Here is a 72089-nt window from a genome sequence, read left to right on the forward strand (position 1 = left end):
TCATAGTATAGTATGTCATAAAAAAGTCATAGTGTTGAGTGTCATAAAAATTAGGGCAGGTCAGTCCTTACCTGTGAAGACTGAGTATGTTTTTGAAGTAGAAGATGGGGAGCAAATGTTTGGGTCGATCCAGAAAAGATGTCACATAAATCTTGGTTGCAAACCTCGGTGATTTTATTCAAATAGCAGGTGACTGTCATTACATGACAACTGTGTCCAATGAGCTGTGGTATTGTGCCATAGTGTATGGCAACAAATGTCCTGTGAAGATTATGAATATGTAGTTTGTAACTATATAAACTACTTGACCCAAAGCAGTTAACTACTGAAATATACCCAACCTTGGCAACACTTTATTTGTGGTGCCTGGGCTAATGAACTCCCTAGATTAGCACAATAAGCCAACAATAGACAGAGATAAGTCAATGAATGTTAGAAGCAAAGAAGATAATTAACTTAAATTCCCTTAATGAGAGCTGAGTTGCCTCAACATGAGCATCAAAACCAGTTTCCCTGAATCAGACTGGGACAGAGGCCAGAGACAGTGGGCATAATCATGTGTAAGTACCAGCAAGAGTGGATCATCGACTCCACAGCTTCACTATTTGTTTTAAGATCAGGTGGATGAGGAGTGATTCTTAGATTCTACATGAGCAGAGCAGAGAGGGAGCCAGTCATTATCAGAGCCCGACTCAGAGACACGGTACTACACTGTTGTTTGGACTGAATCTCAATCCCCTCACAGTGTGTATGCATGCATGTGCCTCTGCGTGTTGAGTGCATTCATCCATGTCATCCAATTTCAATATTTCAGCGCAAACCTCCACAGCTCTGCGAGCCTCAAGGTTTGATAAACCTCAACAAAAGCACCAAGGCTGCATTTATTTTCCATTCCAGCATAAAGAAACAGTTAGAGAGAGCGATTGAAAATAGATGGGTGGAGGGAAAAGACAACAGCGGGGAAAGTTTTGTCCTTCATCAGCCCTCCATCCCTCTATCCCTCCATCTCATTAAGGATGGATAGATGATCAATAGGAGAGAAGCAGTAGAAGGGGATTAGGATTAGAAATCGATGGCTTTGTTTTCTTCAGCCTGCCAAAGATAAACACTGCCTTAAGACACTGACAACGCAACACAGAGACTTTCATGGCTTTTCATCCGTGTGTGAGAGGGCATGGTGTTCTCTCTGTGCGGACAGACAGACATCTGTTTGCAGCTTCTCACACTGAGTTAAAAAGAGAGATACTTCGATCCCTTCATGGGATTCGGAGAAAGGGGGATGGGCTCTGATCCAGTTTAGTGGTACTATCTCCTGCTGTGAAATGCAACCAGGACTCTGTTGATAGACAGACTTCCTGCGCTGTTACTCTGGCTGAAACACACATGTTGACCCGTGTGTGGGAGATGGAGTTTATCCATCACAGATCAGAGGTCGACTGCTGGTTCACGCTGAGTCACAGCTTTCTCGGAGAAAAGCTGGAGATGATTGATGAAGAGCTACTATCATAATACGCTTGCTGCAAAGTGATGCTCCTAAAAACCTGAGTGGGCTGTAAGGAGTAAGGCAAGGCATTCTGGGTAGGTGAGGCTTCACCTCCCACACACATTCAAAAAACATACCCCCTGCTTTGATCTCTCCCTGCTCTCTCTTTCTCTCCCCCTCTCGCTTGCTCCTCATCCCTGTCTCTTCTTTTCACACACACACACACACTCTGCACACTCGCCCTGTTTGTTGTGGCTTTCGCCCCTCTCTCCTTTGAACGAACAAAGGCATTTGTTTATGTGTCCTGCAGATGAAAGCTCGGCTTTGCGACGGCCCATTTCACCGCAGGTACAGATGCCGCCGCGCCATGATTTGTCCTCAAGCTCATGAAATCTTTTTCAAACGAGAACTTCAGAAGTGTGTCTTTATGGTCATTTGTATTTTCTACTTTCTTACTTTATTTCTTTTTATGTGTGTGTGCTTTTTATGGCAATCATGAGGGTACTGTTCAGAGTCACAGGTGTCTGATGTCTATCCCAGCATGGTGGAAACATAAAAAGGACACTCATATCTCTTATTGTTCTCCATCTATCTTAAATGCATGAGTTTGGACTGTGAGAGGAAACCAGAGCAGCCTCAAGTGGACGCTGGGAGGACACACAAACTCCACCATTAAAAGGACGGAGCAGATCGGATGCCACTATGACACCCTGACTCCCCATCAGTGTTTAGAGAATGTGTCAGTCCATCTCTTTATACTTTCTTTTCTGTTTTCACTTCCCCAGCCTGGAGCCTGTGATGTAGAAAGACTAATCAGTTTGCTAAAACAGCTGGTCACTGTAATTTTTAGCAACTGTTATCAGTCAGGGGTTGCATTTGTTGGGGACCATTTTCACCTGCGGATTAAAACACATTTGGTGCTCTGGTGAGAATTTCTGGCAGCAAAATGTTGCATTTGTGAAAGAGAGTTCAAATAAACTACAGTGCCCATGTTCATTGTATTAAATTAACATGTCAGCGAGACATGTTACTTCCAGACTGCAGCGGACATTCAGAGTGGTTTGTCCACGCATCAGAACATCAGTGGTTTGTGTAAATTTGTCATATGGATTACAGTAAATTTATCATGTTGATCTGTTCTGAACACATGACATCTATTGCACATCTGTCCGTCCTGGAAGAGAGATCCCTCCTCAGTTGCTCTTCCTGAGGGTTTCTACCAGTTTTCCCCCGTTAAAGGGTTTATCTGGGGAGTTTTTCCTTATGCGCTGTGAGGGTCCATGGACAGGGATGTTGCACAATGTGATTTTGCCAAGTAGAACATGTTCCTGGTCAACATCCCACATCACATTCCAGGACCAATATTACCAATCACAGCCCTCTGACATCATCAGTGTGCTGCTCCTGTGCTTCTGTCAAAATTCCTGTGTTTCTTCAGAGCTAAGCTAGTTTCACAAATTGAAGTTAATAAAATTGAACAAAAACCTTGTGAATGTGTTAATTGTAGGAATTTGCAACTCTTTGTTAGTGAACAGCTTACTTGTTAGCATAGCCTACCTACTTAGCAAGCTAACTCGCTAACCCTGCAGTAGCTGAAAAGGTTTTTGTTCAGTGTTAGTGAGGATTCTTACTATATAATGACAAAAACTCTGTCTGTTCCACGTTTTTCTCCTCACTGACGCCAAAGGGGGGCGCTATAGCAACCGACTGAAATTGCAAACTTTGAATGGGCATATCTCATGCCCCATATGTCGTAGAGACATGAAACTTTGCAAAGAGATGCCTCTCCTCATGAGGAACAAATCTGCCTCAAGAACCCATAACTTCTGGTATACAGATTTTCTGCCATTTTGAATTTTTTGAAAAACACTTAAAATCGATCTCTTCCTAGGAAGTTTGACCGATCTGCATGAAACTCGGCGAACATAATCTAGGGACCAATATCTAAAGTTCCATCTTGGCAAAAGTTGGAAAACTTACCAAAACTGAGCTTCTATAAGGCAATGAATATTGCAGAGGGCGTGGCTCATCACATAAAGGTGTATAACATCTCAAGGGTTTCACCAATCACCACGCAACTTTGTAGGCATATGACCACACATAATCTGAGGGGACCCCTCCATTATTGACCCCATCAAACAAAATGGGGGCGCTAGAGAGCTAATTTCTTATCTAGGCCTAACCGCCATATCGATTTTTACTAAACTTGGTAAATATGTAGAACAGGATGCCTCACGGTGACTGGAGAAATTTAACTCTAATTGGCAACTGGGTGGCGCTATAACAACAGAAAAATGCTGAAAAATGGCTAAAATGCGACCGATCGCTGTGGCTCCCCCTGTGGACCAATGTTCTTTCCCTACTTTTTGGTATGACTAAGTCATGGTATGGTATGTTGTACGTAATCATGGAAACTGTCAGTGTGTCATTCTGTCAGTCAGTCATTCTGTCTGTCCCACGTTTTTCTATTCACTGACGTGGTCAGTCTATGTGAACCTGCAAATAGGCATTGAGGATTGGCATAGGTAGAAGGTGACAAAGCTACCAATGGGTATGGACAATTTTTTTTTAAAATTTGGAAAACTAAGATTTTTGATAGAAACACAGGAGCAGCACACTTATGATGTCAATGGGCTGTGATTGGTCGATCGCAATGTTGGTCCAGGAACACAACATGGGGTGTTGATCCAGGAGCATGTCCCTGAGTAGCAGGTCACACCTTGTATTGTAGCCTCAGCCACCAGTGTATGAATGTGACTCTGTTAAAGTGCTTTGACTGGTCAGAAGACTAGAAAGGTGCTATGCAAGTGCAAGTCCATTTACATGATGTGATTTTAATAGTGTTTAGGAGCCCAGTTGCCAGATTAAAATGTTGGCACTATACATTTCTGCAGACAATAATTATGTTACATTTATATGTTTCATACACATGATATCAATGTTTCTAATGTGACGTAGTTCAGTTTCTCATCAGGAGGTGGAGAGGATGGAGCATGATGGCTGCCGAGCAGACAGCAGCAGACCACTGTTCAAGATCAACAATTACACAACTGGATATTTTTTTAACAACATGTTGGGACATTTTCGGTCAGTTTGTTGTGACAAAACCAAGTACTTTTTAATGACAGGTCGGAACATTTCCAGTTGATGAAAACTGGATATTTTTTGACAGTGTTTTGGGACATTTCTAGATGGTTCGTTGCAACAAAATCAGCTATTTTTAACGAGAATTTTGGCCATATCTTGCTTTGTTTGTATCAACCAAACTGTCAACTATCGGCCAAAACATGATCTTTTCCTAACCTTACTCAAGAGGTTTTTGTGCCTAAACCTAACCACACATTAATCACAATGTTGTCACAACATAAAATGAAAATTGAAACCTTAAGTTTCAACACATCTGCTACATATGAAATGAACACATTTAACACGTGAAATATAACATAACATAACATAACATATCCAAGATTTGCAGAAATGTGCAATGCCAACATTTATTCAGGGTTGTTTTTAGACAACAGTGGGAGTCTCTGGCACAGAGGAGGAATAATCTACTGTACATTGAGCTTTGTGTACACACATCTTTTCATTTGATTTGTTGACAATAAGAAAAATAATTCAGTACCACTAGAAATATCCTTAGTCAGTTCTTTACCTCAGTCAATCAGCCGCACCGCTGGATTGCTGAAGGAATACCGTCCTCCTGGCTGAATGTCAGGGAAAAGGAACTGAGGCAGGAGTAAAAGGAAAAGGTACGTGTGTGTGTGTGTGTGTGTGTGTGTGTTTCTGAAAATGGAAGGACAAAAAGAGAGGGGGAACCAAGGAGAGGGGCAATTTCATTCCAGGACAATCGGTCAGGTAGCTGATCCTTGTCCATCACACATTCCATCATGGCCTGACATGGCTGACTTGTCACCCTGAGTTACATTCACAACTCTGGCTTTCACATAAAGCACACGCATGCACACAGCAAAGCATGTGTACCACAGACGGAGCCGGATGCTGGACACTGGGGATGCAGCTCAAACATAGGGGGTCCAGGGGCATGCTTCTTTTTTAAAAAAAAACATTAGAGGTAATAGAAAGCATAAAAATCTGTGCAACATTTGAGAAAACGATGGGATTTTTTTTTCCTGTGGAGCCTACATCATATTTTGTGATCTAACCGTCTTAATCATTCTGAAACGATAACAAAACAAATGATGATGATGACTCATTTTCACTCCTGCCACTAAAAAGAGACAACAACTGTGTGATATTACTATTTTAAAGTTGCGTAACATAGGCAATGTTGGAATTTGGTGTAAACAGCATTGCTAATCATGAAACCTTTTTTGTTATACTAGGCTGGAGTAGACTCACAGAATGAAGGTTTAGCTGACAAAGTTGCCACATTTGAATCCATGCCATAATAACCTAGGCTGCTCTAATCACAAATCAAGGATCCCAAGGCCAAATAAATGTAGTCTTCAGTTTTCTGAATTTAATATTAGGCCGACATATTATTAAATTATATTACATTTCTTTAGGAACTAGCACAGAAAGATAAATACTTTTAACATGGGCATATAGTATCATCTGATCGACATAAAGTTGAAGGTATTTAAAAACAAAACAAAACAAAAAAACAAAAAAACAAGAGTGTGGGTTTTTGAGCAAGGGTGCAGGTTTTGTGGGGTGACCACATACCAAGCTGGGAGTTTGGGGGTTGTCTCCCAGGAAATTTCAAGCGTCAAACAATTCAATTCCTGCACTCTGATGAATATTTATGCATCACTTTTTGCTTTTTCTGCATCAATTCACAGTAGCAAGGTCTTTAATTCTGTCAAAAATAAAAGTCCTCTGCTACTTCTTAGTTGGTAGAGGACTTGGGCAGTGACTTTGGCATTAGAAACCAACAAAAAAAGGTGTCCTTTAACGTCGGCATGATATAGACAGCCGGTTGCCATGACAGTTTAATGGCGCCAGGCAGCATCAGGGGGAAACACGGCGGGACAAAGACGAAAGTTAAGACGGCGAAAGTCCGACTAGGGTGGGCGGGGGGGTGTTGGATGGGTCAAACAAACACCGACTTTCACCCTAGAGAGCTGTGTTTGTGTCCCGTAAGATTCTAAAGCCAAACCCTGTTCTTATTTCCTAAACCTAACCATGTTTTTTGTTGTTTGTTGTCGAAGGAAAAATAACGTCAATTAACTGTGTGGTACCAACGTAGTGCATTTATTTTGAAAGAGACTGTGTGTCAATGGTAAAACAGAAGTGTATTTTGATGGATGACAATGCATGTAACAGGCAGAACTTGACACAGTGTCCAAGAACGTCATCAACCAACACACCCGGGGTACCTTTGGACGTCGTATGTGGACGTGGAAAGTCCATGACCAAATGTTAATATGTGGCGAGGTCAGAGTGAGAATGTGTTGATTGGTATTGGGGGTTGGGGGCAATGCACATTTTCTAAATATTGAGGGAGAAATGTCCCCTGTATTCCTCCAAAATCTACGCCTATACCTTTGAGAAAACACTCGGGGCAGGAGCCCCACAAGCCACTCCTCCGATCCATCTGATGTGTACCCACACATACATGCACATGTTGAGGAATACAGTACACACACACACACACACTGCACACACTGTCATGTCTTCATGGGGAAACTACAGCGCATGTTGTTTGCACTTGATTTACTTTTTAATTTGTCTTCTCATTTCTTTTCTCTCTGTGTGAGTGTATGCAGACAGAGTGTGTGTTAGTGCAGATAGCCTGCGAAGATCCCAACGGGCTCTTTCGGTTGAAGCCATATTGATCCTTGTCTGTTTTATTCCAGTGTATTTTTAGCAGCAAAGCCTGCGCAGATAAACAAAATGCCAGCCTCGCTACAGCAATCAAGATTTCATATCATTATGTTTGCGTGTGTTAAAATGTCAGTGTGATGTGGGGGGGCTGAGGTGTGAGGCTTTAAATATGAGCCTCACTTTTATGGTCTGTCATGTGCACAATAAAAATAATAATACCCTATGGGCCGCTCATATACTGACATATGTCTGTGTGTAATTTAATGTGACAGTGCAACGAAGAGTCTTCATGTTCAGGGAGCAGAAATACTGTATGAGATGTCACACAGGATGTGGCAGCGTTCAGGACTATACTTTCTTTCTGAGACACTATGGTGCCATCTAGTGGCCTAATAATGCAAATAACATTTTACAAATAGAGACTTCATTCTTGTCAGCTGGTTTGTGAAGCTGGTTATTTTGGAAAAATTATCATGAATCCACTTCTTCTTTTTTTTTTTTTTACACAATATAATCTTTATTTTCTTTTACACAGTGATCAGCTACAAACACTGTTGCCTACAAACAGGCAGGTTAACTTCAGCAGACTAATAACACAGTAACATGTTACAGCAGTGCTTATCGACACAGTCAGGAAGTCTAGTATCACCATGTGTGGAAGAGAAGGGATGTAGCAGATTTATTTTCCTGCTAAACTGTATACTAATCTGAGGTTATTTCAGTTTAGTTCAGTTTGTCTCATTTGGTCAATTCTGTTTAATCCACCATCAATAAAGACGTTTTTCTCACACAGCCAACATGCTTACGGCTGGTTCAGACTTTCAGGGCCGATACAACAAATGGAAGTTACACCTTTTGACAATCTGACAAATAGGCAGGACAGAAAAACCTTCCAGTCACACATTAATATGCATGCAAACACATGCACACACAGAGACATGAGGGCACGGACAGACTTACATGCATGTGCTTCAGCACACACACAGTTTATCTACAATTTACAAAACATGATTTTTTTTTTTCTTTGATCTCTTGGAGCTTGACTCTGGAAAAAAGTGTAAATGCATGGCTGCTATATTGGTTTAACTCTGCTTCAAATATTTGGTATTTACTCTTCAATAAAAGACTCATGTTTATATATTTTTGATTTTTTTTATATATTACATGTGACCAAAATATCAAAAACAGTTATGAAAATGAGTTTGTCAATAAGGCATTTTAAACACAACCATTCATCGTCAGATCAAAGTTTCTTAAATGGACCATCACACACCGCTGGTCAACTAGAACACTGCGTAAACACACAGCTGACACAACATTTACTGTGTTTGAGAAACAATAACTGATGACAAAATAACAAAACATGTACGATTTCAAAAGACCTCAGCCTCATGTACATCGATAAAGTGCTAGAAATAAAATTATGTACAGCTTTGACATGCCCCTAGTGAAAAATAAACTCTGAAGTAGTTAGTCAAAAAGAGAAATCAATAACACATATGTCCATATTGCATAGCCAGAGCTGGCACGGTGTAGCGCAGCGTGACTCATCAACACTAAAAACCTCCACAGCAGGCAGCGGGGCCGCAGCTACACCACCCAGATCTCTCACAGTGCCACTCAGCTGATTGTACCGTGTGACATAACTTTATTTCTCTGCGTGATGTCAGTCAGATTGTCCTGGAAAATGGTTATTTATTTTAATTTCTGTTGCATAATATTTTAAAAGTTTCATGTTTGAATATATGTGAGTGTATGCATGATTGTTTTGTTGTATACTTGAATGCTTCCAAGTTCATTCCTTCAGTCTCTGCTGGCAAAGCAAGCTCCCACATGCAGCTCGGGCGACCGGCATTAATTCTCATAGTGTCCTGGTGGCTTTGTTATTAAACCCTCACAGCTTCTGTATATGGAGACAGCCTCAGGCTCCACCCATCACTGCTGTCTCTGCTGTGAGTTACTGAGAGAGCAGAGACACAAATGAAGAGAGGATAAGTAGGAGAAACGCAAACAGGAGAACAGCAAAAAATGTGTATGTACTCATCTCTGTTGTGTGAATTAATGATAAGTACTGAATGAACTGCACACTCACTGTCTCACTCTCCCCATCTGAGCCCCTTCTGGACTCTGAGCTGTAGTGCAGAGGAGAGTACATCCAGCCCCGATCCTCCTGAGTCTGCTGTTATCAAACACAGCCAGCAGAGGGCAGCACAGGAAGACAGGAGAGGAGAGGAGACAAATGAGAGGGGAGGCAGTGTAAGACATATAGATAAAGACATCCTGTAGACACTGAATGGTTTAAAGCTGGCAGGTGCACTTCTGCATGTTGGGGACACCAAGATAAATTTTCTAACTGCACAGTTTGCTCACGGTCATTCTAAGATTGCTCATTACTGATAAGAGGATGGTATGCTGAGGAAAATCTCCTGGGTCTCAGTTAGACAAGATGATACAATCTATATACTGTAAGGCAAGTGCGACTTCACTTTAAAGACCCCAAAATCATATTTTCTCAATCAGCTTTCTTCTGCCAAAGTCAGAATTGTTTTGGTTATCTCACATCATAATTGTCATTATATTTTTGGTTTGCCTTCTCTCATAGATTTCAAGTGGGCTGGACAAAACCGAAAATAGGTGATACCACACACATTGTGCACTTATGCTGCAATCCATTGCAAATCAGAAGTCAGTGATTGTGACACGATTTCTGATTAATTACATCTAAGTGCATCTTCTCAGGAAAATGTGGATGCCCGCAGCAAACTGAAGTTCATATGTCAAGTGTCTGAGCTTCACAAGCATCTATAGGAGACCCTACATCAATTGCCACAACCCCATTCGCAGAGAGAAACTGCGTATAAAATAAATTGACTGTCTTGCTTGTCATTACTCAATAAAATAATGTACAACAGCTCAAAATTTTGTAAACGGGTGCCGAGTTTAGCAGTGAAAACCACTACAGCCACATTATTTTGTGACGACTCAGACGTAGATGTTCGTAAAGACGTCTACCAAGCACAAATAAACTAAATGGAAATGGCAGCTAGCAGCGTGTTACGGCACGTTTCACAAAACAAACGCTGCATAAAGTAAATTAAATGATGAAAATGTAATTCTGCTTGACTCCCTCTATGCTCCAACACACTGCTATAACGTCAGGTGAGTTTATGTCGGCAGACTCAGGCTTGATCGATCTTGCTCGAGTTTCCGACTCGACTCAAAATTCCAACTTTTGCTGCGCCGTAAAAATATTCAACAAAATATCATACATAAGCTGTCTCCAGCAGAACAAGCTTAAATTTCATTTTCTGTCCCTCGGTTAAATATTTTGTTTATTATTTTGCGTTGGTTCACTGTTTATACAGTGTGTGTGATCATCTGTGGGCAACAAATGTCATGAGGGGGCACCTTTTGTTTTGTTGTTGTCTCTTTTTTTTAATGTCTCTCAGGAGACATGTTGTGTTGTCATGTGAGACGTGCTTACTCCAAGCAAACTGTTAAAAAAAATATACGCAGTACCAGGGAGAATTAAGTTGCCAAACAGAAGACCGAGTCCTGTTGTCATAAGAGCGCAACACTTAAATGACTGTTTCGCGCACTTTTCTGCGTCAACAGTTTTCTGAGTTCTGAGAGCCATGAATTGCAGCAAAATCACTTTACAATCATTCAAATCAAAATCTGATGTCAGTTTGTGGTTGATTTTTTCTGGTCACCATATGGTCAAGCCACATCCACACAGTCCCAGTGAAGCAGGTATGTTTTTGACAGTAAGACTCTTCAGAAATTATTTGTAAGACTGTTTTTTTACCCCCCAAATTTAACAACATTGCTGCTCATTTAGTAATGAATAATTAATGCTGTACAGAAATATCTGAAACCATCTCTTCAGGGGCTTTAAAATGTAAAAAGTGCAGCTTTAATAAACAGGTGATTTTCAACGTCACAAGGACAGATTCCCTTCTAGCCAATCACTGACAACACTAATCAGCCTGTCAGCTCCTCTGTGCAACCCGAGCGCTTTAGGGCAGAAGCTTGAGAGGTCACCAAAAGCACAAAGCCAACACAAGCTAAAGCTGACACAAGCTAACCACAGTTAGGTAACCGAAGAGCCAGGATCTTCAAACATTTAAACTACTGTTACATAAAGATGCATGCTCCATTTAAATGCACATGATGGCCCTTCAGAAGCAGTAGTTATTAATATGCAATGTCTTCTTTTTGCAGACTTAAACACTGAATAAGTCATGTGAAATGCACTGCGGCTTTAGTTTTAAGTACTTCTGAAGATCCATAAGCAGCTGTGTGTTTGCCACAGCCCCAACCAGCAATGCCATGGTACGTGGAGCGAATGACTCTAGCTACTTTGGTGGTGACTTACATTGTAACTTGAGCTAGAGTTTAGCTTACGGCGGCCAAGAACTGGAGAATACACCCAATATCTGCCGTCTGCGTACTGATGGATGGATGGACACACACACAGAGATGAACACACAAATGCATATGACGTGTGCAAAAGGAAACAAAGGGAATGAATGAATTAATACACAATGAAAGTAAAGGATGAGAGAAGCAGTTATGAAAGAGAAGAGAAATTAAAGATGGTGGAAAAAGGAGAATGAATGCTCTGATGTTAAAAACACATTAAAACAAAGAGAGAGAATATGAAGAGATGTGCATAACATGGACCGGACACAGGACTGTGCGGTAAAGACAACCCCAGTGTTTTGCAGGTACATTCAAAAGCATGACCAGTGGCAGCCTCGTGCTTTGGGAAAAAAGCATTTTGGACAGCGAAAGCAACCCCATAGTACGTGCACACTGCAATACACACACACACACACACACACACACACACCCTCCCCCTCACCATCATAACTCTATCACGCTGTCCTGACTGGGCCACTGCAAAAGACCCGGTAGATCAAAGAAAAACAGGAGAAGAGAAATTATCTCTACTCTCTGGAAGAGGACTGTCAACAAACCAAGGAGAGCTTTCTCCAGTGTGCTGACTAGGTTATAAAAGTGTGTACTGACGCAGTAGATCCAGTTAAAATCATTTTCCATTGTAAAGAGCCTCTTAAGAATAGGTAAGAATTTTACGTCTCATTTTGTCTGTTCACTAGGCTCAACTTTCAGCTCATTTTGTTTCATTTTCCACTTTGAAACTGTCTGATTATCTCATTTTTAACATCCTTGCCACAAATAAAAGACACAAGACATGATGATGGGGACTTACAAAGTAGATGTCAGACACCTGCACCTCCCCGTCCAATGAGTTATGGCTGCTGGACACAGACAGCTGATTACACGATGGACGCTGCGCCTGCCGAGGAACCTGAGGGCTCGAGGGGTGGGAGGAGGGCGGGGTCGTGGGGAGATGGTGAGTGGAGCTCTGGGTGGAGTAGTTAGAAGATGAGGGGCAGATGGGAGTAAATGCTGAGCCGGGCGGGAGGGTGGAGGTGAGATGTGTTGAACGCGCGGCTGAAGGAGAGACTGGAGAGGAGAGAGTGGAAGACTGAGCAGCAGCAGCAGCGGGAGAGGTGAGTGGTTTGGTGGACGGACGGATGGATGAAGTAAGTGTGGAGGATGACTGGGCAGCTGATTGAGCTGCAGAGGAGGGAGGAACAAAGGAAGGAGGAAGAGTGGAGGAGGAATATGCAGAGGATGGACTAATATGGGTGGGTGAGGCGATGGCACGGGGCGGGCGTACAGGTGACAGATGGCTGGGAGAGGTCATCTCTGTCATCTGTGTGAGCTCCGTGCTTTTTGGGATTTTACTGCATGAAGACAAAGAACACTGTTAATATACTGTTACACAGGTAGCTGTAGACATTGTACTAGTATTATATAGCTGTATATACGTGTACCTGAGCTCCACCTCCACTGTAATGGTGTCCTGTTTCTCCCCATGAACCTCCACCACCTCCCTCTGCGCCCTGAAAGCACACAGTGGTACATGGTGTGATATAAGTGAGGAAGGACAGCACACACACGCAGCACATTGTTTTCACTGAATATCATCATTAAAGATACATCATTGCATATTCATGTAATTATTCCCACCTGGCCACGCTCGGGGAGAGCATTTGCCTCCTGTAGCGTGGGTGCTCTGGTGTATCGAAGGGGGTGGTGGGTAAGGAGTTGTTGGAGGAGAGCGTGGTGGCGATAGAAGCGGTGGTAGCATCTTCAAAGGAGGGAGGAGTGCAGGGTGGCTCTCTCCCTGAGATACATCATTAACAAAGAGGTGTAAAAATAGACATGAAATAGATGCAAGAGATGAAAACATACTACAAAAACAGAATTTAATTACTTAAAAAAAGATTACATAAATAATATATAAAGACTGGAATGTGTGTTTGTACCACAGTGTTCTTCAAGCCTTTCATTCAAGCAAAATGCCATCTGATTGTCACTGTGTTATTAACTGGAGGCTGGAACTGTTGTCTTTATGAAGCTGTGGGATGCTATTTTTTTTAAGATACCACAAAGATATTGTTAACTTGTGAACCTAGACAAACTAAGGCATCCACTGGTACCAACCATGTCATACTAGCTTGTTGGGAAAGGGAACGAATAATGCTCCAAAGTTAGGCTGAATTTCTGCAAGGGAAAAACTGGCGATTTCCAAAGGGTCCCTTGAGCTCTCACCTCAAGATATCTTTGAAAATAGTTATCATGGAAATTTTTGTCCTTGTTTTGTTTTATGGTAAAAGGTAGGGATGTCCCGATACGATATTCGGATTGGTATCGGCCGCCGATATTAGCAAAAAACGTGCATCGGCATCGGATCGGACTGCATGGAAAAATGCCGATCCAAGAACTCCGATCCAGTTTTTCATAGAGTCCGATCCAGGTTTTCCGGCCAGCCCAGCGCGCCGCAATTCAAGCAGTCCATTCCAGTGATCCGCTCCAGCTCTTACTATCAATCCACCAGGCCAGCATGCAGACACACAGGAAACAGCAGCACCAGGCTGGCACTGACACTACTAAAATACTTGAGAAGGAAACGCTGCATTGTTTGTTAAATGTCAACAATGTCTTGTGGTGTTAATCTATTTTTTTATTTGTTAGGGGGCCAAAGCACAAGTGTGTAGAGTCTTGCTGCTATTTTATTTTCAATGTTAGACATTTTAAAGATTTCTTGTGTTGATTTATTTTCTATTTATTAAGGGGCCAAAGCAGCCAAAGCAAACCAGCTATATTTATTATTTAATGTTAATGTTCAAGTTCAAAGTTTCTTTATTTAACCCTGTTAACAATAAACAGGTCAGTTTCTCATACCAACTGTTGTGGATCATTCTAACTAACCCGATAAAGTAGTTGTTCTTGTTAGAGTAATATCGCTTGATCAAACCTTTTCTAACATGACTGACAACAAAATAAGTGAATATGTATAATACGCGCTTGGATCGGATCCGTATCGGCCAAAACTCAAGGCTGTAATATCGGTATCAGATCAGAAGTGAAAAAGCTGGATCGGAACATCCCTAGTAAAAGGCGCAATCACTGCACTAGTGATCAGAGACCTTTACATTAAGTTGTGGACATTCAAAAGGTTCAGATTGCTTGCATGACTTGACCTCATATGGTCACATTCTGCACTTGTGATTTTTATATAGGCAGTAAATACTCCAACACCTAACATCTTCTAAGTATCTCTGAATATCTGGTCTTGGTTTGCTGCAGTTTTACTTTTACTTTGATTCTGTTGCTGCTGTGCTGCTGCTGCACCTCTATTTCTCCACAGGGATCAATAAAGGCTCACTTCATTTCATTTAAAGAGAAATGGAGCTCTCGGCTGCAGACAATTGAAGCTAATAGCGTGCCAAGTTCAGAGAGGCACAGTGTAACAAGGGAAAACCAGCGCTCACCGGTTCACTCTTTATTTTCTACTTTTTTATTGCAGCAGCATCAGTATGTTGCCCAGGCGTTTCCTCACTAGTTCTGATGAGGGCAGTCCAACATGACCATGTAATCTCATACCACTGGGTTTAGGTGTATTAACATCCCATTTTCACTTGTAATGAGAAGCAACAACATTTAATGAGCCCTGTGTGTAACATGTTAACAGTGTATGTCATTGTGGACTATTTGAGTATACAAGAAGTGAACTACCATTGTCCTCCAGCATGGGGAAGCTGCGAGCTCCTCGTAGGTTCTCCAGGTTGTCCAGGTTTTCCTGCCTCTCATCAGTCAGTGAGGGACGCTGCCCACCTGAATCCGTCCCAGCACTGGACTTGGACATGGAGAGAGCCCCTCGCCCTCTCTTAGACGGTGACGAACGCAATGCTGTGAAAGCAGGTGATAGTTTACATGTACTCTTAGTACAGTTGTCATCAAACGTAACAGGAGTGAATGGCTCATCTGTAAACTCACAGCTGCTCTTCTTGAAGACGGTGGTGCTACAGAATTTGAAGAACCTCTCGGCATAGAAACCAGGTCTGTGGACGGACACTGTGTCCTGTGGGACAGTGAAAGGAAACAGAGTCAGGGCAATTTTAAAGGGACAGTTCACCCCAATATAAAACATACGTATTTTTCCTCTGACATCTAGTGCCTTTCACCAGTCGAGATTGTTTTGGTGTGAGCTGACGAGTGTTGGAGATATCGTACATAGAGACGTCTACTTTCTCTCAAATATAATGGAACTAGATGGCACTCAGTTTGTGGTGCTCGAAGTCCAAAAAAATAAAATAAATAAGAAATACATTTGAAAAACTCAACAGCAGAGTCTCTTTCTAGAAATCATGACCTGGTTACTCAAGATAATCCACAGACTTTTTGATGAGTAGTCATATAGGAAGTGTTTTTCTTCTACTGAACTACACCCGCAACTGTATCACCACGCAAAAGGAAGTGTGCATGTACTGCTAACTCACCTAGCACCACTGAGTTAGCTAACGTTACAGCTCAGCAGAGGGGGAAAGCATTGATGATTACACCTTATGTTGTCAGAGTCTCTTGTCCATGAGTAGATGCACACTTCCTTCTGCCTTGTGATACAATTAGTGGGGTTAATTCGGTAGAGAGAAAAGCTTTCTGGGGGGGCACGGCTCGGCTGCTGACCCCCTGCTTCTCTCTCCACTTGTTTTAATAAGATGTTCTCTCATTTACTGGTTATATAACTTACTGCTCCTACCTAACCCTAACCATTTGTCTGTCTGTCTGTCTGTCCACAACAAGGTCTGTGGATTACCTTGAGCGACCCGGGTCATGATTTCTGGAAAGAGACATTGCTACTGAGTTTTTCAAATGTATTTTTTTGGTGCTTTGAGCACCAAAAGCTGAGTGCCATCTTCTTTTATTATACTGGAGAGAAGGCAGACATCTCTACAGCTGATATCTCCAACACTCGGCAACTCACATCAAAACAATCTAGATTGATAAAAAGCAAGAGAAAAAATATGTATTTTTGATTTTGTTGTGGACTATCCCTTTAATGATGTTGCACCTTTCATATATAAAACCAGTGAAGGTGTCTAACCCGTTAAACAAAAGACCAACATAGTGACAAGCCAAGAATACATTTTTGTGAGGGTTGTTTTGCCTGGAAACAGATGATCGCATTATATTACATAAGAGTTATGTGAAAGCTACTCACCCCATCATGGATGAGGGACTTCCAAGAGTGCTCCAGTTTCTTGATCATCCTGTCAGACAAGACAATTGAATTATTTATTTCCGCTCATTCTGTGACCTGCTTTGGTTACCTGGCAACTCTGAATCAGAGGCTATAGTCCCACTTACATTGTTGATGTGCATTTCAGGATCTCTTTTCAAAGACTGGATTTTACTCTGGACAAAACACACATTTCTTACGTTCACACTTGTCCTGACAGTAACATTTACTCCTCCATTAGTATTTCATTAAAAACAGTACGACAAGCCTGGGATTGCTTTTTCTCAGTGATCTCTCTCCATCTTTAATATTCCCTGCAGACACATAATGCCTGGATTACTGTCAGTCTGAGCTTAATCAATTCCTGACTTTGAAGCCAGAGAAAAATCCTTGTCATTTAATGTGTCCTGAAGTGTATGATGAAAGGCAGACTGAAGTGACAAGTGTAACCTTACACCGCACATCAGACTAAGACGGCAGTAGAGGTTTAGGGTGAAATGTAGAGCACTTCAAACACCAGTATATCATTATTAAATCAACTTTGGATAATTACCATAAAAATATAATTGACCAGGCATTAGCGGTTTGTGCGTCACTTTAAACTTCTCATAAATCCTGATGCTTAGTGAGGTAAGGAGGATATTACAACTTGGAAGACATCTGAAAGCTCGGTTTCTGCTCGGAGAACAGAAGCATTATTTAAAATTTTGATTTCTAAAGCAACCGAGTAAATTTCCTAGGAAATCTGGTCCAGCAGCACATCATTTAAATACAATTCTTAGGCTGAGCCAACTGATTGCAGCTGTTTTTTTGTAATTGTGAATGTTGATATTAAGTGTATCATTAAAGGTCCCATATATGACATTCAGAGCATTAATATAGCAAGAAACAAGTATTTGCTACTGTGTGTACAGATGTAGGGGAGTAATGGTGTCCTGAGCAGGGAATAAGGTCACACACCCTCTGTGTGTGTTGTAATCTGAGCTTCTCTCTTCTTAGTTGTGGTGGATGGTCTGGCTGCCCATGTATGTTAGTGCATTGGAGTCTCTAAGTGTGTATCCCACTAGCTAGCTGATCACTGCAGCTTTGCACTGCACTCATACAGCTGTTACAGGTAGATAACGTTATGAAAGTGCCGTGCCCACCCTGCAGTTCCACCTTAGTTTAACACCATTAGCTCTGTCAGCACTGTTGTCGTTGTTAGCACTGTTCACGCTGTTAGCACCATTCGCTGCTAACAGTGCAGCCACCTCCATGTTGAGAGCCTTGTGCAGAAAATGAATCATAGATACGCTCTGAATGTCATATACAAATTGAGCAAGGCGTTAGTTCAGGCAGGACACAATGTTGAGCTGAGCTCACATCCCAGCTACATCAGCTGATCTCAAACAGCCTAATCAACTGATGGAGCAGCTGATTGATGGAAGGGAGTCAGCTGATAGATCACATGATTCCTTTCTATGCAACCAATTGGTGGATCTCATTCAGGGCGCCCTATTTAAACTGCTCTGGCCTGCCTACTGTTGCTGCTTCCTCTGCAAGCTGCTTTGCAACCTGCCTCCACCTCAGCTCCTCCTTTTCATGATGTGTCTGACTTATCAATGTCATTTCTGTTTGTCCTTGTTTGCACGTGGAAGGGCAGAGAGGTGTGCTCTCTCTGCCTTAGGCTTTCCATGTAGGCGCATGGAAGGGGAGAGGGGTGTGTGCTATCTGGCTTAAAGCTTTCACATGGGTGTGGAAGGGCAGAGTGGTGTGCTCTCTCTGCCTCAGGCCTTCCTCGTGTGCACGTGGAAGGGCAGAGAGGTGCACTCTCTCCACCTTAGGCTTTCTACATAGGCCTAGGAAAGGCAGAGAGGCCCCCAACAGAGCCATACTGTCAATTATAATACTGCAAATGGACATAAAGTTGTCTTTGACTAATGTTTTCCTGACTGAGCTCCTTTAAAGTTAAAGGCATACTATGCAGGATTGTCAGTTACTGTTTGTAAACACGCTCGCCAGCAAAAGTGAAAGTAAAAGCCAACTCCAGATTCACTCTTGTTTAGTGTTTCGCCTCGCTATACTTGTTTTTTTCTGTGCTGCGTCGCTTGGATGCCTCTGGCACCTGGTCCCTACCACCTGAGCACTGTCAGGGTACACGCCAAGAAACGTCTCAAACACAGAAAAAAAAAAAGAAAATATGAATATACAGGCAGAGGGTGGAGTTTCTGCGGAAAAATACACTGTGACAAACTTCTAGTGGTTCATAAGGGATCATTGAGAGGGATTACTTCTGTATGAGTCCATACATTGTTTTATAGGGAAATCCTGCACAGTATACCTTTACTGTATTACTTAACTGATAGTAAATATCACCTTTAACTTCTGAATTCATCTGTCGCCTACCTGTAGGACTGCAGGATGTCGATGATCCCAATGAACAGCAGGAGGCGCTCTCCTTTACTACCCACAGCTGGAATACCACCCATACTGGAGACAGATAGGAGAGTATTACCATCATTTGTAAATGTGACGAGAAGACAAGGGCAAACATAATAAAAAAGTGACTTACGTGTCATCATGGTCCAGTGTGTCCCTGCATGTGGAGCCTCCCTGTATAGACTCCATTGCAGTGGAGTACAAGGATCTCTGAGCTGCGCGCTTCTTTTCATCCCCACCTCCTCCTGCAGGTGAGCCCTGAGACTGATGCTCTCGCTGTGCTTGGGTCTTGTTGTGGATCCCCAGCAGCAAACTGTAGTCCATGATCTTAAAACTTTCCAGAACCTGACGTGAAACACATACATAATATTTTGAAATGATATATTATAATATTCTCCAAGCTTCTGGGGAAATTTACATTTTTTTATGTATGGTTGATTCCACAGCCTGCGGCATGGCATAAATTAAAACATGCATTAAAAATACATAAGCCACTTTCTCTCCCTTCTCTTCCTCTATTCCTCAAATACTGAGCAAACAGTTAAATACTTAATGTAGGGTTGGCTGTGCTGCTTTTTAAAATGAAATAAAATGCCCAGTTAATCTAATTTTACACAATATTGTTCATCCGTCCTTCCCTCTTCTCTTTCTCACCAGACAGTCTCTCTGCAGAGTTTTGACCAGAGCGCTGTACGTGTCCTGGTCCAGCGTGAGGCCTTCAGGGATGTCACTCAGAAAGTCCAGGTCTTTAAAGGTGGGTTTGGACTTCTCTCTTTCCTTCTTCGACGCTCGCCTCTTGTATGTGGAGCCCTTCAGATCAAACTTGAGGTGCATGCGTACAGAGCGTGGTAAAATATTGTTCATCACAATAAGTCTGATGTTCTTGCCCCCGCACTGGACGCAGTAGAGGCCAAAAAACTTTGGCAGCAAAGTTCGGGGGTTCTGGTTCAAGTTCTGGAGAGAAAGGGTTCATGCAGCAGAGAAAGGGAAAGACACAGTGTGAATTGAAGTAATATGGTACATTCTTTGCTAATAAGGCATGTAGTTTCATGTGTTTCTGCCCCATGCACCTGTTAGACAGCGTGACCAATCCATAGGTGTCTCTACTGTTTGCATGCTTAACCTGTTAGGGAGTACTTAGCCTGGGTCTCAGTCAGGGACAAGCCCTCAGTTCAGATCTATTACAAAGTCACCTACTGGCGTCACCGCTGATCGGGGCCAACACCAGGCAGGATAAAGAGGATTAAGATGACTAGAAGTTTCAGGAGCTGTGTTGCTCTCAAGCATGCACTCACATCCAAATCTCTGAACAGATTCACCATTACAAAACCTATTGCAAGGTTTCAAGTTTCCAACTCCTCTCAGATTTTCCTCCCCAAGATAATTATAAAGTTTCAGTATGTCTATTGTTTCATAAACAAATCTGTCTATGCTGCACACTGAATTGCACACACAAACAGTATGCAATATCCTAATAACATATCATTGATAATAACAATGACTACATACAATTTGAAAATGGCTATTTAATCAACCCGGTCTCACTTCCAACTCGTCAAATGCCAACATTTGGTTAGTGGCCCTCAGTGTCAGACAGCGACGCAGTATGAGACACACTGGGCGGCAGCATTCTTGACATTTCGGGGAACTACTGTAGAAGAAAGAGCAGGAAAATCTGCATACAATGGGAGTTATTTTTATAACAACGTAGTGTGCTAGTATGTGTAGCGTGCTATGCTAATGACATGAAGTATTATTACGCTAGTAACAAATGTACTTATTTTAAGCAAAACCACTTTGTTTTTTTTTCTAAACCTAACCTTTTGTTACCTAAGGAAGTAAACCTAAAAACAAAATGGGAAAACTTACATTCTAAGTTTATTTTGAAAAACTGTATTCATTTAATGTGCAGAAACTGTACATTTCCTGTGATAATGAAAGTTTACTTTGAAAAGAGACAGTGCAAGTAAAGAGTGTGAATTGACATGTCGTCCCTGAACATCCAAAACCGACATGATGTGCAGGGCCGCTATGCCAAGCTTCAGTATTCGGTGAACTGGGAGTGAGAACGTGTCGATTGAATTGATTCTGACAAGGGAGAAGCTCAGCTTGACTTACCATGTAGTATCCAGGAAGAAGTTTCTGTAGAAACTCCGCCTCTTTGTGCTGAACAGTTTTGATGATGAACTCGTCATCGCGGGTGACGTAGAATATGGACCCACTAGCTCCTGGATTCGTCAACTCGATCAGTGGCTCGTTACATAGAGAATACTACACAGGGCACAGACACAGAGGAACAAATAAAGATACAATCCTCAAGTCTGACAATCAGATCCACAGTCTCTGATAAGACCACTTTAAAATACAAAGAAACCCTCTGTCCATCTGGTCCAAAGATTTTTCAAACGGACATTATATGTGAGATGTTTGTTTCACCACAGTTTGTAATTTCATCCTAACTTTAACACTTCATGTGCACTGCAGGGCTCCACAGCTCTGTTCATCCAACACAGCTTCCAAACAGCCAACCAGAAGACTAATACATCCACCCACTCACATGGCATCGCTCACCAGCAGCAAAGAGGGAACTTTGTGTTGAAGTGCACGTGTGCAAAAAGGCATTATGGGTGTGGGTGAGAAGAATTACACATCTAGAGGAGTGTAAGCTAAGTGTCAGCTGTTAACACCTTAGTGCAGTATTAGTATCTACAGTGAAGTTACTCCCTTTACAGATGCCTCCTGTTTTTATGGTGCCTGCTGTCTTGTATTGTTTGTCTGTATTTTCTTTGTGTTCTCAATGTACATATTTATGGCTGAGTTTGTGTTTTGTACTGTCTGTTGTATATTTGCTGGTAAGTTTTATGTATTTCAAAGGCCCATCTGGGGACCAGCAAATTAGCTGTGATGTGTGGCATCAGTTTATGCTACATACTTGACCCTGTACAAAAATAAACATTAAATAAGTATTTTACTCCTGGAAAGATGGTCTTTCCACTAAACTGGGTTTGTTTACGCATTAAACATATGCAAAGACTTTTCAAACTGGTGCTACGTGACCAGAGAATACAGATGTGGCAGGTGAAACGAAGGCTGTGATGTTGGTTTAGGCTGGTGGTGTAAGACAGGTGCACATCTCACCCTATGCTGGTGTGTTGGGAAGACTGGGACAGTAAAATGCAGAAAAAATGACCTGCTTCACTGCTGTGTGTCGGTAGGAAATTAGATGGACGTACCAGAGCATCATTAGCTGCTTTTGCTGTGGGACCGTTTACGTTGTTTGGTTTGGTCTTTTTCTTTGACTAGTCCACGATGGCACACGAGCCGGTAACAGGCACAAAGATGTGGGTGTTGCCTTTGGGGTGGACTAGTATTCTTTCTTTGATTTTTGTTTGTTTCGGTTTTTTATCTGCCTGCTTCCCCCACTAATTACCGACTCACTCGGGTCAAACCCAGTCAGACAATCAGGGCAGGCTTCAGGTGTGCTGTGGTCACTTTGCAAACTTTGGAAATGTGTTAGCACTTTGAGTGCGAGACGCATTCTTTGCTGTGTGACACTGGAACTTAAACTCTGCCTTGTAAGTGATAGCTGGGGGGCCAATCCTGAGAAGGGTGAGGTGGGAGAATATAGATTGTATGTCAAACTTATCACCTCATTTCCTGTCATTTCTTATGCTACCTGTAGTGGGTGTAACAAAGACTAAAAGGGCAGCGGTATTTGCTTTTACTCAAGAGGTAAAAAACCTACAACTACCAAAATGCACTGCACCACAACAGACCAATAAACGCTCCTGCTGGTGGATGACATAATGTGAGTTTCCTGTCTGGAAACAATATGGTGGCCGGCTGTGAACAAATGATCTTGTATTAAAGTTGAACAGTGAGCTAAAATATGTTTTTGAAAACATTTAAGGTGAGAAACGGGTGACGCAGGAACACAATCTTGATTCATATTTCATCAGCACTGCCTAGATTTACCATTTGATCACAGTTTACACAGTGCAGGAAACAGTATGGTGCCCACTTCCTGTTCATAAACTCTTGTAATACAGCTAAACAGTGCACTAAAATGTGTTTCTAAAGGCATTTTAGTTGGGAAATAGGCAATGTAGTAACATAATTTTAGTTTAGATTTGATCAGCATTGCCTACTTATACTGGTGGCTCTCTGTCTCAATCTGCCTCTACACTCTTGTTGTCCTTGTTAGGAATTACGATCTGTAGTTTGAACAACAGCCTTCAGGTGCTGGTAAGATGGAGGGAAGTTTACCACAGTTTATTTACACACACTACCCACATTGTAAGGATACAAAGCTGGTTAAAAATTGGCAACGTGTCCCTTTAAATCAATGAATACATTGTGGAAATAATATTTTTTTATCCACTTCTTGCTGGTGCTGAATACCAAAATGGGGCAAACCATATTAAACTGCATATGTAGCAGCTCAATGTTTTCCAGGGACGTGGGGCCATTAAGACTTTGTAAATAATTAAATCAGTTTTAATGAAGTTGGTTAGAATCTGGAGACTTAAGTTGGAAAGTAAGAGGAAGTGCTCCGAGTTAATTTGTCCAACAAAGTAATTTAATTTCCCGAGGCTTAGTCAACACAATGCAATTATACTGGTGCTCCACCCCTCCGCCACCAACACAAACACATGCAGACACAAACTACTCTCTGTCTGCTGCCACTACTCAGAGTTTAAAAAAGACAGCTTTAGTCCGCTAATCTTCCTCTGGCACAGGTAGAACGTGAGCTTAAACGTGTTGCTGAGATCACAGCATGTCTGTGTGTGTGTATATACTGTATGCATGCACCCTCACCATGTGCAAGTTTTCTGTTCACTGTAGACACAGATTTCTTTTTATGTGTGTTGCTGTTAAATATTAATCCTCAGAGCGGTGGAGGTCTGATGGAGCAGGGGGCATGTTGTCTTTGATAACTCCACTTATCAATTGAACGCTTTCACAGGAGACTTCACATATAAATCTATATTTAGTCAGCTATTAATGCTGTTTTCATTATGGCTTTGCTACTTTCAATAATGAATTACCCAGTGTTTTTCACTCCAATATACATCACAAATGTAATATAACAGTATTTAAGTATGTAATGTTCAATATAAAATATTTAAATATTAGTAGAGCTTTCTTTTTGTGGTGATGGAAAGGGGATTGTAATTGTTGGAAATATATAATAGTTGCCTCAGTGTGGCTCTACTCCAACGATATAATTAATATCATGGACTGGCAGGTGCTGACAAGTTCAGTTATATGAGCATTAGACAGGCGTTCTGCAGCAAATTCATCATGTGTAAATGTTCACTTCACCTGTGAATGCAACACCAGTCATCAGATAAAATAAATATCTCACCAGGTAGTCATCTGGTCGGATCCCAAACAGCTCTCGGAAGTAGCGGAAGGCCACAGGGGCGTAGGTTTTAAACCGAAAGTCTGGGAAGTGGTGGGCCGGAGTGAGGTTACTGCCTTCACTGTACGGAGCAGGAAGGGACCAACAGGAAGAGTCAAAGATGAACAAAGATTATGTGAGATATTAACCACAGACATGCACACAAACACACCTCCGCATGTACAAACGCACCTTGGGAAAAAGATGCTCTCCACCACATAGAAGTCCTGCATCAGCACATCTCTCTCAGGCTTGGAGCTGAGGTTGCCAACAGTGTATCCAATACCCAGCTGGATGGCCCCTTGCAAGGCAGAGGAGGTGGTCTGGAGGCAGAGAAAAGAGAAGAGAACAACAGAGTGAGGTGTGGGTGGAACATGGTTGATGAGATCGTGACGCCAATCAAACCTACAAACAAGACATACTGATGCAGTCGCAGCAGCGAAACAGGCTGCACTGTCATCTCTACAGGCAGTCGTGTCTCATGTCACTCTGTGTTTTTATTAAGTTGTTATTTTGTCATTTTTGTTTTACCTCCCATGCCATTGTATGGGTCATGTAATGGCCTCTGATTGGTTCCTGCTACCATATAGGTGGGGCCATAACTGTGTTGTATGTTTTGAAAGCCCTGACAAAGACCTGCAGTGGTCGAAATAAGTTGGCTCTTTTGACGATTTAACCACTACAATAAAGGCTTTTTAATATTTCCTTCCTCATGTCATACATTTTGGAGTGTCTGGATTTCCCTCCAGTTGAGCCACAGGTTGTTATTCTAAGTATTTGACAACATTATGTAAAGGACCCCATAGAGAAAGAAACATTTTTCTTAACCAAATTTCGTTCAAAGAGAGGTCTCGCTCTGAAATGTTGCAGACTTTTCTACATTGTCGAAATCAGCAAAATATTCAGCCATAACATTTTTTTTTTTTTTTAGATAATACTAAGATAGACTTTCTGTGCTCCAACACAACACACTCCTCTCAGCACTCACTTAAGTTTACACTGCTTTTTTTCTGCAACACGTCACATCTCGCGAGATTTCAGAACGAGACTTCTTGGTCACAATAACAAACAGACCAGTTAAAGGTACGGAAAAACTTTTAATTTCAGTGTAGGGTCCTTTCTGTCATGTTGTCAAACACTTCTAATAACAATCTGAACCTGTCAGGGCCTGGTTTAACTCTGAAGTCGCCGAAATCTGGTGCTTGGGCAGTGACTTGCAGCGTCAGACACAGACAAAAAAAAAGCTGTCCTTTAATGTCGGCACGATATGCCGTCGGGTGCCGTTATAGTTTAACGATAGCAGATTCTAAAGCCAAGCCCTGTTCTTTTTTCCTAAACCCAACCATGTGCTTTTGTTGTTAAAGGAAAAAAAATGTCAATTTGCATCGTTGTACTGATGTAGTGTTTTTATTTTGAAAGAGACTGTATGTAAACGTTAAATTTCCTGTGAAAACAGAAGTGTATTTTGAAAGAAGACAATGCATTAACAGGCAGAACTTGACACGGTGTCCCAGAACGTCAACAACCAACGCACCCAGGGTACCTTTCACATCGTATCTGGACGTGGAAAGTCCATGACCAAATGTCGATATGTGACGAGGTCGGAGTGAGAATGTGTTGGTCAGAGGCAAAAACAAGCACTTAAAGTGGAGGCTAATCGATGGTGCACAGATGCACGTAAGGATTACATTGCAGCCTGTTTTACTGATGCAGCTACAGTGGTGTCCCTTAGCAGTGAACCACTTTCAAAAATCGTCTCCGTTAGCTACTTTGACACAAAAACATGGTAAAACAGGATCCAGGCTGATAAATACCAAAGTTTCCCTTTACGGCAAAAGATGAAGAGGAGAAGCCTACCTTCTTGTATGTCGTCTGTCCAGAGGCATCGATCCTCCTGTGGCCAATCTTTTTCTCATGGGTTGCTCCAAATGGGGACGGCATCTGCCACAAGGAGAGACAAGGTAAATGTATGTGTGATTTTGGTACTACATAGTATATTGACTCATCAGAGGTGACATGGAATTTAACATGCAGCAAACCAGTGCAGATGAAAGAAGGGTAAGAGAAGAAGAAACCAACAGGGACAGGTGAGACAGACAGGTGTATAGTGTGAAGTGGCCTCTCACCTCTGTTATCTGAGCCTTCCTGGCTGAATCTGTGGACAGAGACAGAGAAGGTGCAGGAGAGTTAGGCTGAGAAATGTCCACATCGTTACATTATTTAGCATGATTTAGCAATTAATGATTTAACAGGGAATGCAAACTTTGGCATCAGACTAACACAAGGTTTGGTGATCGTAGCCATCACAAGGACAACGTGACATTCAGCACACTCAGCTCTACCTTTTATCAGGGCATACATTGTCATTTTATTTATCAACGTTACATTTATAAACCAAGTTAGCCAATCTACCCTCCAGCGTCAAGACAAACATAGAAGCTGTAGACACATTCCCTATGATAGCAGCTTTCATACAGATATAACTTCATCAGCCTTGTTCTAAATAAATTGGTGGTCGACTTACCGGCAGAGGAGTTCAGTACCTACAAGTTACCAACTGCTTGGTAATCCAGAAAGACATGCAGCGAAATCCCTGGCTAAATCAAAACCTCACCATCCAGCAGTCAACCCACAGCAAAGCGCAGCCAGTGTTTACTATTCCTGGATCAGTGAGATTTGTCCCGAGAAGGTAAAAACTCTATTGGATTGACTTCCTCCCTAATCTGAGTGCTGTCATTGGCTAAGGTCTCCAGATCACGTCACCAGCCCATCACACATGAGGATTAAGAAGAATCTTTCCCAGTGACATGAAGGACGCGACCAGACAGTGTATGTTTGTGTCTGTTTACAAAAGAAGAAGACACAGCAGGAATGACAGATGAGAATGGTTAAAAAAAAAAAAAGAGTTCACAGCAGGTCACAGTGCTGCAGACTACATGGTTTACACCATCTTGCTAAATTTCAGGTCGTGTGAGGGTGAAGATTAGGGAAGTACAGCTGACAGAGCAGGGATAATGAATCTTTAAGCCATGTTAAAGTACAGCACTCGCTGCGGCAGAGTTTGTTAACACTGAGGCACAACAGAGCACAACAACAGTTTATAAACAACATAACGAGATGCCATTGGTGGGTCAGTTCATGCAAACAAAATCCATTGAAATTAATAAAAAATATGCAGCATATATGATTAAAAATCCTGACAACAGTAAGGTATGGTCTTCTGGAACCTTGTACACATGTGCCACTACTCTGGCTCTAACTGCTTTGCAATGGCAATGACAAGACTGAGAGTCTGCAGGTACACAAGTCATAACATAACATACAGCGAGTGCGAAGTCTGTTGAATGACGCACGATAAAGTGTCCAGATACTACAAGCGGCAACAACATTCAAGGGACGTATCAGACGGGCACAGAGTGAGCTGAAACAATGTCTTGCTGTTGCTCTGAAAATAGGTTGGAGGTGTGCAAAGCTTTGCCAAAGTAGAGCCAGGGTGAGTGTCTTAGCTTGTTCGCTGATGCATGGAAAAGGTTACAACAACCTGACGTTCGCTCACTCCCTGATTGTTAGAAGGAGGTCTAATACCTCAATCTGATGTTTGTTCGCTTGACAAGACGCAAACAAGCGAGCGGACATCATATTGTTTTGGTGTTCCTCAATGAAGGTGTCCTAACCTGCTCTGTATGTCAGTGAACAGGCTAAGCAATGTGTCGCTTGATTGTAAAACTGCTCACCCTGGCGTTACTTTGGCAAAGCTTCACACGCCTTCAAACTGTGGCTCAGGAGGTAGAGTGAGTTGTCCACTACTTGGAAGGTTAGCGGTACAATCCCTGGTTCCTCCAGTTCACATGTTACAGTATGCCTGGGGAAGATACTGAACCCCAAATTGTGTGAGTGTGTTGAATGGTTAAAATAACGAAACAGCAAGTGGCTTTCAGTGGTCGAACAACTATAAAGGTGCTATACAACTGCAAGTCCATTTACCTATTTTCAGAGCAACAGCAAGACTTGCTGAAGTCGCACTCCATCTACCAGAGTTCACTTGCTCGCTATGTCAGTCTGATGTTTGCTTGCTTCCTTGCTCGTTTGCATGCAGCGTAACAGTGGTGTATTACGTCAATCTGATGCTTGCTCGTTGGTGCAAATGAATGAGCGAACATCACATTGTGTCAGTGTTTCCCAATGAAGACGTCCTAACCCACTCCTTGTGTCAGCAAGCAGGGTTAGCGACGTGTTGCTTGGTTGAAAAACTACTCACCCTGGCTTTACTTTGGCAAAGCTTTGCACACATCAAACCTATTTTCAGAGCAACAGCAAACCTTGCTCACACTCGCTCTGGGCCAGATAGACTCCCTGAATGTTTTTGCCACTCAAAGGCCTACTACATCTGGATACCTTATCAAACTCCATCCACGAGAGTTCACTCACTCCCCATATGTTAGGAAGAGGCCCAGCAACGCTTTCAGCTACATGCTAACATCAGCATGCAGAAATGCTCGCAGTGACAATTACAATGCTAACATGCTACACTACAGTGTTTAGCATGTTCACCATTCTAGTGTAGCATGTTAGCATGCTAGCATAATTAGCACCAAAGGCTGATGGAAATGTAGAAATTAGTTTTGCAGGGCATTTGGTCATAAAACAAAAATACTGGACAAATCAAAATTTTGACCTTATGATGGTGCTAAATGAAAAGTTAAGGGGGACATGAATATATTTACCAAATTTCATTTAAGGGTGTATTGTCTAGGATTTAGTGGCATCTAGTGGTGAGGTTGTAGATTGCAACCCACTGAAACCTCTCCTGTGTGCCAAGCATGTAGAATAAACTGTTGTGGATGTTACGAAAATTTGAATGGCCCTGTCTGGAGACAGTATTTGTCCGCTCTGGGCTACTGTAGAAAAACATTGCTCTGGGGAAGAGGGCCCACTCTGTGTGTAGATATAAACAGCTCATTCTAATGTAATAAAAACAAAATGGTTCTTAGTTTCAGGTGATTAACCCTATGGGCCCGAACGACGCATAGTGCTTCCAAATTCACACCTGTTCTCTATTGATTTTCTCCACACCCGTGCGTCATAGCGAGAAGCCACGCATATCATGAAACAGCGGAATTGTAGCTTTCCAACAAGACCAAGCACTTGTCGGTAGTCCAATGTTTTCACAGCGGAAAAAAAAAAAAAAAAAGATAAAGTTACACTAAAATTATGTATAACAGAGCTTTTATACAGCTCTGCACACACATTACTCTTGGATGGATTACTCGCGAACGCAGCCTCGCACAGAAATGCAAAATAAAAACCTGACGAATTTCTTTGCAATCCATTATGTAGATCTTGTTATCAGTCACTTCATATAGTGAGGAATATCGTATCTTACCACGTCTTAGGCTTGCGTGTGTTTCTCCCTGTCTATCCACATTTGTAGTCCAGCTTTCAAGATGCAAATATCTCCATATTGTCCAGTTGACACTCCATCAAACTTTGTATGACAAGACCAGCCACTTCACCTTTGCGCACCCAGCCAACTGTAGCCTAATTATGCATGCATGACAGGGCCGTAGTCACCATATACATTGAGGGGGACACTTGCCCCCCCCCCCCCCCCCCAATGCACAAAATGTCCCCCCAATATATAACTGAAACTGAAAAACAAATATTATCTCATTGCACTTGGCTGACTATTTTCTATGATCTTAGATGTAAATATTGCATGTTTCTTTCAGATAAAACACATTTTTGACTTGTGAATGAGTCAGTGGAATTTCTTGCAATAATGAAAAAATAGTGGCAATCATGTCTGCCTGGCACAAACCGCATGTTTTAGACAGCTGTGAAGTGACACAATGTCCCAGCATCATGGTTCTTATATTGCCAGATTCCAGAGAGTCTCCCCTCTTCATATATGGCAGAATATGTCTTCTTCCAACTTGCTATGGTGAGATACATGTAAAAATGTACGAATTTAGGCACACGGATTTGTTTTTTTTCATTGATATAAAAATTAATATAAAATACAGGCACATAGAAGGACATGAAATGATGGCAAATCTGGTTAGCCCAGATTGTCCTGAAAAAAACAAGATATAGCATGTGTATGTGGCCTTTATAATGACTGTGATATGAGCTTAAAAGTAAAGGCAGTAAAAATACCCCAAAAACGCCTAGGGCCCATAGGGTTAAACTCTAATGAAAACAAATTAAACAAACTAAATCTGACACACTGGAGCTGTAAAACCACAAACGCAAAGCTCATTGTGGCGCTAGAGGAACAGTCAGGAGGATCACTAACATCATCACTATGAACGTCTGTGCTAAATTTAATTAGTTTCTGGTGTACTGAACAAACTTCACAATGGGGTTGACAAATTGGGATGGGCAAACTGTGTGAAAATAACACCATAGTAACAAATTAGGCCACAGCATGCAACTACCCGAACAAAAATAAATGAATCCTCATAGTTTCATTGATTTCCTTGTTTCCCTGTGGGCCCTGTCATGCGGTGACAGGACACATGCGGCTGGCCACACCTGTAACCCGCAGCTTATCGCCACATCAAAGCCTGTCAGGCAGAACAATGAGAAGGAGTATCCCGGGGCAGACGCGCACACACAGAGTCTCTGAGGGATTAGGGTCAGGCCAGAATAATGTGCCACTGAGCTGCCAGCAACAAACAGGACAAACACATTGTAGCATCACTATGAGACACAGGCTACCTCTACAACAGGTTGCTTTGAATGTGCTGGTGCTGAAAGACATTTACTAAACACTCATTTAGGTATTCTCATAATGAGACGTTTTGTTTTTATGTTAAGGGAAGTATGCCTTAAGGCCTGTGTGTGTGTGTGTGTGTCATAGCAAAGAGGATTAGATCTCTCCTTTATCAGCTGAGAAAGTGGTGGCCTGTTGCTGTACATTAATGTGACACTAAACACAGGAGATTTCTATGCCCCGAGGCTCTCTGCACACGAGCATAATCTGGTGGCTTTATTAATAATCATGTGTGCACAAACATCCGATGTAACCGCATGAGCGTGCACATCCAAAGACAACTTGTTGGACGTGCTAAACGGATGCTCACATATGCTCCACTTCAATAACATTTGCACATAAATATCATAAACCTGTCCCACATGTTGTGATGTATTCACAGCCACGGTATCCACAGCGATGCCTAAAATTGATACCCACAAGGGATTAGCGCGTGGTTTATAATTCCATGTCAGATTATGTAAAGCACTCTTCAGATTTAGCGAGGAAGAGGAAGCGAGAGATGGGAAGAATTATGAAGATAGAGGCTGAAAGAGGAGCCAAATGACATCATGATGCTGTATCAACAAATGACATCTGCATGTGTGTCCCAACATTCATCCAGCAGCAGCAGCTGGTCTTTATCAGGTCCAGTGGGAGTATGTGTGCGCATCCCTAGTGTGCACCTTGTGTTTGTGCCAGCCTGCAGTGACACTATGGGCCCTTGAATCTTGACACTGTTATCTAACCAAGCAATTTATTATTTATTCTCACAGCTTAGGTTCCTCTAACGACAAATTTCCTATCTGCTTTAGTGGCAAAATATTTTTTTCCTCTGTAGTGTGGTGTTTTAAGGCAGTGTAGCTACATCCAGATATGATTCAATGGTAAGATGCTTCCCACTTGTGTCCAACTTCCCATCATTGCACCTGCTGTTACCGGTGGTTTCAACAGGACCACCAAAATGATTTGACTCTGGAACAGACAACAAATGACTCTAAGGCTAAAATGAAAGACATACGAACCGGTGTCCCCCAGGTCAAGCTGCAGACAGGGGCCGGCGGCCGCTTCCTCACTCGTCCTCCTGTCATCCCCGGTTTCCGCAGTCCTCCTGTCCATCTCCCGGACGGTTCCTGACGACGACGCGCAGCCGTATCCTTCCTCAGTGAGACGCAGATGAGGCGGTGTGCTGCAGAAATCCTGTCATTTCACCCTCTACAATATCCACTGCTACAATCACACACATTTACATAGCTCCACTAATGTATATCTGTCGCGTTATAGAGGGAAAACGCAGCGACACGTTCAGAGCCAGCGGTGTTGATCATCTCTGCCGCGACTGTGCGTCATCATCCTCATACTCACGCTGATGCGCGTGCCGCCACAGCATCATCTTACTAAGCTGACAGGAGTGACCATCTGACCGGAGCATCATTACAGAGGTGTCATATGGACTGATGTTGGTTTTAAGTGATACAACTGGAGGGGAGAAGCTATTTTATACATTTTAATTGTACATTTAATAAGGCTGTGCGTTTAATGGGGGCAGTGATGTATGGAGTCACATTGACGCCTCAAAAAGAAACAAAACTTGCTCGAAACATTTCTCACTACCACAGTTATAAAATGAACTAAAAAAAATTGTTGAATTTTAATTGTTTTATCATGTCCAATATTTCCATCCATTTTTGTTTCTCCCACAGTGTAGCAGTTAGATAAAGTTAAAGGGTTATACAGGGTTCACACAGTTTTTTTTAAATATATTTTTTGGCTTTCGCCTTCATTTGATAGGACAGTTCAAGTGTGAAAAGGGGAGAGAGAGAAGGGATGCCATGCAGCAAAGGACCATGGGCTGGAATTGACCTTTCGCTAAGCCCCGCCCTTTTGTGATGGTCCCACAAGCTGTTGGAGTAAAGCAGAATTTATACTTCTCTCCTGAATCGACACTGCATCTATGTAGGCTCTATGTCGACGTGCACCTCCCCAGACATGTAACTACACGTCGACGGGATCTCCGGTCTATTTTTGTATACTAAAACCATTTCCCTCAGTGTAAACAAAGCTTCACAGATAAGAGACAATAAATCCTGAAGACAATAAAGCCTCCACAAAATAACATTTCAAGTCTTGTGTGTGATTTATCTCTCAGGTATTTATCCTGGCTTCATATGAGTAGAGGAAATCTCCCTTTGTCGCTAGGCTTATTTATACAATGTAAAATGCCATAGGCTTGTGCTAAAAACATTAGCATGTATTTGTGGGGAAAATGTGTGGGGGCAATCGAACACAATACTTGTGTTTATGTTTTTATTAGCTTAGAATGAGCCCTTCATACCTACATAGGCAGTAGGACCTCAGCCAACCATGTTTCTACAGTAGCCCAGGACAGACAAACCAAACGTAATCCCCATACTACCATACTTTATAGTATGCTGCAAAAAGATTTAGTATGTTCCAATACACAGTATGTCAACTTTAGTGTGCCAAAAACACCAGGATGTTCTACTACATTCAGTCTGATTTTGCAGTTTGCAAGCCAACATGCTTTTCTGGCTGTTCCTCTGCGCAGTGGACAATTCACCACGTTGACCTGAGCTGCAAACAGATGACAGAAGTCACAATGACCAACGACAGTGCATTTAAGTAACTGATGAGCAGTCAAATAGTAATGATAGCAATATTTTGTTTACAACAAAAGGGTATAAGTTTTAAATGACAATGACAGAAATGTATAACCTCTGTAATTTTACTATTGTGAATATGTTAGAATCTACAATGTATGCAGTTATCACTTATTGCAAAATACAAACAGCAGAGCTGTCTGGGTTGATCACCATCTCTGGCGAGCTTATGGTGCGTTCGTTTTGTACTCTGAGGTCGGAAATTCCCAGTTCCCAGTCGGAAGTTAAAACTCGAATGCACCCTGAGATGGGATTTCCAACTCGGAAACTCTGAGCAACCTCATCAACCCCGACTTATGAATTCAAGATGGATGCCGGTCACATACATAGTGACTAAACTCTCTGCTAAAGTACTGTTTATAGCAATTTTATCTTATTTGTTTTACATTAGGTCAGCCTCATCAGTTGAAGTGCATGATGGTTTTGAAGCTATCTACACTCCGAGGCAAGGGCAAGGGCAACAAAGGCTTTCTTGCGGGCGTCCATGTTTTTTCCCCCGACTTGTCCACCGTTGTCAACTAGAACGCAAAAACTGTTGTCAACTCGGAGGTGACGTCATTCCCACTTCCGACCAAGAACAAAACAAACGCACCATTAGTCAACAGCTTTCTTTCTTTGTCTCCATGGTAACTGATATTTGAGTAAGAGGGTCAAAGTTTAGGTCCTAATGTTATGAGAAAGTCGTACATCCCGTTTGTGTGCATACTGCATGCAACAGTACGTACTCAAGGGCAGCAGCAGTACCTACTAAAAATATAAAGTAGGTGATTCGGAACACACCCACTGACTCCAGAAAGGGCCGTTTGCATTTTTACATTGAAGTGAAGGCCACTGTAGGCCCTCGTAAACATGGAAACAGAGGTGAGGGAAGGGTTACTCAGTTGGTTGCAATCTGCACCCTCACCGCCTGATGCCACTCAATCTTCCGCACTGACCTTTGAGTGCTTAACATTTTATAATATAAAACCTGGTCTAAAACAATCCGCCATTTGAATAATAAACATAATATAGTGACCATTCCCAAAGCCAGCAGGTGATTATAGCTCATATTTTTTATTAAGTACATGTAAATTGACAAAAAGTCCTAGACAGCATTTCCTTTCCAATTTGATCACATGGCATCCATGAGTTACAGATACAATAATGGACCCTTCGTCAAGTTAACTGCAAATAATATCATCAGTAGCTTTTCAGAAATCTGTTAAATATATGGCATCTCATGTCCGTACATAAAACTGACACAGACACATGAAAACTAACTTGTTACTTAACTTTCAGAAAGGACTAGAAGGTATTTGTACTGGAAAGAGGAATGGCTGAGGTTTGAGTAAGATGTGAAGGACGATACTGTGTATAACTAACAAATGTCCTTTCATATGGTCTCAGGGTCTGGCATGTGTGTTCTGGGGGTTAGTTGCACGCTGAGGGTCATCAGGCCTGCCCTCCCCAAAGATGGGTTTACAGACAGGCCGTCACTGGTCCAGACACACACACACCAACACCATGAGGTCCATGTGAGAGGTCAGGGGTCACACAAACACACAGGAGACAGTAGTATTGCAGCTATGGAGGCAGGTACGAGGGCAGGTCCTTCTCCACCGCCTGCAACAGAAATAAAGGTTATTATGACAGTGATGACGAATGGCACCAGATATTCAGTTTAGTAGTAAACACTTCATAAAGTGTATATATAAAAAGTAGGGCTGTCATCGTTAATCGTGATGTGATTAAAGTCCCAACATAACTTGACAACTTTTTTTAAAATCACGTGCTGCTATTTTCGCTGCCGCCTGTCTTTCAGAGGCTAAAGAAGGCTGAGTTTTAAAGGTAGAGTGGCGATACAGGTATCATATGAAACTAGAAGACTGAAGGAATCCAGTGGTACCATGTTATGCTAGCTTCTCAGGAAGGGGTCTAAATGACGCTCCAAAGTTAAGCTAAATTGGCAAGGGAAAAACAGCATGGCCATTTTCAGAGGTCTCACCCTCTCAAATATCCAAGTGAAAATGGGTTCTGTGGGCACCCACGAGTCTCCCCTTCACAGACATGTCCACTTTGTTAGTCCAGTACAGTTTTGGGCACAAACTATTGTTTATTTGCATTTTAATGTTTATCCTTACATTAAAAAAAGGTCACCAACTCAGATCTCTACCAGTTTAGGATGGACAGAATGGGGAAAGTTAACCCTCTGACACCCACAGGATCGCTGGTGATCTTAGCAAATATTATGGTCTTTGAAAGGGCTGCACTAATTTTTTAAGCTAACATGAAGGTATGATGTAAAACTAGACAACATAAGGCTTCCATTGGTACCAACAATGTCATGCTAGCCTGTTGGGAAGGGCAGTATATATCGCTCCAAAGTTAGGCTAAATTTTGGTGAGGGAAAAACTGGCATGGCCATTTTCAAAGGGATCTATGGGTACCCACAAGTCTCCCCTCTATAAACATGCCAACTTTATGCTAATCAAATGCAGGTTGGGGCAAAAACCATGCAGTTTTTTCCCATGCAGAATAAATGTTATTTTTGCCTATTCTCAAACAGGTGTATTTGAATATTTCTGCATACCAAGGTCCCTGAACAGTGTTGGAATTGCATAACTCTGGTGTGACCGGAAAGCCAAGACTCTTTCTGTATTCAATGAGCCCCATTTTATTGATGTGTGGAGATGTTAACCACCATAGTGGTAATTTCATTGTAGAGAGACAATTTCTTTGAAGGCAACTGCCGAAAGAAAGAAATGTCAAGTTTTTTAAAACCACATCACAGCACAGATTTTTCTGTGGTGTTCCTCGAGGTCTGGGTGTCCTAATGTGGTGTTTGACAATTTCTATCTGTTCCCAAGTGGTCATAAATGGTTAAATTTTGTACGAAATCTGTGAAACAAATGGTATATACACACCCCAAAAACTGTTGCAACAAGTTATGAAACATAATTGAGCAAGGGAACGACCATCGTATACTTCCATTATAATGTTCTCAGACCCTTAACACTTGACACCTAAAAACTTGACTTGCAGCATTTCAAATTAATCTTTGTTTCCAGCTTTCAGATGATGTACTCCACTTCTGTGTGGCATATACTGCTGACCTGCCCTCTCCCCCCGAAAGACTCCCCAGTAATGACTGATGAGTCGTGATTAACTATTAAAATTCAGCAATTAATCGCAATCGAAAAAAATTCAGTTTGAGAGCCGTAATTAAAAGGCAAATAATCTGAAAAACTGATTACCAGTTTTCCCACACTTTTACTCAGTCCTGTTAAGTCTTTTTCCACTCTCTAAATCTAAAAGTATGACAAACACAATGCACAAAAAAGCCTCAATAAGCACAGCGAGCATCACTCACAGAGGGATCCTCATTTGGCCCGTATCTCTTCGCCACATGTCCGTCTTTATCTATCAGAAACTATTAAGGAACAAGACATCAGAATGTTAGCATGTGCATTTTTCATGCATTTAAGGCAAGAAAATTCAGACATTTCACTGAAGATGCTTCTTAAAGGAGATAGTGTGAGCTAATTTAGCACTTACCTTTGTGAAGTTCCATTTGATGTTACTGTGGAGAGAAAGAAAAATACTGATTACAATGCAACCTGCGAGCATGACCACCAGGACTGCTCTATTTATTCACATGAGCATCGTCTCAGTTCAAGTTGGTTACAATGGATTACAATAGTGAACAGTTTGTTTATTTTTTTGGCATTTCTGATTTATTTGATAGTGATAACAAAGTCTGACAATATTTTAACAAATCTGCATCATATCGGACAGGATGGGTTTCTCCGACTTGGCTGCTGGAAACTGTCCGACTTGACTGCAGCTTTCTGTCACCACCCCCTGCACAATTCATCTTGAACGACCCTATTTACAGAGGCAAAGTGCCGTGCACGTTTATGTCATCACAAAAGTAATCAAAGTTCTAAAAAGTGTGTGCCTTACACACCCTGGTCACCTTGTCTGACTACAGATTACTTTTCCTGGCAGCATCGTGTAGGTTTTTAATTCTGTGTGTTGTGTTAGAAATATGAAACACAGCAGATTCATTTTTCTTCCATCACTCTCAACCTCTCCCTTGTTGCTTCTGGCAAGGGGCTGATTTGTTATCATGCGACAGCAGTTTTTAACGGTACGCACTCTCCCCAGTGAGCTACCAGGCACCCCGACAGTTACGTAATTTACAGAATAACTGCTCAGCCTGCTGCAGGACGATACTTCTCCGCTATCCATGTGCATGCTCAGTATGTGACAACATATTTTTTACCAAAATATGGTGCTTCAGACTCAGCCCTCAAGCAGTTGCACCACAAACACATTTTAAGTTTTCATAAAGTGAATGTTTGATACTAAAGACATCACAAATACTGATTGTTCACAGCTACAGTAGGTCACGGAGGGTACTTTCTTTACAACAAAAATTGTATGGTTTTTCGAGCATGCAAGTTCTAATATTATGAAAACGCTCTTTTTATCACAACCTCAGAGTCAGTCATTTTAATAAGATAATCTTTAAAGCTTTGAAAACTGAAACATTTTACAACCCCACCCAAAAAGAATGAGAAACAAGGAAGAAAGTGGTGTGATGAGGCAACAGAAACTCAACAGGGTGTGTATGACAGTGTCCCTACTCCAGGGTAAATGTGACATAATTATCACTTCATGCTTACTGAATTCTAGAGAAAGATGACTAAGGAAATTATAAAAGTATTTCTACACCTCGGAGCGTTGGTGGCTTAGTGGTAGAGCAGGCGCCCCATGTACAAGGTGCAGTTTCACAGCAGCCCTCAGACTTTATAATTTAATCACCAAATTAATGGCAGAGATATGAGGAACCCCCAGCTTTACAAAAGTCCTCACACACTGATGAAATTGCTGAGTAAAATATAACAGGAATTATGGCCATTACTATGAATTTCTCCTCCAAGTTTTCTCCTTTAACTATGTTGCTTTTCTTGCACAGAGATGTGAATATAAACACACAGCCGACACTCTTGAAAAACAGAAATACATGAAACTTCTCACACATAACTGTACAACAGAGCATGTCACCTAAGAAATGAGACCGAACAAATAATACTCATTAGTAAAGTGCTGTCAACAAAACTCATTCATGATATAGTGCGCAGGGTCTAAGCAGATATTCTAACGGTCTCAGCGTTAAAAAAGCTGCGTACACAATGGGCCTCATTTCACAAACAGTACGTACGCAACAATCTGTGATGAAACAGTGCATACGAACGTTTTAGTAAAAATCCAGGATTCATAAATATTTTCTTAGCTGAATCTTTTGTACTTTGTGAACAAATTCAGAACTGCCTAAAACCGTGCACACACACAAATAATGACGGCCCGGCTGTCCTAGAAAGTGTAAACTCACACATTTTAACCTTTAACGTAGCATTTTAAAACCGCATTCATTAAGAAAAAGCTTTAACAGACAATGTTTAAAATGAATTTACTAATGCATGCTCTTATTTCATCCTTGGCCCTTTAACCTCATTAATTATTGTTATTAATTTTCGAATAGTCGTTTTATTTTGAAAAATCGATTTTTTTTAATGCGACGATTACTATTCGCCGTCTTATTTCCCCCCTTTATTTGACATGCAATTCAGCTCCTAACCGCACGAGGGCAGTATAGGATTGCTATAGCGGTGTGAGATGGGCTACCAGCTAGTTTGATGCTCTTCTACAAACAGGAGAAACATGCAGAGACTACTACAGTCCTCAAAAAGTTCCGTGTGGAACGACTTCGACAAAATAAACGAAAATGAGGTGCAGTGCAAACTCTGTGAGGCAAAGCTTGCGTATCACAAGCCTACAACAAGTATGCACAGTCATTTGAGAGCGAGGCACGCAGGAGGCGGCGAGGGACCGTACGGCTGGGCTCAGCGGCGTGACACGTCTGCAGCGGGAGTCCCGTAGCAGCTCGCCCTCCTGTTAATCAATTACAGCGGCTCCACCGGCAACGGGAGCGGTGCGACAACCCCCGTCTGCCGCGCGACAACTGTCTATTTTACACGGCTCTTCTATTTTTGTCGCGCTACACTCCCCTACGCGACCCTCCAGCAGATAAAAACTACATGAAATAGTGTGCTACACGAGCACAATGTGTTTTTAAATGAATAAACCATTATCAGAGGTGATATGTGATGATTTTTTTTTCATGCATTTACCCATGTTTATCCGTGACATTGTGTAAATGTCCGTGGCAGACATTTGAAAGCGAGAAGATGACAAACAGTACAGTAAACTTGTAGATAACTCAAATATATGTAATAACTTAGGCGGAAAATGCTTTAACATTTCATGCAGCCTACATGCAGCCTCTCGGCTCGGCAAACGGTAAACAACCCCGCTGGCTTCTCTACGTGTCACTTCCGTACGCAGTCAGTGGAGCCCAAATGAATACGCCGCGACGCTACGCTGACGTGACGCTTTGCAGCCGGTGGAGCCCGGTCATAATGATGAATGGATCTCTGTGTGCGATTATTCGAAAAATCATCGAATAGTTGCCATGATTTTCGAATAGTGTTTTTGCTTGTGCTGCCCATCCCTAATTGTTATAATTAATATATACCACGATTAATAATGTGTACCAACCGTCTTACAGAGGAGTATATAAGAATGTCTACATTAAAATGTAACAGTTTTGGTTCTCAGTGTTTTAGTCTATTGAATCCGCCTGTCAGCTAACGATAGCTGCTCCCACCAATCTGTAGTGCCACGAAATTACATTATTATCATCATCATTATTATTACTAACAGGGTCTCTAAGGAGTCTGACTTTCCTCTGAGCAGAGGTTAAGATGGCATATCTAACTTTTCTAGAAGATACTGTAGTCCTTCAGGAGAGAGCACACCAGAGACCGACATATTTAAACATGTCTGAAGAGAGTTGAGAGGTTCCCATGATCCAATACGGGTGAGTCAGGGCTTTAACATCGCCATAAAAACACCTTTCTCATGGCTTTTGCCATGATACAAATCTAGGCAAACATGTTTTCTTATGTAGAGACATGGGGGTATGGCAGTATGCCGACCGCAGATAACGAGGCACAACCTGTCAATCCAGAAGGATTCTGATTCACTAAAATACGAACTGTGGTAAGAACACAATCAGTCAGTGTGCACGTCATGAATCTGCATGCGCACTTATTTTATGCACAAAGTATGGACATTTCTACACACTTATTAGTGAACAAGGTCCAATGTCATGAGACTTTTCCAAAGGTAAACGAAAAAAAAAAAAAAAAAAAAAAGGACGGTAACTCACTTTCCGAAGGTTCCCTTGCCTTTGGGCTGTGCCTTCATCCACTTCCACAGAGGATGAGCGTTGTCTCCATTCACATCAATCTTACTGAAGAGGTCAAACTCAACGTTGTAACCTTTGGCGAACTCTTTAATCTCTGCATCGGTCCCTGGCTCCTGCATTATACAACAAAATTAAAGTCAGAAAATTTTAAATATAAAGCTATAAATTGAAAAGTGTTGTCATCAGTTCGTCATCATACCTGTCCTCCAAACTGGTTGCATGGGAAGCCCAAGATGCGTAAACCTTTCTCAGCGTAGCGGGCGTACATATCCACTAGCTGAGTGTAGTTTACCTTGGTCTTTCCTCATTTAGAGGCTACATTTACAATGATGCACACGTAGCCTCTGGCAGGAAAAACAAAACAAACGAGAGATTAAACTGAGAAAACAATTCTGCAAACTACAACAAGTCTAAACACGACAACTGCAAGAAATATTCCACTCTATACTGTCACCTTCAAACTCTATGGAAGTCATTAATTCCTTTATGAGACCACAAAGATAAATGATATTATGTTATGTATATATTTTACCGATATTTATCCAGAAACACCTCCTCGCCATCAATGTCCTTGGCGGAGAACTCGTAGATGGATTTGGCACTCTGCCAGTCTCCCACCTGAGCGCACTGTGTGAAACATGGAAACTGTTTACAGGTGAGTGCATGGGATTGAGCAAGACAGCTGCAGGTAGGTTTATTGAGGCTAAAGTCCATAAAGGCAAACAAAAGGGCAAAACCAAGCTCAAGTCTGAGAGATAAACAAGATGATTCAGATAAATGGGAGGAAAACCAAGGAAAGGAAACCAGCCAAGACAAGAAAAGGTATGGCAGTTAACCAGGGCTCTTATGGGAATACTTCACCCCCAAAGTAACCATTTGTGAATCAGTTAATCGCCTTGTGTTACATTGAATTTGTGAAACAGTTTCTCTTTAATGCCTCCACAGTGAGTAACGAATTCATAAACTGAGAATATTTGATGAGGTTAGTCACAGGCAACCGTGTTAAACATCAGGAATATTTTAAACACCCGCTTCTAAGCTCTCACACAACTGAGGCCTGTACAACAAAACCAGTTCAACTTACCCAGGATATCTTTTTGTTATCTGGCTTGACTAACCCTAACACTGGCCGTCTGGATAACCAGTACTACAAAGCTGGTTATCAGCTAGTTCAGTCAACTCTGGGTTTTCCTGTCAAGCCGTAATTGCATGAAAGAAGCGGACATATTAATTACAACATCATCAGAACCATGGTAAATGAGGTGAACGGTACCAGAAGTGTCTGCGATTGCGAGACTACTGTCCAAAAAGTCACTGTCTAGGTAATGACTTATGAGGTCTATCTGACCGAAATGTTGCATTTATAATAATGGGAGCCAATTAACATTGCATGGATTATTTTTATAATAAAATATCTTTTTTTCCAGGGATGCACCGAAATGAAAATTTGGGGCCGAAGCCGAATAATATTAAACACTTGGCCGAATGCCGAGTACCAAATACCGAATATTGTTGTTTAGTTTTTCATTAGTTTTTGCAGATGAACCCCCTCCAGATTAGTGTACCAAAATTGGGACCCACGGTACGATAACAGTGAAAGTATCACGGTTCTGAGTAGTATCAGGATACCACAGCGAAAATGAGGCAGATGTGCCTTTTATAAAAAGATAAATCACTTTTCTATAATATATCACTGATATTTCAATGGAATAAATTACTTATTGACTTATTCATACTTCAAAAACAGTACCAGTAAGTGATTAACATAGGGGGGATTGAAATAAAAAAATAGAATAAAAATCAACCAACCACCCTCCTCCCCTGACAGTCCCTTCATAAGTAAAGAACAGTCCCTAAAGTGCGGTGAGGTTTGTGGGCCGTGAACGGCTCGTTTCTCCTCTGACACGTCACATACCTGTGTTAGGCTGGCTCGGCTGTTCAGGTACTTCTGGGCAGTCATGACGGCAAGAAGAGGATATTATTGGAGCAGACTTCTCCGTCGCCGCCGGTAAGCCGATGGCCACCGTATTTGACAGGAATACATTACTGTCTGTGTCTGTGACCCCCGTTCAACTGGTGGGATTCACCTATCGTTTCTGCTGGTGGTTGAAATCTGTAGGCTGCTTGCACAGCGTGCTGAATGATTTAAGCCTGTTTTGCTCGCTCAAAACTATTTTTAGTTGCAAATGCGATTGCCATGACGGACGGATCGCCACACTGCCGTCATTTCACTCCGCCCGTCACGGCATGCCGTTTGATTGCATTATCAAAACACGCCGCTATTATTCGGCCTTGCTTTTAACTTATTCCCCCGAATACCGAATGTGTGTTTTTTTGCAATATTCGGCCGAATATATTCGGTTACCGAATATTCGGTGCATCCCTATTTCTGTTTAAAAATAGTGGAAATAGAGCCCTGGAACAATGAAATGACCACCTCTTACTACTGACCACTGACAATATATAGGTAACTCTCTTTTTATACCCGAGAGAGAGAACCAGCTTCGTAGCACTGAAAACCCAGAGTTAACTCTTAAGTTACTTCGCCAACTCCAAATCCTGCTTTGGGGTACAGGCCTCTGGTGCAGTATAATCCAAGTCTCATTTATCCAGTTGTTCCGACTGGGAACTGGAAGTGAAACTTAACCTGTGCTTCTTCTTCAAAGCCAGACAGCATTGACAAAAAGTGATTTTACCTTTTACCGGGAGTTGCTGATCTACCACTGCCTTGATCTGTGGTTTGTGTTTTAGTGTGATTTTGACAGGTTTAGTTCAAATTCACCAAACAACAAAATCAATAACACAATCAGACTAACCAATCAAGGCAGCGGTAGCAAGGTAAAATATTGTTTTTCCTCAATGGAGTCTTTCACTCTAGCATTGTTTAAGTCTTACCTTAGGTTACGTTCACTCTTGGAAATGGCTGTTTGGTAGTGCTGAGCATATATTTGGATAAATGACAATGGATTATACTGCAGGAGTTGTGTGAGAGTTTTGAGAATACTGACTTCAATCCATCAAGATTTTTTCCCATTTTGGATTCTTCGTTCACCAGAGGCATGCAAGAAAACAACGATTTCTCAGGGGCTTTCTATGGGGTGGCTGTGGCTCAGAGGTAAAGCAAGTCATCCACTAATTGGAAGATCAGTGGTTCAATCCCCCGAGCAACATATTGAACCCAAAATTGCTCTCGATGGCTGTTTGAGTGTGTAGCAAGGGGCACCTTGTATGGTAGCCTCTGCCACCAGCGTGTGAATGTGTGTGTGAATGGGTGACTAGAAAGGTGCTATACAAGTCCATTTACCATTTAACATAAACAAATTCAATCTAACACAGTGAGTAAAGCAGTCCACTGGGGGCTGAAGTATTCCTTTAATACATGGTGCACTTTGACCCACTGTGTCACCCATGTCCCCACCCTTGTAGTTACATACACAACAGATTAAGGATGAAAACTCCACAGTGAGTGACCTGCATGCATGTGTATCTCACTCAAGAGCAGGACAGACAACACAGCAAGAACAAAAAAACTGAAAGATACGATGATGTTAAATCGCTGGTGAACTGCCGCAGTGCATAAAAACAAGGAAATAACGAGTTACACATGAAGAGCTTCTCCTGATTTGATGCCAATAACATCACCTAGCTTGAAGACTGTTAGCACAGACTGTTAGCTAACGCTGCGACACAGCTAGCTAACAATTACCGTAACATTTATTAACAGGAACAAATTAAAGTCGGGTTTAATTTGCGTGACTCAGCAGCTGAGTCTATCTGGAGGGGTGAACAGTTAGTTGAATCCCGTCTGTGAACATTAATCCGCCATTCAAACGCTGCCATAACGCCTCTGGTTTTGACACGAAGCTAGCGTTACTGGTTGCGTCATTCCGGACCCCTTAGACCGTTACACCGCGGTTAAAAATAGACAAGCTAAATGTGACCGACATTTTGTTCACAGCACACACGCAGCAGCGGAAACATAAATGTTTTAACCACAGCACAAATACAGTGACAGACATATTGTCCTGCTTACCATACTTCTCAGTACTCCTCTGCTGCCGGCCAAACCTAACAACAGTGTCGGTCTCCAGAGCCTCATGGCGGCTATATTGACGACAGCGGTCATATGACCTGTTAGGCCCCGCCCACTGAGGGACAGCACTGACTGCTGCGCACCCACCGGGCCTGCCTCTCCTAGACTTTTCATTTTCCACTTTACTAAACACTTTGAAACCTCAGCAAACTGGTTTAATGTCTCTCAAAAACATGGAAAGAAGGAACGAGCAACCTAATGAGAAATGACTTAAATATCAGCAAAATATTAGTAAAAAAGTTACAAAAATGTTAAAGTTGACACAAAAAAAAGTTAACAGGAAATGACCTGAAAAGGGGCTAAAATAAAAATAAAAATAAAATAAGAATAGAAAATAAATGAAAATAAAACAAGAAATAAAAATAATAGAAATTAATGGAGTGGCAAAAAAATAGAAATAACAATTTTAATAATACAGTTACTGCAATAATAAATATGTTACATTAAATTAAATTAAATTGAATAAGCTTTATTGGAATGACATTTATTATGTGCTGCCAAAGCACAACTACAATTTAAGACAGTGAAAATTACCAAAAAAAAATAATTCTAAAACAATTGACAACAATGTATTATTACAAATGCAAAACAAAACAAAAAAAGTCAAAAAAAAATATTAGTAAAAAAGTTACAAAAAAAGTGAAAGTTGACACAAAAAAGTTACACAGTAAATGACCTGAAAAGGGTCTAAGATAAAATGAAAATAAAATAAGAAATAAAAATAATAAAAATGTTTTTTATTCATAATAATACAATTAATGCAGTAATATATATTAAATTAGATTTAATTACATTAAAAAAAGCTTCATTGGCATGACATTTATTATGTGTTGCCAAAGCACAACTACAATTTAAGACAGTGAAAACTAAAAGAAAATATTCAAAAACAATTAACACCAATGTATTATTACTAATGCAAAGAAAAAAAAGTTGACACAAAAAAGTTAACTACAAAACAGGAAATGATGTGAAAAGGGGCTAAAATAATATAAAAATAGAAATAGAAATTACACACACACACACACACACACACATATATTGAAAATATAATACATATATAAATTGAATAATTCCTTGCAAAATTGCTGATTGCCTTTTTTATAATCAAGTAATCAAACCAACTTGCTCAGGTACCAAAGGTTTAAATATTTGTGAAAGGTGTCTGAAAGCTGCACAAGAAAAGTGATGTCGCTCCAGGTTTCAAAGGGTTAACGGATCTCCTCTTTTCCACTTTTCTTTTTTATTTTACCAAAAACAGCTGTTTTAGCTTTTGCAATCAAGCTTTGGATGTGAATTACATTTTATTTTTATTTTTGGTCTCTTGGGAACAGCAGAAATGAGTTAACTCAACATTAGTCTAAGTTTAGTTTAGTTTAGTTGCACATACAGTACAGGCCAAAAGTTTGGACACACCTTCTCATTCAATGCGTTTTCTTTATTTTCATGACTATTTACATTGTAGATTCTCACTGAAGGCATCAAAACTATGAATGAACACATGTGGAGTTATGTACTTAACAAAAAAAGGTGAAATAACTGAAAACATGTTTTATATTCTAGTTTCTTCAAAATAGCCACCCTTTGCTCTGATTACTGCTTTGCACACTCTTGGCATTCTCTCCATGAGCTTCAAGAGGTAGTCACCTGAAATGGTTTCCACTTCACAGGTGTGCCTTATCAGGGTTAATTAGTGGAATTTCTTGCTTTATCAATGGGGTTGGGACCATCAGTTGTGTTGTGCAGAAGTCAGGTTAATACACAGCTGACAGCCCTATTGGACAACTGTTAAAATTCATATTATGGCAAGAACCAATCAGCTAACTAAAGAAAAACCAGTGGCCATCATTACTTTAAGAAATGAAGGTCAGTCAGTCCGGAAAATTGCAAAAACTTTAAATGTGTCCCCAGGTGGAGTCGCAAAAACCATCAAGCGCTACAACGAAACTGGCACACATAAGGACCGACCCAGGAAAGGAAGACCAAGAGTCACCTCTGCTTCTGAGGATAAGTTCATCTGAGTCACCAGCCTCAGAAATCGCAAGTTAACAGCAGCTCAGATCAGAGACCAGATGAATGCCACACAGAGTTCTAGCAGCAGACCCATCTCTAGAACAACTGTTAAGAGGAGACTGCGCCAATCAGGCCTTCATGGTCAAATAGCTGCTAGGAAGCCACTGCTAAGGAGAGGCAACAAGCAGAAGAGATTTGTTTGGGCCAAGAAACACAAGGAATGGACATTAGACCAGTGGAAATCTGTGCTTTGGTCTGATGAGTCCAAATTTGAGATCTTTGGTTCCAACCGCCGTGTCTTTGTGAGACGCAGAAAAGGTGAACGGATGGATTCCACATGCCTGGTTCCCACTGTGAAGCATGGAGGAGGAGGTGTGATGGTGTGGTGGTGTTTTGCTGGTGACACTGTTGGGGATTTATTCAAAATTGAAGGCACACTGAACCAGCATGGCTACCACAGCATCCTGCAGCGACATGCCATCCCATCCGGTTTGCGTTTAGTTGGACGGTCATTTATTTTTCAACAGGACAATGACCCCAAACACACCTCCAGGCTGTGTAAGGGCTATTTGACCAAGAAGGAGAGTGATGGAGTGCTGCGGCAGATGACCTGGCCTCCACAGTCACTGGACCTGAACCCAATCGAGATGGTTTGGGGTGAGCTGGACCGCAGAGTGAAGGCAAAGGGGCCAACAAGTGCTAAACACCTCTGGGAACTCCTTCAAGACTGTTGGAAAACCATTTCAGGTGACTACCTCTTGAAGCTCATGGAGAGAATGCCAAGAGTGTGCAAAGCAGTAATCAGAGCAAAGGGTGGCTATTTTGAAGAAACTAGAATATAAAACATGTTTTCAGTTATTTCACCTTTTTTTGTTAAGTACATAACTCCACATGTGTTCATTCATAGTTTTGATGCCTTCAGTGAGAATCTACAATGTAAATAGTCATAAAAATAAAGAAAACGCATTGAAAGAGAAGGTGTGTCCAAACTTTTGGCCTGTACTGTACATGTATAGAAAATACAGGAAAAAGAAAATAAAAAGTTTAAACACTGTGCAGGAGAGGTTAGAAGCCAAAAATGGCTCATGAAGGTACCTCATCCATTAAATAACAACAATTATGAAAATATCTATGGGCAGCCCCCTCGCATTGACATCTCTCCATTTAATGCAAACAGGTCCTGTTTGTGCATGTGTGTGTATTTTGGGTCTGTGTGTTTATGATAACAGACAACAAAATTTGAATTTCCCCTCGTAGATTAGTTAAGTATATCTTCTTCCTCTTTCTTCTTACTAGAAAGTACCGGTATTCACCCTATCTTAAAATGCAACTGACTTCCATCCTGTCAGATCACTTCATTCAAAAAGAACAATGAGCTGGATGAAATGTTTAAGATAAACAGCCAGTAATGAATCAGTTAAAGGGTCATGTTTTGTACTTTTAGCAACACTGAGGATATGGCCTACAACAAAATAAAGGAGATAAACAAAAGCTGTGTTGTCATCAGTTCATACTTGTAGCATGCCCTCCAAACTGGTTGCCAAGGAGGAATGTGATGCATAAACCTTTCTCAGCGTAGGACACATGCATTCTTGCTATCTGTGAAATCTAAGTATGATAACTGTAAGAAGTATTCCACTCTATGCTGCTGTTACTTCAAAATCTGTGAAAGTTATTAATTCCTTTATTAGACCGCAAATATACATGATATTTTACCTGTATTTCTCAAGAGTAATCTTATTACCAATATAACTGGCAGTGAATTTATAGATTAACTTGGTATTTTGTCGGGCTTCAACGTGAGCACAGTTCGTAGAGGAGAAGAATGGAAATTGTTAATAGGTGAGAGTGTGTGACTGAGTAAGACAGCTGTCAGGGCTGAAGTCCACGAGGCAAGCCAAAGGGCAAAAGTCAGTGTGAGTCTATGACATTTAGAAGATGAATCAAACAAAGGAGAGGAAACGCGAGGAAGTTAGCGTTGCTCCTTTGCTCAGTGCACTTAGGCTCAACTGTGTCATCAAAAGGGACAGTTCACCTGAAAGCCAAAAATACATATTTTTCCTCTTACCTGTAGAGCTATTTAACAGTCTATATCAGTGGTTCTCAACCAAGGGTCAGGGTACAACCAAGGGAGCTTGAGGAAGTTTCAGGGGGCCCTCAGAGAAATGGGGAATAGGTCATTTTCACTATTTAATTCACTAGGCCTGTAGAAGAGTGACTAAGAGTCATGAGAGTGACGACTCTGATCTCAAGTTTCACTTCCTCAATGTTTTTTTCCCTCAACTGTAGTTGGCAGCTATAGAGTCCTGGTTTTAACCATATCCAACAACCAAAACCTTTTCAGATGGAAGTCCCTGAAGCAAAATCTTATCAACTGGCCATGACCAAATATATATCAATTCTGGGATCCTTGACATGAAAAAGGTTGAGAACCACTGATCTAGATTGTTTTGGTGTGAGTTGCCGAGAGTGTTGCAGATATCAGCTGTAGAGATGTCTGCCTTCCCTGGAATATGATGGATCTAAATGGCACTCAGCTTGTTGTGCTCAAAGCACCCAAAAAATACATTTGAAAAACTCAACAGTAAGTCTCTTTCCTGAAATCCTGACCCAGTTATTCAAGATAATCCACAGATCTTATTGTGAGCAGTTTCATGTAGGAATTGTTTTCTTTCTGCCGAACTTCACCTGCTGACTGTATTACCCAAGCCCCCAACATCCCTGGGCTCTAAAGCCAATTTTACGTAGCAACCAAACTTACAATTACATTACAATTACAATTACAACATCTGAGTCTGTGATGCAGTGGAGCCCAAAAAGACTGTGAAAGAGATGTCTAAAAATCAGTGGATACATTACTTTGAGCACCACAACCCTCGTGAAGTGAAGTGCCTCACTATCGGGACTTGATCCATTTGGTCTGATATCATTTCTTAAGTCTCGAAGAGCTGCATGATTAAATAATTGTCATCCCTATTCAAGTTAGCGGAGCGCTAAACCCTAAGTTAGCCACTCGTCCAGTGGAAGCTAAGGGAGCGTATCTATGTTTCCCGGGTTCTATGTTCCCCACTTAACCCTGCAAAAAAGGTTTTATGTTTCCCGCTTACACAAAAAAGGTTGTATGTTTCCCGGGTTCTATGTTCCCGGCTCAACCAAGCAGGAAACATAGAACCCTTTTTTTTATGTACGCGGGGAACATAGAACCTTTTTTGCAGGGTTAAGTGGGGAACATAGAACCCGGGAAACATAGAACCCAGGAAAAATAGGGATGACCCCGAAGTTAGCCCCACAATAGGGAGGATCCAGGTACTTTCATACTGTGGAAATTGAGCTTTATTAGCTTAAGTGCCCCATCCAAGGCTGTATGTGATTCTCAATACATCAGTAGAATCACAATGCAGAAGGAAGCGTGCATCTGCTGCCAGCTCACCTAGCACCACTGAGCTAGCTAACGTCAAAGCTCAGTCAAGGAGGACGCCATTAATGTTTGCATCTAACACTGTAACGAGCATGAGCCTCTTGTCCATGAGTAGATGCACACTTCCTTCTGTGCGGTGATACAGTAGGTGGGTGCATTTAGGTAGAACAACACATACTCTGCTTTTAGCTCTGTTTTTGGTCTCCACCACCTCCAACTGAGGGAAATATCTGGCTCTCTAGCTGCTCAACACTGTGCTATGTTCACAAACTGGTTGATAACTTTGTCTCTCTGCTGGTGCTGATCTGGTAGAGCTGTAAGCAACAGGACAATGAAAGGACACAATGACAGACTTTATTCCTTCCTGTAACAGCCTGAGTGTGATGTTTGTGCGGACCCATACTCACTATACTGAGTATCCCATGTGGTAGGATTACATGGGGAATATGACATTTGACTTCTAAATTTGACTATATTGTGCCATGGGAAGGAGTTTGCCTTGGTGACACTGGACAGCAACAGAGAGCAGGTGTATACACTGATTTTTGTTGCAAGGTTAATGATGGGTAATAGGGCATTATTTTCATTTTAACTAGGGATGTCCCGATCACATTTTTTTGCCCCCGAGTCCGAGTCCGAGTCATTTGATTTTGAGTATCTGCCGATACCGAGTCCCGATCCGATACTTTGGCAATGCAGTAAAATTTTTTACTGTAGATTAACTGTATCATCCCACTATTTTTCTATTTCTTGTGCTCTACTAGGGATGTAACAATATCACAATCTCACAATATTACACTACTGTACCCCAATAACAAGCCCATGACATTTATTGCAGTATTGTAAGACATGTCATGATATCAAAACCTCACTGTATGATAATAGTACAGTAGCTCCACGGTATAATATTAATTCCATTATCCATTAGTCAATAACAAGAACATTTGGTCAAAAATAAAATAGCTTATCATGCCTTTCTCAATCACCAGCCTCTTTCCCTTTATCCCTCCCTCACCTGCCTGTCTGCCCCCACCTCACTCACTCCCCCCCCCAACAGCTGCTTGGAAGTCAGCAGTGAAACAATTCAGCCACACACACATACTAAACAGTCAGCTGACACGGTGACACGGACGATCGTCTCTCACACTCTCGCAAGCGCCGTCATTTCATATCGTTACATGTCCGCGACGACGCAGCCACACACACACGGACATGCATGAAAAACAAGCGCGTTGCACCGAAGGCGCGCCGCTGGCGTCGCTTTGGGTTATGAGCCCACATGACACACGTCTACAGTAAAAGTAATGGGTTTGAGAGTGCAAAAGAGCTACATCTGAACGCCCCCCATGCGGCCCGTCTTGCTTTAGACAAATAGGGAAAACCCTGACATGTATCTGATATGTCATAGGCCTATATCCAATCCCTGATCAGGATGTAACTTCCGATTCCGATCGAGTCTGAAACCACGTGATCGGCCCCGATTTCCGATCACGTGATCGGATCGGGACATGCCTAATTTTAACATTGGGGACACATGTAAAATTGGGTTTTCGGGTTCTCCACCTGAGAATTTTGGACATCAAACATTTAATTCCCCACAATCTGTTTATATTTTATGCACCAATTTGTGCCTATTCTTTTTTTATTTCACTTCATTTATTTGATATCACTTTATTATCAGAAAAAAGTTGTTGAAATTTGTTTCACATTAATACACATAAATGGAAAAAATACATATCTGCATCAGTTTCTTGTGGAAATGTCATTAATTCTGTCAAAATAAAAGTTCTCTTCTACTTTCATGTTTTTATTGGTGGGGTCAAATGCTCGTGTTCTAATTATTTAGACTCATAATGATAACACTGATAACATTTAATAACTTGCCACAAACCAACTAAAAGTGTGTGACAAGAAGGGGAAATAAGCAAAGTTCTAGTGACAAGGAGTGTTTAAGATTTAGATAAACATTTACATAGGATAATATGAAAACCGTATTCATGTTAAAGGCAAAAAATGTTAAGCTGGAGGTTTGGAGCCTATAGGAAAGGGGGGGCGGGGGGGGGGGGGGGGGGGGGGGTCTGGGTAAGGCTGGTTTAAATAGGCCTGGGGGTGGAAGAGAGGCTGAGACGGAGGGACGTACAGTAATATTGTATTAAATGTGTTCATTCTGTCTATTTGGAATTGAGTGTATCAAATCTCTGGAATATACAGTAATGGTACATATTGTAATGTATTGCTGCAGTGACCAAGTTCACCCTCATGGGTTAGCACATTTATGTTCATAAACACATTAAATTATGTCTTATCTCATGTAATGGGAATTCAGCATCCTCTGGACTACTAGATATCTATTCAGCTGGTATATACACACACAAGAATAATTTTTTTGACTTTTGTTTTTGTGTACATTTACATCCAAAGGTTGAAAGTATAGTTCTGATTTGCCAGAGTTAACAAAGTATAATGGTACTGTAGTTTCACTGTTTTCTAATGTGTGTTTCAACAATAAATTTGGTACATATGGTTAAAAAATTTGACATTCCCTGAGTACGATTTTACAGGCTTTGTGGCTTCTCATTTTTTTCCCTTCCTGCCCTTGTCCATAAGTCAAATCTACAAATTACTCAATGGTCATAATTTTGCAGCTTGGGACTCTTTAAAGCAGAGATGGGAGGAGGATACTGGACAAATAGAGGATATATTCATCCTCTATTTGTCTGAGACATATTTTTGTTCAATTTAAGATTGTACTCCAACTCCACTGGTCCAGAGCTCGGTTGGCTAAGATTAGCAATGATAATGATCCTACGTGCAACAGGTGGAAACAGCCTTCAGCCACTTTATGTCTCAAAGTATTATATTCCTGGGATTTAATATTTAAAACTCTTTCAACAATGTTAGGATGGCTGGTTGCTCCATCTATGTCCATGGCAATATTTGAAGTAACTCCTTTAGATGTTAAATTAAGTAGAGCCCAAGCAGTCATGTCTCTTTCTGCTCACTTCTGGCTAGAAGGCTCATCCTGTGTAAATGGAAGGACTCTTCACCTCCAACATATGGACAGCGGATTAAGGCTGTAATGTATTATTTACAATTGGAGAAAATCCATTGTTTTATTAAAGGATTAACTGCACACTTCTTTGCCGCCTGGCACCCATTTTAAACTTTTGTGGCAAATATGGAAGCTGAAAAACTGTAATGAAATGCACTATACTCCCCTATTTATGTCACACAAGGAAATGAATGTGTCCTCATTTTCCCTTCCTTCTGTATATCTTTATTGAATTATCAATAAAAATACCTTATTTAAAGAAAAAATGGTATAAATAAATCAAAACTGAGCAGTGTGAAAATGGCTTGCTCACAACCAGCTGGAAATCAGTTATCAAAGCTGTAGTTGTATCCTTCTTCCAACAGAGGGCACTATCTAACTGTAGGAGAGACTGCACATGCAGCGTTCATCACATTCATGTCTTTGAATGGAACATGAAAGTTATGATCAGAGGACGAGATTGAGATTTGAGAAAGCTGTGCCTACAGATTGATGAAGTCTGAAGACACTTTTATTGATCCAATGCACGTGATGAGTCTAATCTGATAGAAATATGTAATATTTTTTAGAGCTGATTTTTGACGAGACGATAGGGGCCATATAAAGTCTTATACTTTACTCACTTTGTTTATTTATTTAACAGGGACAGTGGGTATGAAAACATGCCAGAGTTGGTTCATTTTTATCTGTTGTTGAGAAGCAGGCGATATGAAAGGTTTAGAATAAAAGCATTAAAAATACAATCAGTGATAAAAGCGGTAAAAATATACACACACAAACTGAGTCTGCTCTACAGAGACAAGGAAGACGGCTGTTATGACCCAAAAATCAAGACAAAAATAATGAAAACTACGACAGCGAACCACATCTCACTGTTCAAGAGTTCACAGGTTTGATTTTCTTCTCTTGATTTGTGATCATTTTTAATTGGTATCATTCATTCAGTACAGCTGTATTACTGATACAGAGAAGCTATCACCCTCCACACAAACATACCCACCCACATAATGCCCCGCAAACCCCCCTACCGTGGTCTCTATTCAAATCAAACATATCACACATTACTACTGAAGCACTGACTCCTGAGGCGCTGAGATTATTAGGTTGGAGTCTGTGATGCTGCATCTCTCCGAAAGCTGAGAGTTGAGGACTTTGCTTGGTTGATCCTTCCTGTGGATAGTTCAAGCATCATTATTTGATGAAAAAAAGGCTAACCACTGATGAATGCTGAGCGCATAAGGAGGGAGACAGCTTTGGGCTGTCATATTCCTTGTTGTGGTTCAGCCAGACAAATTTTCCTCTGCTTTTCAAAGATGTTTTAGAATCATCATTAACTAAAGGCCCTTTTACACCGCCTGTTATTCTGCCTCGCCATTCTTTATAAAAGGTACAATCGCAGAATCGGTTGTTGCTGTTAAGCCAACAGCAGACGTAGTAACAGCTGTGAACCAAAAGGGACAGGCTGTAAAAGAGACAGCTGGCAGGACGCAACGGATGTGATGCCTATGACCCACCACAGGGAGATTTAGGAGACATTCACACTGGTGCTATTTGGTCCGCTTTAAACAAATCCTGGTCCGCCTCCACAGATAGGTCAGTTTGTTTGGAGTGGTGTGAACGCTTATTCAAACTCTGGTGCGGACCAAATGAGCGAACCCTGGTCCGCTTGAAAACTGGGGGTCTCGGATCACTTGCAAGTGAACCCTGGTGCAGTTCCCTTATAGTGGCAAATGCAAACATACTATCCAGCGAACCAAAGACAGGAAGTGACGTAGAGCGCAGTGCATTTTGGGCAGAAAAAAAACAAAGGCAACAGCGCAAACCAAGAGAAGCAGAGGTAAAAAAAAAAAAAAAAGAAAAAGTTGGAAAATGTCTCGTGGGCAGATGTGGAGTAGTAAGGAGGTGCAGGTGCTTACTGATATATGGTCATATTGGACCATCGTTTTTGTGGTGACCAAGCTGGCTGAAAGGGATGGATTTCCGTTTTCGGTCCTGCCCAATCAATGAGCCAGGTTTTCTTCCTCCTCATGCTTTTTTTCTGGTCATTGGTCGTTTCAGGCAACACCGCCCCCAAACGAGCAGCTGTTGTAACTGCGTGACGTTGTCCAGGCGGTTTGGTCCACTTTAAAATGTGAACTGAACCAACTGAAGGTGTGAAATTTTTCGGCATTCCCCGCCCAATTGAACTGAATGCGCCCATCAAAGGCAGCTGGAAGCAGTTAGCAGCTAACTCAAAGAAAGTGAACAGCAGCCAAAAATGTCTGCAACCTGGGAGACAATGTCGTCCGGAGGCTGTTGCCCTCCGAGCAGAGGACAAAATCAACGGCCATATAACAGGAACGATAAATGATTGTTGTTTCCATGTTATACCATTGGTATTGCTAAAGGCCTCTCGATCACAAGAGCAGGCCCTTGACACAGTGACACACCGAAATCCAAAGCCTAGATGACAAAGACAACGGAGCCTGAAGTGCAGCAGCCTGTATATGTTTGGTGAGAATACTCCAGCCTGGGTCGGTAGTTTGGCAACCGTCCACCAAACCCAGTGACCAGAGCAGCAAGGACAAGGAAGGCGGGGAGCTGCCACGGATTAGGGAGGAGAAGGCTGTTGAGGATGCTGCAGCTGCTGGCGTTTCACGTGAGTGAGTGGCTCGACTGAAAAGAGGAAGGGCAAAGGACTGGCAGAGGGGTACCTCAGGACTTAATGGACCTTTCAGACATCATCTGTGTTTTTTAATTATCATGGTTTTATCGTAATAAATCTGTTAACATTTACCCTCTGTCTTGTTTTTTAAGCCTGCTCACCTCTGATTTTAAAAGAACCTGCAAGCCGTTTTAGAGTCCTAGGGCTCTGTAAGTTGGAGTTGGTGCTGTTAGTCTTTTAAATTACTTCTTAAACACTTTTTAAACTACTTTTAAATTACTCTTAGTTATCTTTAAATTGCTCTTAATTCATATTTACGTTTTATTGGTAGGGGGTAGAGGGGTAATCCATAAACTGTGTGTGGCACCAGGCCACATACTTCTTTCGAGGAGTCCACTATGTCCTATGGCATATATTGAAATGGATCTACAGTTTTTTTGGGTTCATCACATCTTTGATTTCTAATAACCCAGGCTCTTAATGTGGTGGAGAAAGAATGGGAGTCGACACAGTTTCTCTTTCTCTTGAGAGTCTCTGACAGAAAAAGCAGAAGGCCAAGATTTTCTTATTGGAATAAGACAGTCTCCTCTAATTGTTGCTCCAGTAGTCGGGCATGTTTTTAATGTAAGTGTGAAGTGGTGGAGGAGCCATATTGTGTAATAAAACGAGACACAGTATACTGTAATTAAACATGTTTTCCCAGCTTAGTGAGCTGTGCTTTTTTAAAGTATTGTAGTGATGGTATCCCTGTGCCTCTTGGGTTTTTAGTGTTTGTTTGTGCAGGGATTCTTTTGGCTTTACTATGATTTTATTGACTTGTCAGACAGTATGTGTTGCGTAGGAAAGATATTGTAATCATGAACAATTGGCTGCATTAGTGGACATGCCTTGTGAAAAATAGTCAGATTCTATCTAATATACTTTACAACTTTTATCAAAATGTGACTTAAAGACAGATTTGAGTCAACAGTGATGCCAGGCGACACATCTTTATTCACATTCATCAGAACCACGGTATCTTTTTTCTTTTTACTGCACATACTGTAAATTAGGACAAGGACTTATTCCTTCTTTCGTCCTTGTTCTGGGACGTTGCTTGGAAATAGGCTCCAGTGGTCTGACGTCAGGCTGGTGCCACAATTAAAGTCCCCATGAAACAGCATTTTGCTTCTTTAATTGGATGTATTCCCTGCTGAAACTGGAGACTGGAGTGGGACATAACACACAGAGGAATCACTCCAAAGTGTAAATCAAGAGGTTATCTGCTGATATGTTCTGTAGTAAGGAGTTTAAGTGTCCAGAGGGGATAAATAAATGGGTGTATCACACACTCTAAAAATGATTAATGGCATTAATGGATAACTCTTAAAATAAAGAACTTTTTCAGCATAAAAAAATTAGTGTCATTAACGTGTTTCAGTCAGGTGACAACTTATTTGTGACAAGTTTGTCAAAATCAAAAACATTTTTGAGTCGGATGAAATCAAAATAAATAAGATAGTAGAATATCTTAAATAAATGGTTTGACGACTAAACATCAACACAACTTTTGGATAAATATTAAGTTGGTTCAACTTAATTAAGCTTTTTGAGGCCAAAGCAAATCATATTGGTTGTACTAAACTAATTGAGTTTGTCAGATACAAAAGATTCATAGGATTCACTCAATAATGTGAGAGTTGGAACTATTTAAAAAGATGCATGCAAATTGTTACCTTAAGTTTAAATTGAACGGATTATTTTTGAGAGTGCACTTACTAAATTACTGCTAGAGGTTTATTAACAACAGTGTAATGTATTTAGAACGTGTAACATATCAGACTCTGACAAGGATCCAACTGTAGCGTCCTGGATTTATTGCCATTACTGTCTGTGGTGTAAAACACAGTTTATCAAACTTTATCATGACTGCGAAAAGATTAAAGTAACATTTTAGAATAGGAACAAAAAGCTAGAAATAAGAAACATATGATCAATCAATACTTTTTTAAAGGAAATCAGATAAGGTAGACAATATCATAGCAATCAAATCATGAGCCACATGTGGATCTTTGGCCCCCCTCCACTAGCTCCACTAGTCACCAGCTGTTAAAAAAAAAATAAAAATCAATTTTCGACATGTTTTTAAGAATAAAATGTTCCATAAATCAGGCTATGAATGATATATGGACAAATCCCTCTGTAAAAAAAACCTTAAGAGCATGCACAGGAATAAACACAGAGAGTTTGGTGTATGTGAGGAAATAGAAAATAGAAATAAACCCCCTATTTATGTACATTGTCATTTACAGACCAAAAATAAGACACTACAGGGTCAATTTATAACTGATATTAGCCCACTTTATTACTTCCTTGAGTACAATTAATTTAGTTTTACAGACTTTCTGAATTTGTTTGTTTAAATATGCAAATCAGGCACTATCTAATTAAAAATGTGCTTTTTAAATACTTTAATACAGAAATCTAGACTAAAATGCACTCGCAAATGCCCATTTTAGACCCTTTCTTTCCACTAATCTGAATGAAGACATTGTGGAAGCACAACAGCAACAAAATTTCAAAACTAATTAGTGCATGAAAAAAGTGTTTTCACCTGTCGTGTCTCTGCTTATGATTTACATGAGCTTGTTAAGTAGAGTTTTACATGTCATGCTGTAGGACGCCATCATCTCTGAGGTTTACAAACAGTGATTTGACCAAACCAACATGCGGCACTGCACCGCACCGTCGGGATCATGAGGGCCACCGACTGCCTGAGATAATTAAATGGAAGCTCCACGTGAACTCGCTGTTAGTGGAAGCAGCGGGTTGTCTGTCCTCTGTGATGTGGGGGTCATGTCATTTGTGGAAGAGGCTTTTAATTAGGGTTTGAGAAAACAGAGGAACTGCCACAGGTTTCCAGCTGAAACATCCAGTTCAAAGACCCTAATTAAAAGCCTCACACATCGCCAATTAAAACTCAAATGAAAGGGGGTCTACTGTAAAAGATATCAGCACCATCGATGCACTGTGTGTGTGTGTGTGTGTGTGTGTGTGTGTGTGTGTGTGTGGAGAGGGTAGACGCTGTAATTAGTTTCTGCTCTGCCTGTACTGTCAGAGTGTATATATGGTATAATGCAGTAAGTTCTCATATGAACTGTGCAGAGCAGCTCCTCACTTATTATTAATACATCGTGAAACTGGGGACATTTATTCTAAATGAGTCATGCAAAGCTGTACAATTACCCTGAAAATAATGTTAAAAGGTACGTGCATCCGTTCAACTTCAACTTCAACTTTATCCTTCCCTGAGGGGGAATTTGTCTTGCATCCAGGTAAAAAATGTGGCACACGTGAAGATGTTGCCGCACAAAATACAACAACAACAAAATTAAAACATAATAAAATGTCATAGACGTTGCAAACAATTGACATAGCTACTGTGATGTTGCCCACTGGCATGTGGACTCCCATCCTGAAGCCTCAAATTTGGTTTTTTATCCGTCGCTGTCTTGTTTTTTGGAGCCAGAAGTGACCATATAAACGAGAAGATGGAGCTGTGGCGGAGCAAGGGGTGGATCTGACTGAGAAACCGAGGACACAATTGGCAGACAGCTTGTTACTCAAAGCGACCACGCCCTTAATTATGTGTAACTTTAAGCCTTAATAAAATGTAAACAGGTGGGTTATATAAAATTGACCTCCTGTAAAGTTGTCATGAAGGGTTACATAAGTTGTAGAGAGGAAACTGTCTTTTGGAACCAGGCTGTAAACATGTTTATTTCTGCTGTAAAGTTGGGAACTTTAACACAAAGGTCTAGGGGGATTGACTGGTTCCTGGAGGCAGCCTCAATTGGCCATTAGGGGAATTGCAGTTTTTGACAACAGGAAATCTAGAGTATGCCTAAAACCATCATCATCAGCCCCCAGTAGGTAAATGGTAAACTAATCATCAGTCAGGTCACTATGAGCATTTAAGAGTTTGGTGACCTGAGAAATAAAGGAATTATTCAGCCTGTTAGAACTTTGGAAGTCTTAAGAGCCATACACACAAAACCGCCTAGGTCAGGCACTTGGTGCTACTCTTGTGCTTTTTCTGTGCCAGCTTTTAAGAGCGCAGCAGCAGGTTGCATCTGAGGTTGCTAAGCAACCTTGACAAGCATCACATTATAGCCTACTTACCTGAAATCTTGAGTGCAGAGCTGATCTTCTGCAAGGCGCTGTTTGTGTGTAGGCCTATCGTCTGTGGGACAGAAGAAAAACTCTGGCAGCTGGCGGCTCTGCACTAAAATGATCAACTTCACCATATTTATCACAGGCTGATATTTACAGAGGAAGGGAAAGATACCTGTCAGCTGTGATTGGTTGGTCCTCAGCACATCACTTGCAAATCTGAGGGCGCAAAAAACTGCTGCAGCCAGCCTACATACAACAGGCTTCAATGTAAAATTAATGGGCAATCATGTCAATGCATGTCCACTAAAAGTGCTTTTTTGTCATTTGTTATTAATAATAATACATTTTATTGATAGAGTGCTTTTCTTGGTACTCAAAGACACTTTACATGAGTTAAAAACAATCATAAAATAGAATACAGTAAAAGACACAATATAATTCACTGTTTTGAAAAGATGAGTTTTGATGAGTGTTTTGAATTGGAAGAGGTCGGTGCAGCCTCAAATGTGTTCGAGGAGAGAATTCCAAAGGGAGGTGGCAGCTATGGAGAAGGCTCTGTCGCCCCAGGTCTAGTGTTTGGTGGTGGATAAAAAATAAGATCCGCTTTGTTTGACCAGAAACAGGCCTGAAGTGGCTATTGCTAAACCCATCAAACTCCATTTAAATAAATAACAATTTCATCATCATAAAACACACTTCATCCAAAGTTGACAGACACAAAACCAAAATCACAAAAGAGCGCTGGCTCCAAAAAGTCTTTCCACTCTTTCAACAATCACCAGCTCTGGTTTGGTTGAAATAAACCCTTAATCCACCCACTTCTATAGACTCTAAAATTACTGTTTATGTAAATGGAGTCTGGTGGCTAGTGGTGATTTTAGGGCTGCTTCTGGTAAAACAAAAATGATCTTTCTCTTTAGGGATCCTTTCCATCATGTTGTCAGACACTTATAATAACAACCTGAGCCTGTCAGTGGCACAAATGAGCACTTTAAGTAGACATACATTGAGGATGCTAACCAGTTTTAGTAACTGACCTATGGCTAAGTCACAGCCCCCTCTACTCACAGACAAAATATCAACATTCAGTGACAGGCGCTATGTCAGGTGTCACAGTACACGGCATTTCGCAGGAGGCAATTGATGGTTTTTGGAGACATAATGATCAAATTTTGGTGCATCAAAGTGCCACAGTATTTACACATCATTCAGCATAACGTTTGCCAACCTTTGTTATCTCTGCCATTACAGATTAGTTAATGAAGCTAAGCTCCAGAAGTTAACAATGGCTTAACTGGAGCCCTTTGGACAACAGCTAACAATGATGTACGATCACCAAAGTACAAAAACTAGATCAAAATATTCTAATGAACTCCCAGCAAACAAGGTGACATGATGAACAACGCGGCTCGGAGCTAATGTTAGGCCAACTGTAGTTAACATTAGCTAAAGATGTTAAAGATAACTTCATATTTCTTTCCAGCAAAGTGACAATATGTTGCGTCAAACACGATGTTGACTTACCTTAAAACAGATGTAGACATCCTTGTTAATCTTATTCACGTTGAGTTGATGTTGTGGTCTAACGTTACCACACAACTTTATCCAAAGGAGACACTTTTCTCCGTTGACATGTGGTTTAAAGGGTAAAAAATACACCCCGTCGCCCAGCCTCTCAGGATACCTTGTGTCGGAGTTGCATGTACCCCATGCACACCGTGTGACACACTGTGGGCGCTGGCGCAGCTACTCGTCTTTCCCACCTCCTTTCCACCTCCCTACCTGCGCAAGTCGGAAAGAGGGAGGAGAGAAGGCATGGAGTGGGTTTTACACACATCACACCAATCAAATGAGCCCCTCTCCTTGCCCTTAAATGCGCTGCGCGAAGGTGTAATGAGAGTTTACTCAATTCGCCATGGCAGAAGAGAGCAGCAGCATCAGACGGCCAAACTTCTCCCAGGAGGAAACTGATGTTTTGGTCCGGGAGGTCCAAGCTCACAGTGTCCGAATATACAGAACTGCGAGCAGACCTCCATGGGCTGATGATGCAAAGGTAGCCTGGGAGGAGGTCACCACAACTGTAAATCAATGTTGCGTTTCTCTCGTGCACGCACTCTCTCTTTCTCTCTCGCAGTCTCACTCTGTTTCTTTTCTTCTGACTTTTCAAAGATGGCAGATGCTGAATATATACTCCCTATCTGATGCTGTGGCTGTTTGTGGTTGGCTAAGAGGGATGTGAACTCATTAGTTTGCAGCTGTGTTAATCAAATCAGGTTGGGTTTCCATTACGCGTGCCAAACGTGCCAAATGGTGCCAATCCCCTTTGATCTGACATCAGGTGTGACGGGACAGTCGATATAGAGATACATTTATGTGCTGATTGCAGATAGTTGCACTGAATAGTGTTTTTTGGGTATTTATTGCATCGTTAATGTGCCTGACATTCTGGAAACCTGCCTGTGAGGTTTTGGTGACGTGTGCGCACTGTCCGCCGGTCAGCCAAACTTCGGCTTACACTGGTTGGGCTCCGCCTGCGCTGACAGTAGACCTGGTTCCAGCTGGCGAGCTTTTAGCGCACCTTCGGCAAAGCCTTTTGGCATGAAACTGTCACTGCGCCAAGCTGGATCTGTCAACACCTCCCCCTGCTGCGCCGCCACACCCATCTCAGCGAACCTCGGTCTGCCAAACTACCAAACTGAGCGTGCCTCGGGTTGCGCTACTCGAAACTAGCTCTGCGCGGGGTTCGCCACCTTGCACCGCGCCGGGAAACTAGAGCCCAAAATGTCAGGAAAAGCTCATAAAACCAAACAAAACTGACTTTCTGTAATGCATTTCAATGAACATCCAGGCAGAAAATGTCCGAGTGTATGGGAATGGCAGTACACACTGTGATTGGCTCATCGCGTTTGAGGGCGGGGCTTAGCCATAGGTCAATTGTTGATCATTAGTCATTTAGACACAAAGACGTGGGAAAATAGGGTCCAGATTGAAAACTACCAAAGTTACCCTTTAATAACTGTCTGAATGGGTGTGTGGGGTTTTCTTCTAAACTTTACAGCATCTTTAGTTTTAGTGAAATTCAGTTTTAAAAGTTATCACACCACATGACAAAGTAGCCGACCACATTACCAAGAGCAGAATCGCTCTTCTGTAACAGGCTCACTACGAGTGAGTCATGTGTGAACTTCAAAATGTGTCTGCCAGGACGGGAACTTCTGCAGCTGTAAGTGTACAGCATGTTTAAAATAGGTGAGAGGACACAGTGAACCTGCAGAGGAGCGCAGCGTATCAAGGGAAAGTAGACCTTTCAAGCCTGCACACAAACTCACGAATGTAGTTATAATTAAAAGAGGAGGATATTAAGGTCACGAGATGACATTTCAAACTGCTGCGTGACACACATATGTCATCTTAACAGCTGTACAACAGGTTTGATATCACTGGAAAATCTAATAAGGTCTAATAAGGTTTGTTTGGTCACTTTCCCACACGTCACTAGTGTGATGAAACAAAATACATATTCAGCTTAAGTTTAAGACTAAAAAATTAGAAGACAAAACTCAGAGTTAAGAGTATGAGTGTTCTTATTCCATCCACACACAGCTGGTGCAGCGCGTGGTTAATATGAAAGTCTACATACAGCACATGGCTACCTCTGATCTGTATTACTGACAAATACATTTATCATACTAATGAATGTTGGGACCTGTTCCGAACTGCAGAAAGCAGCTTTATTGTGGCTTTTTTTTTCCATCAGAGAGTTATGCTGGGTCATACACCAGAGAGCCAGTTAACCCTGTCTAAATGATGAGAAATCGTATTTATGAAAAAGCGGGCTATAATGAATAGGAGCAGATGGAAAACACAGAAAAACAAACAAGTGTCATATTAAAAGAAAAAAAAAAAAACAGTTGCCTAGAAACAGCCTCTGCTAAACCTGACTCCCCCCACCACCACCACCGCCACCCCCCACAACACACACACGCAAATACACACACTCGCATACGGAGCTATGCACACCATGGGAGATAAGATCAGATGCTTGGAGAAAAGTTAGGGTTATTTCTCACTGTTCCTAAGCAACAAGTTTGCTTTGCCTTCGCCATATCTCTGTCGGCGCCGCTGGAGATTAATAGTCAGAGGCAGAAATTAAGTCGACCACAAAACTTTTCAATTTTCCGAGAAGTTTGTGTTTAGATTTCAGAGCAGAGTTAAAATTGGCATCACCTGGTTTGGACCACTGGCGGTTAAAAAAAGATGTGTGACTTTTATTTCAGGATAAATATGCTCTGTGACATTCTGCTGATTATGTGGAGCCGCATGTGATCACTTGAGGACAGAGAAATTCTCCATTTTACATTAAATGTTTAGGGTTTCTTTTTTAAATGTAGAGTTGTTGAAAGAATCAGTGCAACAAGTGCAAACTATTGCTCCTGAATTAAAAAGTTTAACAGATTTAAGAAACCGTCAGCACATATTTTAAATATTATACTGTACTACTTGCAGTGATGGCATACAAAATGAGGAGCCTACATATCTCTGCCATCATATCCCAACACCCTTGGAGGCATACTGATGTCTTGTAATCACTATCCAGGTGTGCATATTGCTCTCACTTTAAAACAAAATCAGGATCAGTCCAAAAAGCACCACTTATCCAAACACCTCCACCACGTTCCTGCATGTTTTAGAATATGAAACAAAAGGAGAGTAATGAAAACAGATGGCAACCTATATTTGCATTGGCAGAGAATCTTTTACATTTAACCCTCTCGCTCTGAGGGGCTTGGTTGGCAAGGCAACAGATTCTGCAGTCTGTTTCCCATGACTGCATCTCAATAGTCCAGATCTGCCTCCTTATCCCTCCATCTTCCTTGAGTAACAGCAAAGCTTCAGTGTTGCGCTGACAGGCAATTGGCAGCTCACTACATCCTACACCCATATCTCTCAAATCCATCCCCGCGATCAATTTAATACTGCCTGACCTGCCCGCCACCGTTGAGCCTTAAATAAATCAAATATATTTGAGGTTAGTTAGAAATCTCAACCTGCCTCCCAAGTATTATGTTCCTGTTCCACAGATGTTTCCTAAAGCCTTATTTTAAATAATCAGTGGGGGTAAAATGCACTCTGATACATCAGAAATGTTTCTATGTGGAGTTACATATCATCTCTCTGGTGATTTTCAACTTTTCCAAGAAAACAGACGGATTATTCCTTCAAGGCTTGAGACAGTTTTTCTACTTCTTAAGCTAAATAATCCATTTAAACCCACTGGATTCTCAGAAAAGCATCATTAAACTGGAAACAGGGCTGTTTTTCTCAGCTCATGGAAATTTGATGTTTCTGCAGATGCATGGTCTATCATACCAAAAATGTGACCCAAACTTTAGATATCTTACAGAAATGAGAATGTCTCCTTACTGTGTTACATATAATGTATTTGTAGTGTGGGAAGAAATGCCAAATGCCAGATACAGACACAGGGTAGTGTGTATGACTGGTGCCCACTTCATTGATCTGGCAGTAGCTAGATGATTTTTTACCCCGTTTACTTTAGCCGCAGAAAGCAACATTTTCACACCACAGCCTTGTCACATATTGACGTTTGGTCATGGACTTTACACGTCCAGATACGACATGAAAGGTAGCCTGGGAGCGTTGGTTGTCGATGTTCTGGGATGCTGTGTCAAGTTCTGTCTGTTACATGCAGTGTCTTCTTTCAAAAAACACTTCCGTTTCCACAGGAAATGTACTATTGACAGACAGGCTCTTTCAAAATAAATGCACTACATCAGTACATCAACAGGAATTGATGTTTTTTCCTCAAACAACACTTGGTTGGGTTTAGGAAAAAAGAACAGTGTCTGGCTTTGAAAACTTATGGGACGTGAACACTGCTCTACTGGGTGAAAGCCAATGTTTGTTGGACCCATCCACCGCAACCCTTGGCAACCCTACTTGGACTTTCGCCGCCTTTACTTTAATTCTTGTCCTGCCGTGTTTCCCCATGACGCTGCCGAGCACCATTAGGGGCTGTACACATGCCGCATCTTAAACTGCTTTTTTGTGCCAGCTTTCAAGAGCGCGGTGGCAGGTAGCGTCTGAGATTGCTAAGCAACCTTAACAAGCACGATACCATATCCCATTTACCTGAAATCCTGAGTACAGAGTTGCTTTTCCTCCAGGTGCTGTTTATAAGTGTGTAGGTCTATCATCCATGGGACAGATGTAAAGTTCTGGCAGCACTAAAATGATCAACTTCTCCTCCATATCTATCCCAACTGACATCTATGGAAGAAGGGAAAGATATCTGACGATTATGATTGGGTGGTCCTTGTCAGATGACATGCGGTGCACGCTGCTGCATTCCAGAGTTGAACTTGGTTTATTTTAAAGCACAGGCATCACGCCCTGAAAAATGGGCGCTTGGGAACACGTGCACAGTGTGACGGCGTCACTCTGGGGTTTGAGCATGCCTGCCACGCAGCTACATTGAGAACAATGAATTTGAAGGCGCAAAAAAGCGCAGCATGTGTAGGACTCCTTAAACAGTAATGGCGGCTGGCCACAAATCATGCTAATGTTAAAAGACAGCTTTTTTTTGTCAGTGTCTGACACCGCAAGTCACCGGCCAAGGATACGTTACATTTGTACGTTACATACACATCATATTGACAAGATGCCTGCCCAGCTACAGACCACTGTTAGAGACCAACAAAAAACAACACTGGTTGGTTTTGTGAATCACTATGTTTCAGATGGGGTTTTAGCCAATGAGGGTGTTTCTTAGCAACCTGTTGCTGTGTTTCCTGCTGGGATGGTGCCTCGAAAGGTGGGTGGTTTTCACCAAGACATCGCTGTGTTCCTAGTTAGGATTGGGCCACCAAAACCGGTTAAAACATGATCTTTTTTTAATCATAACCAAGTGTTTTTTGTGTCTAAACCTAACCACACATTAACCACAGTGCTGCTGCAACATAAAGACACAAAATTTCAACGTATCCGCTACATAATAATGTACAAATGTAATGTATTCATGGTTTGCAGAAAAATGCCAACATTTACTCTGACAATTGGGTTGGAAATGAACGTACAGTATATAAAACTGTCAGGACTGTTCCTTGAGGTCATTACTGGACCAAACTGGTCAGTAACTAAAGAGAGATCTCCTTTATCAATGTCAAAAACTAAAATGTATTTTACAGATTAACTTGGTTGTGATGGCAGATCGTTGTGGAAAAACAAAAATCTGTGAAGTACTTTATAACTCTGCTGCACTACATTCAGAAACAGCATGCTTGGAGTTGGCACAAACAGTAAGAAACTCTGTGTTCTGATGAAAAAACAAGTTCTGAACTCTTCAGCTGTAACTCAAAGTGCTAGGTCTGGAAGAAAGCAGGCACAGCTCATTAACCATTTAATATGAACCTGAGAGGCAGCTGGTGCTGAGAGCTGCAGGGACTGGGACTCCTGAATGGGAGGCGAAATATAAATGGTAATACATGTGAGAAAAATCTTTGGGAGAAGCTGACTCAAAGTGCTGAAGACTTGACTGGGACAGCATGTTGTTGTCCAACAGGACTTCATCCTGAGAACACTGCAAATTGACTTTTTTTTTTTGTCGTGACGTGGTTGGGTTTAGGGAAAAAAAACAAGGTTGGCTTTTATAATCTTACAGGACGCAATCACCGCTCTCCTGGGTGAAAATCAATGTTTGTTTCACCCATCCACAACAAATCCCACCCGCTCTACTTGGACTTTCGCCACCTTAATTTTCATTCTTGTCTCGACATGTTTCCCCCAACTATACAGCGACTGGCTGCATATCATGCTGACGTTATAGGACAGCTTTTTCCAGGTGAGACCGGGTTGTGCTAAGAAACACCATCGTTGGACTCATCTACCTCCCCTCCTAATACATGATTTTTCAGGCTGTTCTCACGCACTGTTCATACATCTACACACGAAAACTAATGTACCACAGTTGGTGTATAACCTGTGTAATTGGGAAGGCTGCAATCATACGACCAATGCACTGGCTGGAGTAAAGAAGGAAGTAGTATAAAAAGGAAAAGCCCATGTTAGACGGCAGGTTAGTATGGTGGACAGGTCAAACAACATAGGACTTTCCCAAAGAGACCTTTGTTTGTGTCCCGTGTTATACGAGTGAAATTTGAGTTACGTTTAGGCAGGTCATCACCATGTTTCTTTTCCTAAACCTTACCTACATAACTGTTCTTCTTTTACTCTTAAATGCTGATTTTTCATTTAAACTTAAACTTTTTCAGAAACAGCTGTAAAGAAAATGCTAATACAGAGGTGGAAGTCCCCCATACACTCCACATTACTCAATGGGTTAACCAACTGAATGACATAACATCTCTGGAACTCTCTACTGCCTGGTCAAACAGGGCCATGGTAAATAACATCGGAGCTCAGGCTGAGGCAATGGAGAAGGTCAGGCAACATTTACACATATGGATCAGGTTGGTCATTATTCTGTGGTTCACTTTGCTGAATGTGGTGATATGTGCATATATGTATGGATATATTTTTTTTTAGTTTTTTGTAGTTATTTGATTTTTTTTTTTGTCTTATTTATTGCTGCATGTATTTATTATTTATTTTTCCTTCTCTTGTTACCATCACAGGTCATCCTAAGCCAGCCGGCTGGGGAGGGGAGGGAAGGGTTAGACAATAGGTTGAGTTTCAACAACTGCAAAATTTATGGAACGTATGGACACATGTGGATGAGATGCGGCTATGTATATAGGATTTATTATTAATATTTTGCAAAGAAACTAAATAAAAATATGATCACAAAAAGCACTTAAAGTACGTACCATTATTTGTGGGCACTAATTGGTTAAATATCATTTAAACCAGTGAATATGCATTTTCGTAAGATATCATACAAACTTGTATGAGGATTTATGTTGGATTTTTTTCATCACATTTTAACAAAAATCTTGGGTGATCTGTTTTAATTTGAGGAAATGTCCCTGACAAGCACAAAAGTCTTCTGGAGGCACTCTACGCGTACCTGAGCGACGGGTATGGCATTTCTGGAGACCGAGGTAAAGTAGATAACATTTCAAAATGTCTACAGTCACTTCTCAGCTGTTAGGCAATGAAAAAGAGCCATCTGACAGGGCCGTAAAATGTCATGCCTTTTTAAAATTTTATCAAAGGCTTCTAAAAAGGTTCTGCTTCAGCTGAATGTAAAAATGAATCTATGATCCTGTGGAGGTTTTTCACAAAATCTCACACAGGCAGTAACTGCACTATGATGGAACAAGCCAAATGAGCTGCGTTTCATTCTCATTTTTACTTTGGCTAAAGGTGAAGGCAGGGTGGTAATTTTGGATCTCAGCTGATTGGCAGAACACTCTCCAGGCTCCACTTCTTACATTCACACAATGAAACTGACACATTGCTGCATAGAACAAGCTGCTGGAGAACAGCTGCTCTGCTACAGCTTGTTATAGAAAATTGACTTCAAGGAACAGAGGCTGCATCTACTTCCTAACAGTCAATAAATAAATGAATTGGCTATTCACAAAGGTTTTGTAGTCTGAAGAGCAACAATATTACTGGTTCAAATGTTCAGGGAACATGAGTCATGCGGATAAACAATCGTGAAAAGTGCCTCAGTTGGAAATGTACTTGTTTGGATTCATGTGATTTTAGGACTATCAAGGCGCGTAATGTCCTGCTGGCTGCCACAGGACGGCACCTCTGCTCTAGATGTGCTTTCAAAAGGGGAATGAGTGTATCAGCAGTATCACAAAGGGGAGAGTACATCTGTTCACCTTCTCCCTCACAGCAAGCCTGACCTCTGCAGCTGTCTTTAAAAGGGGCCTTTCTCTTTCATGTCCGTCTATTATTCTGCCTTAGCTTCTCTTATTATAGTCCCTCGTCTTTTTTCTCTCTTTCCCTGCGCCTGTCTTTTCTGCTCCCTCCCCCTTCCCACTTTCTCTCGTTCGCGGTCCACACCCTGCTGTGTTTCCTGTCTTTCCCTCAAGCAAATTAGTTTCTCTGTAATGGTTCCTCTTCCTCAACTGCACACAAGTCGCATACACAAGTGCAAAAACACATGCGCAAAGAAATGCTTAATTAGCTTTTGTGCGAGGAACTGCCACGATGCCCGTGTGTGTGTTTGTTTGTTTCATCAGCTCATATCACCCTGCACGAATGTGATAAAACACTGTGATTTCCTGTGATGTGAAAAAAAAAAACCCAACAACTTATAAGCAGTGTACCCGACGTTGATCTATTGCAAGTCTTCCTTTATTCTGTTGCCTCAAAACACACACTAGAACATTAATATGTACTTCAGACTGAAAAAAATAGCTGATGAATATAGGTACAGGAGAAATGCTCCTTTTCTTCTTAATATAGACTGGCTCCTTCACACAGACTTAGATGATATACTGACACATAGCGGGGAAAAGTAATCTCAGTAAATTCCACCTCTCCTCATCATCTGCAATCATCTAAGACCTTTCTGGATATTCCTACAGGAATTAACTTGGTAAATATCAAAAAGACCTGTGAGGCCTTTTCAACACATAACCAGCTGTGACTTTTATCATTTGTGGCTTAAAGGTCCTCAGGCTCCTTTATGTAGAGAAGGTTCCCTTGTGCTCACTATGGCGGAAAGATAAAGACAAGAGAAAGCTAGAACCATGACTGACACATTGTCTGTCTATATAATGTAACGCAGATGTAGATGATCACAGTTATTGAGGAAGTTTATTCTGAAAACTAAGGCCCAATCCCATTTCGTATATTTATCCCTACAACCGTTTTCAAGGGCTACCATACCCCTCAGAACCATTCCAAGGGCTAGGGGTCGAAATATTCCCCTATAAAATGGGAGAACCCTTGAGGACCCTGATAGGTCATCAGCAGTCATCAGTGCTGCTGTTTACATAAACAATTGACGAGTGTTGCTGGACAGTGGAAATATGCCGTCTTCTGCTGTGCTGGTGTCTCTTGCGTGGACTATAGGTATCGTTTTGCGGTTGTCAGGATGCTCGTGATTCATTCACATTTTAGTTTCACGCTATCAGTCGATCAAACATCAAATAAAAAGAACATTGCTTCGTTAGCAACCCATGCTCCCATCCTGCCAGTCTGCGCTGATATTTGAGAGGTCGGAACAAATGCAGCAACTTCACTGCTCTAGGTAAGTTAAATTTCGAGTGTCATATGCCGTCAAAAGGGAGAATGCAACATGGATATATG

General features: G+C 41.4%; 2 protein-coding genes across 7 annotated transcripts; both read right to left on the reverse strand.

Annotated features, from left to right (window-relative positions):
- Positions 1-7762: 7762 nt before the first annotated feature.
- LOC117272483 (phosphatidylinositol 4-phosphate 5-kinase type-1 gamma-like) lies at positions 7763-32843 on the reverse strand. 5 transcript variants are annotated; one of them, XR_004502942.2, is made up of 18 exons: positions 32494-32843; positions 26841-26869; positions 26572-26655; positions 24907-25037; positions 24679-24796; positions 21429-21581; positions 19965-20264; positions 19444-19655; positions 19278-19361; positions 16875-16923; positions 15650-15734; positions 15389-15562; positions 13337-13493; positions 13141-13209; positions 12510-13050; positions 12141-12175; positions 9366-9452; positions 7763-9233 (listed from the first exon to the last, which is right to left on the reverse strand). XR_004502942.2 is itself a non-coding variant. In XM_033651433.2 (18 exons), the coding sequence occupies exons 1-18, from the start codon at positions 32585-32587 to the stop codon at positions 9231-9233; spliced, it is 2442 nt and encodes an 813-aa protein (XP_033507324.1). In that variant the 5' UTR covers positions 32588-32843; the 3' UTR covers positions 7763-9230. The 5 variants fall into 5 exon arrangements, 4 of the variants coding, with proteins under 4 accessions (XP_033507324.1, XP_033507323.1, XP_033507326.1 ...); XM_033651433.2 differs by lacking the exon at positions 12141-12175 and adding an exon at positions 11652-11726 and having other exon boundaries at positions 9366-9449; XM_033651432.2 differs by lacking the exon at positions 12141-12175 and adding an exon at positions 11652-11726.
- A 2340-nt stretch (positions 32844-35183) lies between these two features.
- Positions 35184-45635, reverse strand: LOC117272200 (phospholipid hydroperoxide glutathione peroxidase-like). 2 transcript variants are annotated; one of them, XM_033650986.2, is made up of 7 exons: positions 45498-45635; positions 41997-42091; positions 41664-41808; positions 41426-41577; positions 37684-37708; positions 37499-37558; positions 35184-35751 (listed from the first exon to the last, which is right to left on the reverse strand). In XM_033650986.2, exons 1-7 carry the CDS (start codon positions 45588-45590, stop codon positions 35713-35715), a joined length of 609 nt encoding a protein of 202 aa, XP_033506877.1. In that variant the 5' UTR covers positions 45591-45635; the 3' UTR covers positions 35184-35712. The 2 variants fall into 2 exon arrangements, with proteins under 2 accessions (XP_033506877.1, XP_033506874.2); XM_033650983.2 differs by having other exon boundaries at positions 41997-42109; positions 45498-45604.
- Positions 45636-72089: the final 26454 nt, after the last annotated feature.

The sequence above is a fragment of the Epinephelus lanceolatus genome, chromosome 12, assembly GCF_041903045.1.
Source record: "Epinephelus lanceolatus isolate andai-2023 chromosome 12, ASM4190304v1, whole genome shotgun sequence".
NCBI classification, from domain to species: Eukaryota; Metazoa; Chordata; class Actinopteri; order Perciformes; family Serranidae; genus Epinephelus; species Epinephelus lanceolatus.

Bases quoted from the DNA above. Each gene is read 5' to 3' on its own strand.
- LOC117272483 (XM_033651432.2), bottom strand. From the start codon at position 32,587: ATGGACAGGAGGACTGCGGAAACCGGGGATGACAGGAGGACGAGTGAG. The intron at 26,870-32,493 runs GTTCGTATGTCT...CTCTGTCCACAG, and splicing joins GCTTGACCTGGGGGACACCG to ATTCAGCCAGGAAGGCTCAG. The intron at 11,727-12,509 runs GTAAGTCCCCAT...TCCATCCATCAG, and splicing joins AGGTGTCTGACATCTACTTT to TACGCAGACGGCAGATATTG.